Raw genomic sequence first — 72,089 nt, forward strand, 5'->3', positions numbered from 1 at the left:
GAGACGCCTCTTGTCCTCCCCACAACAAACGTTCAGACCTGCTGTGCATCTGGAAAACCAGCCCTGGCTTTGGGTCCCAGGTCATTGCACACCAAAGTGCATTTCATGACACAGAGATAGCCCAAAATGTAAACTGGAATGAAACTTCGTTTAAAATGAGGAGGCACAGGGGGGCAGCTCCAGGCCTAGCGTGCCTGGCACTGGGTTCGCGCCCTCCCTGCCCTGGGCTGCATCGGCCTCCCTGCCGCCCCACTGGCTGTGCTCAGATGGGACCCCAGTCCCAACGGGAGAAGCCTCAGCTCCAGGGAGCGCAGTGGGCAGGGCAGGGGCCCAGGGATGCACTGGCACAGCCCCACCAGGGACAGCTCACCCAGAAGTCACCCTGGAGAGCAACATGACTTTCTAAAAGTAAAGCTCGGGATTTATTGAGACTTCCAGCCAAGATGGAGGCCCAGACAGACACACTGCGTCTCCGTCCACAACTAAGAAGGAACACAACTACCTCAAAACTAGAGGCAACCAGAAGTTACAGAAAATCCAGCTGCAAGGAAGTCCAACAAACAAAGATATAAAGAAGAAATACTCACCCGGACGGGTAGGAGGGGCAGAGCTGGGGCGGAAAGGATGCGGTGTGGTGGCGGTGCCAGGCCAGCAGAAAGCACAGTCACATGTTTTAAAAAGTCAGGAGGGACACCTGGGGAGCGGTCCCCGCTCCTCACTGGACCTCACAGCTCACGGTCCCAGCACCGGAGAAAATCAAGCCTCATTGCTTCTGACTGTGCAGACCAGTGGGGGTTGGGGAAGAGGAGGAAACTGCCAGTCTATCAGCAGCATCCACTTGTTTAAAGGGACCCCACGGTCCTAGAACGTCTGCAGACCCTCCCACTCTGGGAACGATGGTCAGGGTAATTAGAGAGGCGCCAGTCCCACATGGAAGTGGGAGAAGTGCTGAGCAAGCGGCATTGTTCCCCCTCGGGCCCCTCCACCACATACAGTGCCACAATGTGGTGAAGTGGGTCGCCCTGCACTGACGAATCCCTAAGGCTCCGCCCCTTATAATGTCACAGGTACAACAGCTCTACCTAAGACACAGAGGCAAACACACACAGGAGCCTGTCAAGATGAGGAAACAGAGAAGTATGGCCCAAAAGGGGGAATGGATCAAGGTTCCAGCGGGAGAACTAAGCGACAAGGAGATAGCCAACCTCACAGATGAGGCGATAGCCAACCTAACAGATGAAGAGTTAGACAACCTAAAAGATGTAGAATTCAAAACACTGGTGATAAAAATGCTCACAGGCTTGACAGATATGCTTGAGTTGTCGTCGTCGGCAGCCGTCCGTCTCGAGAGACGATGGTGTAGTTTCTTAAGAGTCTATCTGCACTGCGGAGAATGGTTGTGCGGTCCGACTCGGGAGTGACATCGTATCTGTCTCCTCCCATGTTGAATCGACATCTTGCGATGACACTGGAGTGTCCTCTCCAGTGAAGCTGAAGCTACAGAGCCTGGGCAGGGTGATATGGAGGGTCTGCTGTTGCCCATGCAGCAGACCCCCCCTCTCTTCGCAGCTGAAGGGTCCAAGGGAAAGACGGAGTCAATACAGCTTGGCTTCAGGTGCGCCGCAAGAGTTGCCGGTGTTGACTACAACGTCAAACCGCCTTAGGGACTCCGGCTCCGGATTTTCTGTCGGGGTTTACTCCCTTAGCCTTTCCCCTGAGGAGGTATGCCGCAAGGCAGCGGAGGTTTTTTGGAGTCAGAGTTTTCCTTCTCTGATGTGCCCTGACTGGGAATCGAACCGGTGACCCTTTTGTTCATAGGCTGATGCTCAATCCACTGAGCCATGCCAGCCAGGGCTCAAAAGATTTTTTTCAAGTGTGTTTGTTATTTGATCTTGATTTAGAGAATCAAAGTATAATGTCCGCTTTATTTTTCTTCAGGTAATCTATGCTTTGACCAGTTTGTTTACAAGTTGGCAGACCAGATATCTGCATATTACAAGGTTATGGCCGGAAGGCGAGTATGTGGTTTGTGGTTTGAGTAGGAAACCTTGGTAACTTGATCTGATATTTGCATTAAAACTCAGAGCAAGTGAGAAATGTCCTCTCTTCCTTCCATTCTAGTTTGCTTCTTGATAAACGGTTATGATCCGAATGCAAGAATCAGGGGGCAGTGATCCACCTCCCGCCATCTTAACCGCTACGAGACGCTGCTCAAACAGAGACATGTGCAGGTGAGCAAGGCCTGTCCCGGCCTGGCAAGACCTGAAGATGACATTTGAAGTAGTGGGGTTTTCTTAGAATTCACTGGCTTTTAATAGATGGCAGTATGTTATGTGACTGTGGGAACATCTTTCTGAAGTGTTAAGATTTTAAAGATAGCCCTGGCTGGTGTGGCCCATATCTTTAAGCAGTGGCTTGTGAACTGAAGGGTCGCTGGTTCGATTCCCAGTCAGAGCACATGCCTGAGTTACAGGCCAGGTCGCCAGTTGGGGGCACGAGAGACAACTGATCAATGCATCTTCTCGCACATCAATATTTCGCTCCCTCTTTCTTCCTCCCTTCCGCTCTAAAAGTAAAAAAAATAAAATCTTAAAAAAATATATTTTAAAGGCAAACACTTTCTATTGAATAACCTGAAACACAAGGGAAAATTTGCAGTGCTGTGCCCTCTGCCCTGCTCCCAGCTCCCGGGGCATGTAGGGACCAGAAGCCTCAGTTCCTCTCTAGGAGCCCATATACCAGAGTTTAAGAAGCAGCTCTGAGCCCTGGCTGGGTGGCTCATTTGGCTGGAGCACTGTCCCATGCACCAGAAGGCTGTGGGTTCAGTTCCCAGTCAGGGCACATACCTAGGTTGCAGGTTCAATTCCTGGTCAGGGTGTGTACAGGTGGCAACCAACCTATGTTTCCCTGTCATATCGATGTTTCTCTCTGTCTTCATCTTCAGGTGAGGATTAAAAATAAAAAGCAGCTCTGAGAAATGAGAAATGTTTATCAGCTCAGAGGTGTGAGAGAGCAGCTTTTTCTTGGCTTGCACAAAGAATAAAAATACACTGCTTGTCTTTTATTTCTTTAAAAACAATGTGTTTAGCCCTGGCTGGTATGGCTCAGTGGCTTGAGTGCCAGCCTGCAAACCAAAGTACCGCTGGTTCGATTCCCAGTCAAGGTACATGCCTGGGTTGCAGGCCAGGTCCCCAGTTGGGGGTGTGTGAGAGGCAACCACACGTGGATGTTTCTCTCCCTTTCTTCTTCCCTTCCCCTCTCTCTAAAAATAAATAAAATCTTTTTTTTTAAAAAGAGATGTTAAAAAAAGAAAAGCATGTGTATACATCACAGAAATTGAAGAAAATACAAAAAACTGTAGGGAAAATTTGCTATCATTTCCAGTCTCTACACAGATAACCACCGTGCACATTTGGGAGGATTTTCCACCAGGGCTTGGTTTGTATTTTTATATTATGAAGTGATATTGAGGTGCACACATGTTGTTAGGACTCTAAATGAAGATGCTGTAATTTTCTCTTTCTTGACCTTGGGACTCTGTGGAGGTGATGCATGTGCAGTTCAGGCCACTCCTAGGGGGAAGTCCTCTGTGCTGTTGTAGGGCGTGTGCTGACTGACAGACCCAGATCCTTCAGGCTCTCCGCTGAGCCTCGGGTTCCTGCTTGCGAGGTTACTGTAAAGTCAACGCAAAGAACTCTGTGAAAGCCCTTTAGGGCTTTGACTTGTAGAAATTTTTTTTAAGATTTTATTTACTTTAGAGAGGGGGAAGGGAGGGAGAAAGAGGAGGACAGAAACATCAATGTGTGGTTGCCTCTCACATGCCCCCAGCTAGGGACCTGGCCCGCAACCCAGGCGTGTGCCCTGACTGGGAATTGAACCAGCAACCCTTTGGTTTGCAAGTCGGCACTCAATCCACTGAGCCACACCTACCAGGGCTGACTTGCAGAATTTTAGCTATAGGAAAGGAGGTTGTATATATGTATATGTGTATGTATATGTATATGTGTGTGTGTGTGCGTGTATATATATATATATATATATAATTTAATGTAACATATTTAAGTGGTGGACGTTGTCTTATTGTTTAGACTCAGTTTCTAGGTGGGGGATACATATGTATTTGTGCTTATTGATGTTTGCTCTCCGGCTTCTCCATCCCCAGCTCCTGGGCAGGTCCATAGACCTCAATCGCCTGATTACTCAGCACGTCTTGGTGGCCATGTATAAGTCTCTGGAACTGGCTATCGGACGGTTTGAAAGTGAAGACCTGACGTCAATAGTTCTAAGTGCTTTTTCCTTCCGCCGGCTCAGCAGCTTTGTTGGCCACTAGGCGCACGAAATGATAGCCCATTTTACTGTGGTCCTTACTGACAAATTGAACCAATGACATGCTCAGTTTCGGCACAGAGGACAAAAGGTATGCACTAATGAAGCGTGGCCTGTCCTGGGAATCTTCTTGTGGCATCTGCTCTTAATAGTCACGGTTCACAGTTGACTGCGAAGAATAAATAATCCCCGTCTTGAATAAATTACACCTAATTGTGGTATAAGAATGAAAGAAAAGTTTTAAAAATCCAAAGGAAGTGAAGACAGAGAAAAAGGATTTGAGAGAACATTACATAGCATAATAGATGGGCAATGAATGTCCAACATACATATCACAGAGTCCCTGAAGAAGAAACCAAAGCGACAGGATGGAACAGACATTAAAAGTTGTGTGTTGGAGAGTGACAAGGGATCATGGCCAAGTGGTCTCCCTGCTATCTATTCTTGAATTTACACAAATCAGACATCTGTAATCCAGCAAAGGTTGCTCTGTTCAACACACACACACACACACACACACGAGAGGCGCACACGCCAGTGTGACTGAAGGTGGGTGTGTTGGAATGTCAGGGTAGGTAAGACGGGGAAGTATAATGTGCTGCTGCAGATGTATGTCAGTGGCCACAGCTAACGCAACAGTGGAGGAATCGGGGCATGGCCTGCGCTACTCCATGGTGGGGGGTAGTGCCGATGCCTGAGAATCCGGCCCGTCCCCCTACCCCCCATTGCTGCCACATCTGGTAGCAACAGAGGAAATATGTCTACAGCCCCGTGTTACAGCGCAGATGTGCCAGTGGCCATAAGGAACAAGGGAGCAGCGGTGAAGGCTCATGAACCAAGCTCCCCGCTACCTACCCCCCGCCCCCCGCCACGATGGTTGTGCCCTGACACCAAGACAGCCTGGACACATCAGGGACACCACCACCCTAGTCATCAAGGCGTTGATTCCCACAGCCACAGCGATCCCCGCCCCCTTACACACACAACCCTGAAGGTACAAGTAGAACAGGTAAAACAAAAAATTGCTCTACAGCACCATCTACTGGAAAATATAAGAAAAACTTTATCAACGTGAAGTTTGTTAAGATCAAAAATGGTATCTCAACAAGAGTTCACTGCCTCAAGCGCACAGGCAGAGGGACGATCCATCGAGTACTGAACAACCAAGGGAACACAGTAACTCAGAGAGAACATGACAAGTCTCCAGAAACCGGATTCGAAGCCATGGAAGTCTGTGATTGAAATGACAGAGAATGCAAGACGGCAATCATGAAGACAACTCAGCAAGGCAGTGCAACGAGCCCAGGAGTGGAATTAGTGAAGAAGAGGGGTTCTTTACCAAAGAGGTGGAAACTATAAAAAAGAATGAGCCCCCAGATGGTGAGGCTCAGTTGGAGTGTTGTCTGTAACCACAAGGTTGTGTGTTTGAGCCATGGTCCAGGCATATATGATCTCTGGTCCAAGCATGTAGGACGCAACCCACTGGTGCTTCTCTCTCACATCGATGTTTCTCTCTCTCTCTCCCCTCTCTTCCTTCTTCTCCTTCTGAAAAGCAATGAAAAATTGTCCTTGAGTGAGGATTAAAAAAAAAAAAATTCTGGAGCTGAAGAACTCAATAAATGGGATGAAGAATACATTAGAAAGCACTGGAAATACAGCAGACCAGGTGGAAAAGACAACTAGTGAGCTCAAAGAGAGAAATCTAGAAATGATTCAGGTTGAAGATGTAAAAACTAAGAACTCTACGAGAACTATCTGCCCCATTAGAAGGAGCAGCATAGTGATAATAGGCATCCCAGGAGAAGAGAAACAGAAGGGAATAGCCCTGGCTGGTGTGGCTCAGTGGATTGAGCAGCGGCCTGTGAACTGAAAAGTGGCCGGTTCGATTCCCAGTCAGGGCACATGCTCGGTTGCAGGCCAGGCCCCCAGTTGGGGGTGCGAGAGAGGCAACCACACAGTGATGTTTCTCTCCCTTTCTTTCTCCTTTCCTTCCCCTCTCTCTGAAAATACATAAATAAAGTTGTTTTTTTTAAATGAATTTTATGTCAAGCCAAACTGATCTCACAAGAGTAAAGGCCATGGACAAATGGCAATGAATATGCAAGGACTCGAGAAAGAGTGCTCGTTTACTGCAGAGACAGCTCTGGGTGAGGAGCAGCGAGGCCTCCGTGGGGAGGGTGTCTCCTCGGGCTCCCGAGGTCTTCCTCAGAATCACATGGGCTGTCTTGGCACTTGAGACCCCCAGCTGCCCTTGTTACAAACAGTTTGTTCCAGGATGATGTGGATTACAAAATGGCCAAGGATTTGACCAGTGACGCCCGTTAGAAATGTAATACAAACCACTTAGATCATTTTAAATTTATATGTAGTTACATTAGAAAAGGAAAAAGATTAAGAAACAAGTGCTGGCGAGGATGTGGAGAAACGGGAACCCTGGTGCACTGTTGGTGGGAATGCAGACTGGTGCAGCCACTGTGGAGAACAGTATGGAATTACCTCAAAAGATTAAAAATGAAACTGCCTTTTGAACCAGCAATTCCACTGCTAGGATTATACCCGAAGAACCTCGAAACACCAATTCAAAAGAACTTATGCACCCCTATGTTCATTGCAGCCCTGTTTACAATAGCTAAGTGCTGGAAACAGCCTAAGTGCCCATCTGTGGATGAGTGGATCAAAAAACTGTGGTACATCTACACAATGGAATACTATGTAGCAGAAAGAAGGAAGGAACTCCTGCCATTTGCGACAACATGGATGGAACTAGAGAGAATTATGCTTAGTGAAATAAGCCAGGCAAAGAAAGAAAAATACCATATGATATCACCCGATACAGGAAACTCAAGAACAACACAAACAAAAGAACTAAATAGGCAAAGACTAGAATAGTAGTCAGTAGGGGGGAGGGGGGAGGGAGAGAAGGGGGATAAGTAAGGGAAGGGTCTAGTCAAGGAACGTGTATGAATGACTCACAGACATGGACAACGGGGAGGGATATGACTGTGGGAGAAGGGATGGGCTGGGAGGGGGGAGCAATGGAAGAAAAATGGGACAACTGTAATTGAATAACCAAAACATAAAATTAAAAAAACAAAACAGTATGTACCATAATTTTCCCTAAATAAATATTTCTCTCAAAACAAGAATCACAACTGCATCCAAGTGCTCCTTCCAAAACAGGTGTGAGCCACACACCTGCTTAACATGTGCAGGAAGTTCTGCCTCTGCCGGGAGCACAGTCTTCTCCACCCACTTACAGCGTCTCGGCCCCGAGGAGCCACCTGCAGGGACAGGCCTGTGCAGATCGAGCTGGTGTCTCTGAACACAGCCAGCACCTCCGGTGTGGCGCTGGGACAGCACCGAGTTCAGATGCGGATGTCGCAGAGTTCAAGGAGAGGCTGGGCCATCTGCGGGTCAGAGCGTGACTCCCTTGCGCAGGCTCCATGGCCATCCTCCTGTGGCCGCCATGCTAGGACCTGCTAGACTGTGAATCCCAGGGAGCACAGCCATCTGTCGGTCTGTTTTTAGTCACTGATACAACAGCTAAACACGGCAGCAGTTCCGTCCCTGCAGGCTTAACTGTGGGACCTGCCATTAGACAGACCAGCACGGACACAGAGATTACTGAGGCTCCTCAGGTAATTCCTCCTGGAGCTGGCAACATGCTTATACACTTTAAGACACAGAAAATGGCTAAGTCTGTGATCACAATGTGCTGAATTAATTTTTTAACAATTTTCAGGATGAAACTTACTTCTCAATAATAGGAAGTTTATCCAAGTCATTAAAACACGATGATTCTCAGGGATGTGGTGTTGTAGCGTATACATGATTTTATCAATAGAGTTGTAGGCATTTGTTTCAGAATTACCATCTAAAAAAAAAAAAATTAAATACATTACAATAATTAAGATGCCCAATTAGCACCTGTGCAACGTATTTATGGGATTGGTTAAGGAGCAAAGCACTTAATCTGCAACTTAGTTTCCTTAAATATAAAGTGGAAAAGCCACCATCAGTGGCAGGGGAGAAAATTCATGTATAGTATGCTACAAGCGATGTGTTTTGTTGACAAAGACGACCTGTGAATCTGCCTGCTGGTTTTGTGATTCCAAACTTCTGTTTCCACTCCTCTCCTGAGAGCCAGATCCCCTCCAATTGCCCACTGACTGCTTCTACTGGACACTCTTGGTCTCCGCAAAGGCCCGCCCTCCACGGAGCCCTGAGCTGGGCCATCATCCTTCTTCCTCCTCATCCCGGGATCTGCATGACACAAAGCCCAGGAGTCCCTCCTCAGCACCTCCTCATCCAACAGCCAGACCCACGGGAGGAACCTGCTCCCACACAGCACAAACGGCCGTGCCCCAAGGGTTCTCTCGTGTCTCTGCACATCCGCCCAGAAGACCCCTTCCTGCTGGTGTCACTGCTCTCCAGACCTGGTCTTCTCAGGGCGCTGTGTCCCTCCTCACCTGTGCACTCTCCTGGACCTCTGTGCTGACCCTACTGCTTCCTGGCACAGGGCAGTCTCACTGATGAACTTCTACATCAGCAACTGGCGTGATTATTATACTTTCGGGGATGACCCCTTTCTGACCCCTTGGCCCACCTTCATGTCCTACAATATGTAGAATAAAGTACCACCTAAACTAACTTCTAAGTTGGAACTATCTGGCAGCAATGCTTAACTTTGCTGTTTGCTTTAATTTATAAGTTAACAAAAGGCAGTTAAAATTTTGGACTTTATCACTGACAAGCAAACACTGTTGCTAGTCCCGGGTTCATGATAATAATAATAACACACTTCACTGGCACTGTCCAACAGTCCCCCGCTTAGTATAAGAAACACCTGACAAAACACATGTCTCCGTTACTTCAGCTGCTGCACACAGAGACTGAGGCTCAAAATGCTGAGCACCTCAGCCAAGACCATGCACTTGAGCCAGCACCCAAGGACACGTGACCAAGCCAGCATGCAGGCACACTCACCCGACCCCCACACAGAACACGCTCCTGAGTGACACCCTGTGGTTAGAAAGCCAGATCTGCTGAGCCTGAACTCTGCCCTGACGAGGCCGCACTGAACCCTTGGAAGCTCTGCAGCAGGGGACAAGCACACCCCTCTCTCCCAGACGGCCTGATGCAGGAAACCTGTCTTCAAGCAGAGCACCGGGACAGAAGCAAGCCCTGTGGTCTTCTGTGAGACACAAAGGTGATTTTATTGCTACTGTTTCTACTTCAGAAAAAAAAACAGACATAAATTACTGCAACTTTTGGTTAGGTTTCTCATCGTGTTCTACTGAATTTTCAGTCACGTAAGAGTCCCAATTTCTCATTATATCCCTTCATAAAATTCCATCACCTATAATAAAGTAAAGCTCTTCTTAGAAGTGATTTGAGATAGCAGTCAAATCATAACCAACAAAATGATTTTAAATAAAGCCAATTAACAATGATAAATTGAAAAGGCCACGTTCCCTCTGCACAATGCAACAAAGCTAAAAACAAAGGAGAAAAAATTCCAAACACTGAGAAAAATGCAGAGATTCTCCTAAAAATAACAGAAATTTAAACATTAAAAATCAATACAACTAAAGTGAATTACATAGGTCTAGACGTGTAATTGCTGAACATGGAAACATTGACAAAAAAGTAAAAATATTATTATTTACAGCTGATATAACTGTAACTAGAAAAGCCAAGTCAGCTAACTAAAAATTAACAGGAGGAAAAGGAAAGGTCAGTGACTTGGCAGCTGACAAATTTCTATAGCTTTACTGCATGTCATCAGTAAATACCCAGAATTCTCAGGAGCAAAAACTAATAATTAAAAGAGCTAGACATTAACTGAAGAGGAGTTAACTTCCATTCACTCAAATTCCTAAGAACTGCAGGGCAGTAAGTCCACACAACAGACACGCATGCACCCTCAGGGGTCTACATTCGAGTGGGCCGCCGAGACCCCCAAGGGGAGGTCAGTGATGATGCGAGAGAGACGGGGCCCAGGGTTTCTGCTCTAGGGAGACCCCAGGAGGGTGATGAGCAGGGAGGCACCGCAAACCCCAATCTGTCTGCTGGGCTGAGAGCAGAATGAGCGGGGAGGCCCCTGAGAGCCAGTGGTGTACCAGGGGAAAGTGCAGCATGGTTGTCCCAGGGGTAACCTGGGAGCGGGGAGACAGAGACCTGGACATCTTTGTCCAGTGGAGGACGGATGTGGAACGTGGGAGAGTGAGGAGAGGAGGCTCGGCCTCGGGCCTGGCAGCCTCCTGCGGGGAAGGCCCTGCCCCTGGGGTGGGGAGGCCGATGGAGGGAAGGCCTCAGGTGTGGGGACACGGCGTGAGGCAGCAACATTCGAGACTGCACCAGCTGCCAATGATCCTGAGTGACTCCATCAGGGCTCATTCCTATAGGTTTTAAAATGAATTCCTGAGCCCTTTCACTCTCTACACTAATTTTTTCTATCTCGTTTGAAATTGTAAACAACTTTAACAATGATTATGACATGTATAATCTAAAACAAATTAAAATCTCAATAATAAACATTCTACCCTACATTATTTATTTGAATATAAAACATTAGATTATTAACACACACAAATATTGCACCCCACCAATGTAATGGACACCTGTAAAAGTTTCCATTATATTTAATGAATCCTGTTTTATAGTCTTTCATTCTTGGGTTTGCCATTTCCCAGTAATGTTAAAAACAAATGCAAACGTGTTCTTAAGAAATGGGTTAGTATATAAAAGTAATGTATAAAAGGAATTAATATAAAATTAAATTTCTGGATTCTTTTAAGAACATTAGTGTCATCAGTCCCAAAATGATTATTGACTATGTATCAAATCCATTACACAAAAAAATTTTAATAGTTTTTGAAAAATATTCTGGAAATCTGAGGATGACTAAAAGTCCAAGTGATAAAGACAGGACCTGTTAAAATGACCAAAGGAAATATTTTATGCTGTAGCATTAAGCTTTTAAGAGAATACTGTAACAAAGTTACTAAATAGTCATATATTGAAATATTTTTTAGTATGTGTATTTGTTGCCTGATTATTAATAATCATAGTAAAAGCTAGGTCTATGTCAGTATGTGCTAAAATGTTATTGGGTACGAGACAAGAGAAAAAATAAATAAAGCTGTTGACACTAAAAATAAAGCTCATAGAATAAAAGTAAAAGAAATGTGTTAAATTATGTAGATTAAATAAATTAAGTACTACTGATTTGTTCTAGAAAATATATGCACACACGTAATCCATTCACAATTATTTGTTCTGATGGGAGTATACCTCGATTCAGATAAATTAAGCAAAAGATGACTGAGTTAACTGTACTTAAAAATAAACTATATTCTTTCCCAGCTGAATGACCGTGATCTAATGGACTGCTTCCTTCCCTATATGTTACCTTCAACACTGGTGCTGGATCTTCATCAACAAGCCCCAGTGAAAGTACAGCGGACAATGCAAGCAGCTGCTCTGTTGTTATTCCTTTTGCAAATTCAGGTGAGATGATTTCCCTGTGGCTTCAATGATCTCTTACATGAGGATGCTCCTGAGGGTTCAGGGTCCCAGAGACATTCCCTTTAGGAAATAAACATAGAAAATACTTTGTCAGTAATCTCATCAGAGAGAAGGAAAGTGCCAAGGCCACACTGATGCATGTAAGGAGCACAGTGTCCATTTACAGACCAGAGGTGAGCCTCAAAGGGACTGAGTTTTAGGCCACACAACTGAGTCCCAGCTGCACCGTCCTGAAAACCCTTGTTCTAAGTGCACCCCTGTACCTCAGGGCAAGAAATGCCGAGAATTCCTTCTACCTGCACGCTGCTCTCTTAGACAGAACTCTCCATAAAACTTGTGTTCTAACTGCACCCCTCTCCCTCAGGCAGGACTGTCCCAGAAACGCCTGTTCTACTAGCCCCTCATTACCTAAGGCTGGACTATTTTGGGATCTTGTTTTAATTGCACCCCTCTCCCTCAGGCAGGACTGTCCCAGAATCCGCTGTTCTACCTGCACTCCATTAACCAAGGCAGGACTCTCCCAAGACCCCCTGTTCTAACTGCATTTGCCCTCTCACGAGAACTCTGTGCTAACTGCACACCACTCCTTGGGGCCAGACTGAGAAAAGGACTGAGCCGTCTGGGGTCTAAGCACTGAAACTGAGCTGCATGAGTGGATTCAGATTTAGTGAAACTCACCCTTTCTGATAATCACAACTGCAGGGAAGACACCTGTTGTGTCCACATCTTGGAGTAACTAAGCCAGAGAGAAATCCCTGCGTTCTGTCTCCTCACACCCCTCTCTCCCTCAGGTGCCCTTTGTTTCATCCTGAAGCCAGATGAAGACAGCTGATTTTCTCTTAACAGCCCAAGTCCAGGGCCTGTCCTGAAGGTTAGAGGGAAAGGGTCAGCAAACTGCTGACCCAGGCAAACTGTGGAAGGACAGAAGAGTCACAGACTCAAGATGGAGAAGAGCATTAGCAAAGGAGCTCATCGTCCTAACATCCCAATGGCAGAGTGGACGCCTGAACAGTGTACAGAATCTGACTAGCACAACAGGAACTAGAATCTTGGTCTGCCGACTCCCGAGACATAGAACTTCTGTTTATACTCCAAAGTAGTCATCGTAGTATCTTCATAAAGTACAATAAAGTGATAAATAGAAAGTGGTTCGAAACAATCACAAATCCTCCTTGCATCCAATTCTCGAGTCTCATTTGATTGTTGTTGCAGCTCCCAAAGCAAATAGAGTGTCTTCTACCAGCACATGCACATAACCAGCAAATGCACCCACTGCTTGGGAGCAGGGCCGCCAGTCATCAGGCCTTAGAAAAAAAGACACCTGAGTAACGGGCACGTTGCACAGGACCCAAGCTGGAGTCAGAGCTCAGCCAATGTCTGCTGCGGAGATGACGAGGTGCAGACAGGCCTGGCAGGCGCAGAAGCACTCTCTTTGAGCCTATCACAGGCCAAATTTAATGCCACATGGAAGATGACCAAATCGCATGCATAAATGCTAGAATATTATATTGGAAAATGCCTAATACTTTACCAATGCAGGCTCTCCAAGGAAAAGAGGAAGCTGATTGATTTCATCATCCCTCCAGTGTTTTGTCAATATCTAAAATACCAAAAGTAAACAAATTGGTTAATTGGTACACACACATACACATACAGAACTTTCAGAGTCAAAGTATATAGTACCTTTGGTATGAATTGTTAAAATGTGCCCTAGACATGGCGACTTACGTTTAAGAAGTCACTTTTCACTGGAGAAGCCCTATCAACACAGTTGTCCCTCAGCCTCAACCCAACTGTAAGATCCTAGAGCACAAGACCAGGTCTTATACAACACTGGACCCCCCGCAGCAGCGTGGCCCGTGGCACACAACAAGGGAACAGTACGAGGGAACTGAATGACTGGCCCCTCCTCCCCCGAGCTGACTCTCTACCCTGTCCCCTACCAACAGATAACGGTTCTGCAGGCTGGCCCTTGGTCTAACTTATTGTCCCCTACGTAGCCTACTGGACCAGCCAGGACCCCACTGCTAATTAAGAAATAAAATCCAACCTCACATCAATATTAGGTGCTGCAATACAGAAACTGGCAGTCATGAGCAGTCCCTGGGGGCCTGCATCAGTGACAAACCCACCTGTCACCCGCTAGAAGCAGAACCCTGCACCACTGTGTGTGCACGTGCGTGCGCTCCGACACTCTAGGGCACCTCAGTGTCTCGCCCAGAGCAGACTTAAAACCTGAATTCATCCTCAGAAATGACCTCCTGCCTTGAAAAGGTTACTTAACATGCTTGGGCCTCAATTTTAACTGTAAAATGGTGAAAAATATCATCGCCTTCTAGCACTGAAATCATCAGAGGTGATATTCTAAAAGCATCTACACAGAGTACTAAACAGTAGATACAGCTAAAGCTGATGCTAGATGGTTCATATGTAATTGCCTGAAAAAGAAAAACAGATACAAATCCTTACTGTGCGGCCACTCCACAGAATCCCATCTACAGCCAATGAGGTCCTTGGGATTCGTTACTTTTTGTGGCCAGAATGGTCTTTACAAGGTCGAAGATGGTTTTACTGCACACGTGGGAGCCACAGAGGCCGTTTTATTACACAGGGCTGCCCGCGCTGCGCCGTGAACCACACGGATGACACTCCTCGGGGGCACGAAGGCCACCCCCGGGATGAGCACGAAGTGACCTCGGGCCACCCCGCAGGTCCGGCTCTGGGCGCACTGCCCTGGGTCCCCATAAAGACCAGTCTGTCCCTGCATCCCACAGCCGGCGCCCCGCCCCCGTGGGGCCCTCACAGGAGCCCTTACACCGGGGATCCCACGAGGAAAGGGCAGGACACGGTCAGGGACAGACTGGGGCTGTGGGTCTGGGCTCAGGGCAGCCGCGGCCCATCTCCCTCCGCTGCGGCTCCAGGAAGCGTCACCCGGCACCTGGGGCCCTGAGGCTGCCCTCCCGCGGGACCGCAGAGGCTCCTGCGCCAGAAGACGCCCCGCGGGGCACGCGAGTGAGTGCACGAGCACCCAGCGGCCGCACGCGCGCGCGTACCTTCCGGCTCCCGGCCGCCGCGCCCCGAGGGGACGCTCCCGGCCCCGCCCCTCCGGCCGGCGCCTCCGCGGACACCGAGGGTTCCCCAGAGCTCGCTAAGTAAGCGTCCGGGTGACCGCGCGGGTGAGTCATTCCTACCCTGCACGTAACTGGTGGTCCCCACGTTCGTGAGCACAGGAAAAGTGAGGACACGCACAACCTAATCAATATAAGCATCTTTTCATTTTATGTTTACTGCACTTTTTTAAAGCTGTACCTCAATCCTCATCTGTAGAGTTAACTAATTCCCCACAGGAGAGCCTCTTGGTGGGACTCTCAAGTCACTTACTTTCCTGAATGTTATTGTCAAGACGCTACCAAAACTGCATTAGATTAGCTGTTCCTTTAATAGCTGAAGAAAATGGTTGAGATGAACTCATAATGAGAACGGCATATTTAAGTGCCCCTTGTGTCTCTCTGGTCCTTTCCCTTTCTCTTCCAATTCTGTGGGCATTTTTTCCCCATTAATTAAAATTTTGCTTCACAAGCAACCAATCCCTATGGCCTGCAACAAAATATCCCAGATCTTAAACAGATGACCAAAAATTTAAAACTTGATTACTCGCACTATTGTTCATTTATTTGGAAATCTTAAATACTATAAACAGCTTTACGGATACATTAATATAAAGGCATCTCATGACTAAACAAAGTTTGTTCTGGGATTATAATTAGGCTCCATGTAAGAAAATGGCATGTTAATAGGTTAAATAATTAAACTTAGGTTGTTTTAGGGGAGGCAAAATGTTGATTATATTTACGAACTATTTCTAACATTCAGAAGTAAGGACAAAGATTCTTTCTCTGGCCAATATCGTATGTAAGAAGGAAATAGTAGAAATGTGGGAGTTTTGCATACTAGCAGCTCTTTTAACTATCATTTTTAAACCATACCAGCATGCCCTACCCCAAGGGAATCACTGAAACCAGAAACCACTGTTAATGATACAATGTAGTTGTATCTCTAAAGTATATTGTGGTGCAAAAGGAGGTAACTACCCTAGAGGGAAGCATTCTAATAATAATAATAATAATAATAATAATAATAATAATAATAATAGTTTTGCCTTAAAACTTAAACATAAAGCACTCTGACAGATGATGAAAACAGCAGGTTTCTTTCTGATGAAGAACTTCTAGGAGCCAACACGGAATAACTAACTCCTACAAGAAACTACTGAAAGTCAAACAAAATGGATGAAGTAATTGCTTCCATTGCTTGGATGCAGGCAAGACAGGCTAGTTATATCTGAGGGAGGAGAAACAGGGAAGGTGAGCCCCAAGATTCCCACTGACCAACTGAAAGATCCAGCCCACATCTTATGCTGAGGTCTCCTTTAATTGAGACATTCTTCAGATCCAGGGTAGGCCTAGTTGGCATGCATATGCAGGGCACAATCTTAGAGAGGAGAGATATGTCCATATGGCTGCAGATACTTGCAGAGGATTTTCCTTAAGTCTCCAGCATAGTGCATGAGTACGTCTGGAAAGAACACCTCCTGTGGCCCGAAGAAAGGACCCCCGAAAAGGAGCAAAGAAAACCTCTGACTCACAAAAACTCAAGTGTGTTCCCACCAGAAAGAGTAGAAAACCACGTAAATTACCGGGCAGAGTACTAAGATGTGCAGTGTCTCAGTAGCGGGGACTAAAATAGCCCTAGAGTTAGAGTTTCTCTAGTCTGTCTCATCAAAGCTTAAAAGCAAACCTTAAGAAGATGCAACTGTTTCCAAGCTACTGCATCCTTGAAGAACAACCAAGAATACTCACAGGAGAGCAGCACCCGTGGCTGTGGTGGGAACAGGACTTCAGGCGGCTCTACAGGAGGCGAAGCGGCTGCAGCGGGCTGAGGAGGACCCGAATATTTAACAAGGGCTCAAGAGCTAGTGCCGGCCCACACGCCAGACCACAGGACCGCTACCGGCCCGCGCCCACGACAGCCAGCGCCAGGGAACGCCCCCGCCCACCAGCGTAGGAGAACGTTCCCGGCAGGCCCCCCCAGCGCCCTCCCGCTGCTCCCGCCTGCTTGCAGGCAGGGAGAAAAAAGTGCACTTTCCACACTCAACCTGCGATGTAGCTGAAAGAAGGCGAAAGAACTAGAGGAGCGTTGGAAAACACTGGATGCTGGTTCTGGAGGAAATACTGGAGAGCCAGCAGACCAGATCACAGGGCAGACTCAACATCAGTGCTGCGGGAGAAGTCTCATAAGCAGACTACTCCCCTCCAGGAGGCAGCAGCCAGAGGCAGCTCAACTACTGTCAGAAGCGGGCAGAGAGACTCTCAGCTAATACACAGGAAGGGCCCACCAAAGATCAACACAACAAACAAAACCAAAACACTTCTAGCGAGTCCAAGTAAAAGGCATAAAGGGCATCCCAAGAGCATCAAGTTAAAGAGATCAAGGAGACAGCACCGCTGTATGACACAGGTTCCTACCACAGACGGTCACACCACAAAGGCAGTACATAAAAGCAGATCAATCTAATAATCAGATACAAACAAGACCAGCACCCCAAATGGGGAGGCAGAATAACACCCCACCAAACAGAAACAACACCCCACCAAAAAGAAAGGAGGAATTCTCAGAAGGATGGATAGATGAAATAAGAGGCAAGCAAACCATCAGACATGGAATTCAAATGAAGCTCAATGAACTCAACAAAGTCAAAGAAAATTACAACAAACTCCAGGGGAACTACAAAGAACTCCAGGGAAACTACAAAGAACTTACTGAGAACTACACCAACCAAAAAGAGGGCATAGAAACTATCAATAAAAACCACGAAGAAATGAAGAATACAATTTCTGAACTGAAGAACACAGTCGAAGCAATCAAAAACAGGCTAAAGGAAGCAGAGGATCGGATCAGTGAGTTAGAGGACAACATATAAAAAAACTGCCAGACAATGCAACGCAAAAATGAAAAAATGCCTAAAAAGAATGAAGATGGTTTAAGAGAACTGCAGGACAACATGACATGAAACAATATGCATATCATAGGGATAAAAGAAGGAGAAGAAGAGGAGCATGGGCTAGAAAACCTGATTGAAAAAGTAATGACATAAAATTTTCCTAACTTGATGAGAGAAAAAGTCTTGCAAATCCAGGAAGCACAGAGGCTCCAAATGAATATGACCCAAAAAGGTCTACTCCAAGGCACATCATAATTAAAACTTCAATATTCAAAGACAAAGAGAGAATCCTAAAGGCAGCAAGAGAAAAAAAGGAAATAACATACAAGGGAGCTCTGATAAGACTATCAACTGATTTCTCAACAGAAACACTACAAGCCAAAAAAGAATGGCAAACAATATTTCAAACGATGAAAAACAAGGCCGACAACCAAGACTACTCTACCCAGCAAGGGTCCCTTTCAAAATGGAAGGTGAAACAAGGAGTTTCCCAGACAAAGGAACACTAAAAGAACGCATCTCCACCAAACCAGCATTACAAGACATGCTAAAGGGGATACGGTGAGAAAAAGAAAATAAAGAGGGAGAGGAACACAGGTACAAAGGGAAATGAATAAATACCCGTCAATAATAACCTGAAATGTAAATGGAGTAAACGCTCCATTCAAAAGACATAGGGTAGCGGAATGCACACAAAAACATGATCCACATATATGCTATCTACAAGAGACGCACCTCAAAACAAAAGATTTACACAGACTGAAAGCGAAGGGATGGAAAAAGTATTCTAAGCAATGAACATGAAAGAAAGCTGGGATAGCAATACTTACATCAGAAAAAACAGATTTCACAGCAAAGGCCATAAAAAGAGACAAAGAAAGACATTTTAAAATACGTAAGGGAACAATCCATCATGAAGATATAACCCTGATAAACATATATGCACCTAACATAAGTGCACAAAAATATATAAGGAAAATATTGGGAGGCTACAAAAAAGATATCAACAGCAACACACTCACAGTAGGGGACTTTAACATCCCATTGTGAACAATGCACAGCTCTCTGAAGCAAAGAACAACACCCTAGATCAAATGGACTGATTGATATATATAGAACCTTTTACTCCAGAGAAGCAAAATATACATTCTTTTCAAATGCACATGGGACATTTTCAAACATAGACCACACGGTAGGACACAGAACAAGCCTCAACAAATTCAAGAAAATTGAAATTATATCAAACATCTTCTCAGATCACAATGCCTTGAAACTAGAAATCCACCTCAAGGAAAGAACTCAAACACATTCAAACTCATGGAGAATGAATAACATGCTATTAAGTAATGAATGGATTAACAATGACACCAAGGAATGAATCAAGACGTTTCTGGAAACAAATGATAATGAACACACAACAGCCCCCAACCTATGGGACACAGCAATAGCAATCCTGAGAGGAAAGTTCATAGCAATACAGGCCGACCTAAAAAGGATAGAAGAATCTCAAATTAAAAATCTAACCCTACAGCTACAGGAACTAGAACAACAACAACAAACAAAGACCAGGGCGAGTAGAAGGAAGGAAATCATCAAGATCAGAGCAGAATTAAATGACATAGAGACTAAACAAACAACTCAAAAGATCAACTACTTCTTTGAAAAGATAAACAAAATCGACAAGTCTTTAGCCAGGCTCATCAAGAAAAAAAGAGAGATGACCCAAATAAACAAAATGAGAAACGAAAGAGGAGAGATCACGACCGATACCACAGAAATATAAAGGATTGTAAGACATTTCTACAAACAATTATATGGGAAGAAACTTGACAACCTAGTAGAAATGGACAGATTTCTAGAAACAAATAACCTTCCAAAACTGAATCAAGAAGAAGTAGAAAGTCTCAACAGACCAATAACAAAGAATGAATTGCAACAATAATCAAAAAACTCCAGGCACATAAAATCCCTGGATCGGATGTCTTCACAGGCAAATTTTACAAAACATTTAGGGAAGAACTAACACCTACCCAAAAAATCCAAGAAGAGCAAAGACTCCCAAACTGTTTCTATGAAGCCAGTATTACCCTAATTCCAAAACGAGGTCAAGACACAACAAAGAAAGAAAACTACAGGCCAATATAGCTGAGGAACATAGATGCTAGAATCCTCAACAAAATATTGGCAAATCAGATCCAGCAACACATTAAAAAGGTCATACACCAATATCAAGTGGGATTCATCCCAGGGATGCCAGGATGGTTTAATATTCGCAAACCAATAAATGTAATACACCACATAAACAAAATGAAAGACAAAAATCACATGATCATATCAATAGATGCTGAAAAGGCATTTGATGAAGTACAACACCCATTTATGATGAAAACACTCAGGAAACTTGGAACACAGGGAGCATACCTCAACACAATAAAGGCCATATATGAGAAACCCGCAGACAACATCACAATGAATGGACAAAAACTGAAAGCATTCCCCTGCGATCAGGGACAAAACCAGGATGTCCACTCTCTCCACTCCTATTCAACGTAGTTTGGAAGTTCTAGCCACAGCAATCAGACAAGAAGAGAAAGAAAAGGCATCCATATTGGAAAAGAAGAAGTAAAACTGTCATTATTTGCAGATGACATGACAGTATACATAGAAAACCCTATAGACGCCACGAAAAAAACTACTCAACTCAATAAGTCAATCTGGCAAAACAGCAAGGTACGAAGCCAATATTCAGAAATTGAAGGCATTTCTCTACACCAACAATAAATTCTCAGAAAGAGAAACTAGGAAAAAATTCCATTTCCTATAGCAACAAGAAAAATAAAGTACCTAGGAATAAATTTAACCAAAGAGGTAAAAGACCTGTACTCAGAAAACTACATAACCCTGAAGAAAGAAATTAAGGAAGATACAAATAAGTGGAAGCATATACCATGTTCATGGGTGGGAAGAATAAACGTCATTAAAACATCCATACTACCCAGGGCAATTTACAGATTCAATGCAATCCCTATTAAAATACCAGCAACGTATTTCACCGACCTAGAACAAATACTTCATAAACTTATATGGAACCAAAAAAGACCCCGAGTAGCCGCAGCAATCTTGAGACAGAAGAACGCAACAGGACGTATCCCGACACCTGACATCAAACTATACAACAAGGCCACTGTAATCAAAACAGCCTGGTACTGGCATAAGAACAGACATATAGATCAATGGAACCGAACAGAGAGCCCAGAAATAAATCCAGGCCTCTATGGTCAACTAATATTCAACAAAGGGGGAAGGAACATAAAATGGCATAAGAAGAGCCTCTTTGACAAATGGTGCTGGGAGAACTGGATGGTGACATGCAAAGAAATGAAACTAGACCAGGAACTTATGCCACACACCAGAATAAACTCAAGATGGATCAAAGACTTAAATGTAAGCCGTGACACCATAAAAATCCTAGAGGAAAACATAGGCAGGAAAATTTCTGATATCCCACGTAACAATATTTTCACTGACACGTCTCCTAAAAAAAGGGAAGTAAAGGAAAAAACAAACAGATGTGACAACATCAAACTAAAGAGTCTGCTCAACAAAGAAAACATCAGCCAGATGAAAGGGGAACCAATCGTATGCGAACACATATTTGCCAATGATACATCAGATAAGGGACTGATCTCCAAAATATATAAAGAACTTACATATCTCAACACCAAGAAGACAGCCCAGTTAAAAATGGGCAAAGGACCTGAACAAACACTTCTCCAAGGAGGATATGCAGAGGGCCCATAGGCATATGAAAGTATGCTCAACATCATTAGCCTTCAGAGGGATGTAAATAAAACCACAATGAGATACCACTTTACACCAGTCAGAGTGGCCATCGTCAACAAATCAACAAACAACAAGTGCTGGCGAGGATGTGGAGGAACGGGAACCCCAGTGCAGTGTTGGTGGGAATGCAGACTGGTGCAGCCACTGTGGAAAACAGTGTGGAATTTCCTCAAGAAACTAAATACGGAAATGCCTTTTGAACCAGCGATTCCACTGCTAGGATTATACCCGAAGAATCCTGAAACACCAATTGAAAAGAACCTGTGCACCCCTATGTTCATAGCAGCCCTGTTTACAATAGCCAAGTGCTGGAAACAGCCTAAGTGCCCATCTGTAGATGAGTGGGTTAAAACACTGTGGTACATTTACACAATGGAAAACTATGCAGCAGAAAAAAAGCAGGAACTCCTGCCATTTGTGATAACATGGATGGAACTGGACAGAATTATGCTTAACGAAATAAGCCAGACAACAAAAGAAAAATACCATATGAACAGCACGAGCAAATGAACAAAACTGAACCAGAGACACGTAAACAAGGAACAGAGTAACAGGCACCAGGGGAGAGGGGCGCATGGAGTGAAGGGGTCAGTAGTGGACGGGTTTAGTAAAAGAACTGGTATGAATGACCCATGGGCATGGACAACAGGGTGGGGGTTGAACTGTGGGAGAGGGGGTGGGCTGTGGGGGAGCAATGGAGGAAAAGTCTGCAGAAGAACATTTTATTTTATTTTATTTTTTTATTTTTTATATTTTTAAATAACATTTGTTTGTTTATTTTATTTTTAGAGAGAGGGGAAAGGAGAAAGGGAGGGAGAGAAACATCACTGTGTGGTTGCCTCTCACTCGTGCCCCCAACTGGGGTCCTGACGTGCAACCTAGTCATGTGCCCTGACTGCGAAGTGAACCAGCGACACTTGGCTCGCAGGCCGATGCTCAATCCACTGAGCCACAGAAGCCAGGGCTGGAAGAACATTTTAGTAAGCTGAAAATAATTGTTAAATAGTGTATTCACCCCTCGTTCCTGAGAATATGTCAAATAAGGTAATCATCACATTTGAAACAAAATAAACAAAGAAGAGCCTATTAAAATATAATGGCTATGGTAGCCTCCTTAAAGCCAGGGTGTTAAAAATAATAAATTATGTTTTGTGTTGAAATAACATATTGAAATGAAAATGAGGTCGTGGCCCTGCCCTTTGTGGCTGAGCTGGTTGGAGCACTATCCTGTGGACTGAAAGGTTGTGGGTTCGATGCCGAGTCAGGGTGCTTACCCAGGTGATTGTTTTGATCCATAGTCGGGGCATGTAGCAGGAAGCAACCAATTGATGTTTCTCTCTCTCTGTGTCTCTCCCTTCCTCTCTCCCTAAAAGCAATGAAAAAAATATACTTGCATGAGGATTAAAAAAATGAAGTTGTGATGTTTGATATATTTTTCCATTTTTAAATAGTTTACTATTTCTTTGTAAGTTGTAGAACAAGTAAGTATACAAAAGAGACAAAGGATGAGTAGGATAGTACTTTTGTCTTTGCCTCGGTCTCGAACGATTCCACCTGAGAGGAGCAGGTGCCACACTTTTTATTCCTAACTTGAAGAAAGAACAGAGGAGAGAGAGAAAGAAGGAGAGAGGAAGTGAGAAAGAGCAAAGTTTGCAAAGGCCCCTTTCAACTTTTTAGTTATGTAAATTCACAGGCATTTATTTCTTTCACACAAATGGAAAAGGGGTTACTTTGATTTTTCTTTTATTGTTTATATTAATGTGATAGATTTCTGTATATTCGGTTTGTATTTTGTTTCTTAACGAATTATTTTATTAAATCTATTGATTTTGTTGAATTATCTAAGAAATTCTATATAGAGTACCATGTCATTTGCCAATAGTGACAATTTTAATTCTTTCTTTTTTACTTAAATGCATTTTATTTCTTTTTCTCCTTTGATTGCTATGTTTAAATATTCCACTACTATTTTGAATAATAATAATGAGAATGAACATTCTTGAGTTGGTTTTGATTTTAAAAGGAAAACTTTCATTACTTCACAGTTGAGTATACTGTAAACTGTGAGGTTGTCATATGTAGCCTTTATGAAGCTTAGGTCATTTCCTTCTACAAACCTTCTTTGGAATATTTTTATTACTAATGCATACTGTATTCTAGTACTTTTTCTGTATTTCTTGAAATTCATATGGCTTTCATTTTTATTTCCTTTTTGATGTGATGAGTCACATGTATTGTTTTCTGCGTGATGGGTCATTCTCGCATCACTGGCATAATTCACACTTGATCAGAATACAGAATCATTTTAATATAGTCAAATTTGGTTGGCTACTATTTTGCTGAGAATTTCAGCATGTACATATCAAGAATATAGACCTGTAATTTTCTTTCTTTGCAGTGTCTTTCTTTAGTTTTGGTATCAAAATAATTCAGGTCTCATGAAATAAATTTGGAAGGGAACTTCTTCAATTTATGGGTTGGTTGGGAAGGATATATACTAATTATTATTTTTTTAATTTCCGAGAATTCTCCTGTAATTCTATCTAGTCCTGGGCTTTTGTTTTTAGGTGTTTTGATTAGTGATTCAAATTTGTTGCTAGTCATTGGTTTGTTCAGATTATGTGATTCACTCTGGTTTAGCTTCAAAGAGTGTAAGACCTAAAAATTTTCCATTTTATTAAATTGTCAAATCTGTTTTCTATAATTGCTGATGTTCGATAATTCTTTGAGTTTTGGTAGTCTGGATTATAGTTTCATTTCTTTTCTGACTTATTACTTTTTTTCTGTATTTAGTGCCCGATGAGTCTTACTAAAGGTTTTTCAAATTTACTTATCAGTTCAAAGAAGGAGCCATTGGTTTTATTTATTTATTTTATTGTTTTTTAAAATTTTATTGATGAGGGCACTGGTTTTCATTTTATTTTACTACAACTAACATTTTTGTTTTGGTACTTCTTTTTCTAAGGTATTTAGAAACAAATTCAAATGATTTTATTGACATTTTTCTGCTCTATAGTTAGAATGGTATAGCTACAGAGTTTCCACTTATAACAGCTTTACTAAATCCAGGTTTTGTACGGCCATGTTTGAATTTTTATTTGTCTGTTGTTGTTGGATTTTTTTTTTTTTGTTTGTTTCCATTTTTGATTTACTAGGGACTTGATAGCATGTTTTACAGTCTCCCAATCCTTTTTTTTTATTATGTTTTTTCCTATATTTGATTTCTAGTTTCTTACCAGTGTGGTCAGAAAATATGGTTACTATAGCTTAAAACTTTTTAATTTACTGAAGATTGTTTTTTCCCTTTGTATAAGATCTATCTCAGATAGTTTCCATGTAATCTAGAGAAAAATGTGCACCCTGCAGTTGTAAATGCAATGTTCTATAAATATTTATCAATCAAACCTGATTTGCAGTTAAGTCTGTTTTTATTTTTTAATTGTCTAAAATGCAGTATTTTAAAATAAGAGTGTTGTTCTTTAATAATCTCATACCACACTGAACTATCAAATTGACCCTTTTAAATAAATGCTTTTTCCAATCTCAGATAATGGATGAGGAAATTACAAGGCATTTTAACTACTTTAAAATCATAACACTCACCTGTGGCACCTCCCATCTTTCAACCCGGAACTGTCTGTTTCTCCAGCCATCTACATCCTCTAATTGTACAGAAAGGCAATTTAAATAGATTAAGAAGAATGGTTGGAAAGAGTATTAGGTGGCTCTGAGTAAGTGGTTCTCACTAGTGTTTGTACAACTGACTCCGTGGGTCTGAACTTCACAGAGTGTAGCAGCATGTCCTCTGTATGGCACAGGATGAAGCCGGTAAAGTTGATGGAGAAAAGGCACAAGGTCAAGACCACCAGCTGAAGTGAAAAAAAGCACAAAGTGGCCACGATTTTACAAAAAGTTTGGACAAAAGCCAGAGTATTTCCAGGCCCTTCTCACCCATAATGCCATTTTCTTTTCCCAACATATATACTGTAAAAACAAGAGGCCCTTTCTCTGGACTCAAAAGGTCACTAACCTATATTTATTTCTGTGATTCATCAGTTAAGTCCACATTTAGAAAACCCCTGCAGATTCAAATATGCTAAAAATATATATACGACATATGAGGAGGAGACCTCCAATGATGTGTAGTTTGTTTGCTGCCTGATTCTGTGACCAAAATTGAAGATCAATAGTTGTGTCTCCATCTTACACTGTGTTATGGTAAGTGTCTCAGGCAGGGCCTTCATGAATTAGGAGTATCACATGCAGAGTCAAATGCATGCACATTGAAAGCAACCTGTCATGCAGTTGGAGATGTCATCTATGGGACTCTTTTTCCTGTACCATCTGTGGCCACATCAGGGACCCCTGGAAGCAGCAGTGAAGCCTCAGGACAACTCAATTATTTGGGACAATTTGGTAATTTAGTTCCTCTTGCACTTGTGCATATAAACACCTGCTACATGCAGGCATATGTGGGACATGCAGCATGACTCAGTGAGAGAAGTGGACACTATACTGAGCTTTGGTTTTAGCCAAAGTGTCAGACCGTCACCTAGACATCATTTGAGGTCTCTGTCTTGTATGTCACGATTGGAATCCTCATAGTCTTCTGTGCATCTGTAGGCATGTTAAATTCTGACCAGAATAATGGGTCACAAGATCATGTGTAAAATTAAGTGATTTTTGGATCTGTTTAAAAGACCCCTTGTATCTACAGAACATGGCTTGAAAAAGAGAGCATACAGTTGTATATGAAAAGGGCCTGGCACAAACGGGCATATGGTCCACGTGTGTCTGAGGGTGTGACCACTTCTTTTCTTTCCCACGCTAGCTGCTGAGCTGGCCCTGGTGCCCTTCACACTCAACTTTAGATCACCAACCTGTGCCATTCAGAGAATGTACAGCCAGAACCACTTAAAGTGAGCTCCACTTAGTTGTACAAATCCTGGTGAGAGACCCCTGATGAGAGCGCCCCATTTCCTTTTATCAGTTTGTTTTAACTCTCTCTGAGTTTAACTGCTGCACTATTGGAAGATATGCAGGAGAGGTGAGGAAGGGAATGTCACGTTCAAACGTGAACCTGACACGTATGAGTAATGTGAATTTAAAGTAGTGAACTCTTTTTGTATTCTCATTTGTAACACCATGATTTAAAAAGCACTTACCTCTAAAGGGAATTTTTAACACTTTTAATTCAATGTATTGGCATGACATTAGTTAAGAAAATTATACAGGTTTCAAGTGCACAATTCTATCGTAAGGTGTGTGTAGATTGTATTGTGTGTTCACCACCCAATTCAAGTCTCCTCATGCTTCCTTTGAAAATTAAATGTGGTATGAGATGCTTTTTTATAATATATGTTATTTTAAAATACAGTACTTTAAGTAATTTAAGAACTTTCCCTGGCGAGGTGGCCTATTTAGTTTAAGCATCATCCCTTGCACCAATTGAGTATTGAGTTTAATTTTTCATCAGGGCACATACCAACGTTGTACGGTCAATTCCAGTGAAGCTGCACAGGAAAGGGAACCAGTCACTACTTCTTTCTCACATCAAAGTTTCTCTCTTTCTCTTTCTCTACTCCTCTGTCTCTTTTCCTTTCTGTCTAAATTCCTTTCAGTTAAAAATCATATATTCAGGTGAGGCTAAAAATATTTAAGATACTAATGTCCTTACCTTCCACTTTAGACTAGATTGATTTGGTAGACATTTATAGATCATTTAAGGCAAAAAAAACCCTCGCATTTTATGCATTTTTAATGCACATGGAACATTTCCCAAGACAGATATTGTACGAGGCCACAAATAAAGCCCAAAATGTTAAATTATATCTGCCATGTTCTCTGACGTCATTGGTAGGAAAGTTGAAATAAAGTATCAAGAAAATAAAACAGAAAGCAGTACAAGCATCTGAACAACATGTTTGTAAATAACCAGCAGATCAAAGAGAATAACAAACCAAAACAGAAACTACCTAGAGACATAGGAAAACTGGAAAACAACCTAACTAAATCTGGGATACAGCAAAATCACTTACAAGAGGAAAATTTATAGTTGTACGGGTTTATCTCACCAGGAGAAACTCTTTTAAAAACTTTAAAATTTATTCTTGAACAAACCAGAAAGAATACTTAAGTAGCAGAAAAGAATATAACAGGGATCAGAGTGCAAATGAATACAATTGAAATACAAAAGATGACACTAGTAAAACCAAGTGCTGATTCTTTCCAAAATATATGAAATTGACAAGCTTCCTGTAAGACTCATCCAGCAGAAAAAATAGAAATAATCAGAAATTATAAAAAATGCTTTATCTGACACCACAGATTAGAATCATTCAAGAATGCTGTGAACAATTACCTGCAGTTTCACCCAGTCCAGCACACAGAAGTGGCAGGGGCTGGAAGATTCCCACGTCAAATGACAGATGTGGCCTTACCTTGGGTGGCCTGCCCTGAGCTGCCATACGTGACCCAAGGCTGCTCACTGCTCACTGACCACAGCTGTTAAACAAGAGGTTGGAGCCACTGTCTACCGTGAGTGAAACAATTTTATTACAGGCTTTCCAAATGCCGAAGCCTAAGAAGGTCTGGAGACAATGGGAAAACATCCTGCTCTCTCAACTGTCTTTACCGAAGGCAGGTAGTCAGGGGCCTGTCTCGGAAATGTGGGTGCTTGGTTACCAGGGTTCTAACACCTTTATTGTTCTATCACCAAAGAAGTGAAACAATTTCTTCAACATTCTATCGCATGGGCCTTCTCCAATCATCAGACTTGCCTGTAAACCCCTCAGAACTTTCAAGAGCTCACTGCCAGCACCTCCATAAATGTGCAAATATTCCCAACACAGCCCTCCCCACACCTTCTTCATAATGAATCCAGGGTCCTGGCTTTCAGGAGAGACAGCTAGCTGCATTTAGACCTGCGATTTCTGACTTGCTTAGTTTCCCGCATAATCCATGAGTCTTCCTGGCCCTCCCGGGTAACGTTAGCTGCACAGTGGAGATGACACAAGAGACTAATTCCTACATACATTGTCAGGTGTGTATAACATAAAACCCACACTATCTGTGGGCCACTGTTTCAAGGATTTGATCCCAAAACTCAAAGATGGCAAAATTAAAAGAAGGGCTTAGGCCTGGGATTCAGCAATGTGATCCTAAGAGGGTCATACTGCCCTGGGCCACATTTTTAGGTCTTCCCCTTAAAGAGGTTGAAGTTAGGAAAGCAAAGGTATTATCCTTTATTTCATATAAGCCTTTTATGTTGTCCTGTCATACTTAGGATCAGACCTTGTGTGTCATGTGGGCCTGCATGATGGGCAGACGCCACAATGGCTCCGAGTGGACCCTGCCTCCTGATATGCACATCTCTGTATCACCACTGAGTGATTGCCAACCACATACTCCAGCACACGATACAGCCAGGTGATATGAAGTCACACGCAAGTTGTATTTAACGATAATGTCACTTTTCTCTCATAAACTTTTTTGAGTTGTTTTCCTTTTTTTCCTTTTGTTTCAGTCTTTTATTTTCTCTCTCTTTGCCTCTCCCCTTTCTCTTTCCCTGTCTCTTCTCCTTTTTTAATACCAATTTTGGGGACTTGGAGACCACCATATTTTGGGTTGTGTTAAAGGACCCAATGAATAGTCTTTGATTCGGCTGATGGCCGTCCAGAACAAGAACACTCTGACCTACAATGTCAATAGTTGCTCTCCTTGAAAAGCCCCAATGCAGATGCATACGAAGTGCTTGCTGTCCTTTAGTCTTCAAAATATGTATAAGTTTGAAGGCACTCTAGCCTGTGGATGTGGCTCTGTGATGGGCAAAGCTGTGTCCTGTGTGAGGAATTTGGTAAAAATTCCGAGTTGCTACATTTTGTCATGTGATTCCAGAACTATGGCATGAGGGGTGTGAGGCTCAGGAGGACAGAAAGCTTGGTAGCATGGCCCAGGGGCCATTAACCAGAGAGACAGATGCTGTCCCAGGTGGAAAGCTGGGAAGAGCTGAGGCCATAAATGAGACCCAGTCTTAGACAACTGGGAGTGAGAATCTCTAATGTTTCTCCCTAGGACACCTTCTTTGAAGGTTTTACATGAGTAAGAGGGGTGTTCCAACACTGGTGCTCTCTAACACTTGTGATCTCAGGTTTTGAGCTTTTTTAAAAAATGAGGTGTGAAGAAACATGATAAGAAGAGAGGCTGTTTGGGATCAGACTGTTGGGGCCATCATCAGTTGGACTGCAGACTGTGAGCAAGGCTGGTGTCAACTGGAAGGTAAACAGATGTGGGAAAATCTGCAATCGGCTTAAAGACAGAAATAGGTGGGCACGGTTGGTGTCAGTTGGGATTCTGGGAAAATTGTGTAAGGCTGGCTTCAGTTTAAGAGTATTCTTGTATAGTATTTAAGAGTGTTTAGGTCTATTTTTAGCATGTATTTGTCGTGTTTTCTCAAGATCACTTGTTGAAGGAACTGTCATTGTTTCAGTGTATATTTCTACATCTTTTGTCATACGTGACTTGTCCATATGGGGGAGGGTTTGTTTCTGGGCTCTCTATTATCTCCATTAACCTTTGTGGGATTTTTTTTTTTTTTTTTTTTTTTTTTGCCAATGACATCCTGTTTTGATTATTATTTCTTTGTAGTGTGGTTTGAGATCTCGTTTCGTGATACCTCCAAGTTTTTCTTCTTTTTTTCTTCTCAGGAGTGCTTTGGCTATTTAGGGTCTTTGGTTGTTCCATATAAATTTTAAAATTATTTGTTTGAATTTTTGAGAAGAATAAAATTGGTATTTTAACAGATACTGCATTAAGCCTCTAAATTGCTTTGGAAAGTATGGTCATTTTTAATAATTTAACTTTTCTACTCTGTGAGCATAAACTATTCTTCTAGTTCTCTCATGTTCCATTCAAAATTTTCTTCAATGTCATATAACTTTGATTCAAGAATCTCTCACATCTTTGATTATGTTAATTTCCAGGCATTTAATTCTTTTTCATGTAGTTGTAAATGCTATTATTTAACTTATTTCTTCTTCAGATTTTTGAAAGTTTTCATCTATTTATTTTTTAGAGAGAGAGGAAGAAATGGAGAAAGAGAGGGAGAGGCACATTGGTGTATGAGAAAAACGTGGACTGGATGCCTCTCACAGGCCCTCAGGCTGGTACCTGGCCCTTAACCCGGGCATGTACCCTGAGTGTGTATCACACCAGCGATTTTTCAATTTGCAGGCTGATGCCCAACCCACTTGTTCACACCACTGAGGACTCACCTTCACATTGTTTTGTTATTTTATACAAATGTGACACATTTATATATATTAACTTTGCATTTTGATATCTCACTGAATTTTTTTTATTAATTCTATTCATTTTTTGTTTGATTCTCTTGAGTTTTTCTATGTAGTCTAATGTCATTTGCAAAGAATGACAGTTTTACTGTTTTGTTTTTCTTTAAATGACTTATTTCTCAAAGAAAGAAAATCATAGGCCAATATCCCTGATGAACAAAGATGCTAAATCATCAACAAAATATTGGCAAATCAAATACAGCAATGCCTCAAAAAGATCACACACAATGATCAAGTGGGATTTATTCCAGGAATTCAAGGTTGGTACCACATTCACAAATCCATAAATGTGATTAACCACATAAACATAATGAAGGATAAAAACCACATGACCATATCAATTGATGCAGAAAAAGCATGATACAATCCAGCACCAATTTTGATGAAGAAAACTCACAGCAAAGTGGGCACATAGGGAACATACCTAAACATAAGAGAGGCCATAGATGACAAACCTGAGGCCAGCATCATACTCAATGGGCAAAAACGACAAACATTTCCCTTAAGATCAGGAACAAGGCAGGGATATCCACTTCTCCTCTCTTATTCAACATGGCACTGGAAGTCCTAGCCACAGCAATTTGACTAGAAGAAGTAAAAAGCATCCAAATTGGAAAGGAAGAGGTCAAACTGTCTTCATTTGCAGATGACATGATATTGTACATAGAGAGCCCCAAGTGCTCCACTAAGAAACTCTTAGAATTGATAAATGAATCCCGCAAACTAGCAGGATAAAAAATTAATATTTAGAAATCAGTTGCGTTTTTATATGCAAATAAGAAACTGACAGAAGGAAAATGAATAAAACAATCCCACTCACAATTGCTTCAAAAAGAGTAAAATACCTAGGAATAAAACTAACCAAGATTGTAAAAGATACGTCCTCACAAAATTATAAGACATTGAAGAACAAAACTGAGGATGGTACAAATACTGGAAGCACATACTGTGCTCATGGATAGGGAGAATTAATATCATTGAAATGTCCATACTACCCAAAGAAATCTATAGATTCAACACAATTCCTATCAAGATACAAAAAGTGTTCCCTAAAGTAGAACAAATATTCCTAAAACTTATATGGACCACAGAAGACCCTGACTAGCTTCAGAAATCTTGTGAAAGAACAAAAGTTTTGGGAACCACACTACCTGACGTGAGACTATAGGACAAGGCCAGAGTAATCAAACAGCATGGAACTGGCCTAAAAACAGATACCTAGATCAATGGAACAGAATAGGAGAGCCCAGAAATTAACCAACACCTATCTGGCCAATTAATCTATTGACAAAAGAGACAAAATCATACAATGAGTAAGGAGAGTCTATTCAATAAATGGCATTGGAAAAATTGTACTGATATGTGCAAAAAAGTGAAACTAGATCACCTCTCATACCACACACAGGAATAAACTCAAAATGGATAAAATGCTTAAGTGTTAGACTGAAAACCATAAAAATCCAAGAAGACAATATAGGGAGGAAAATCCCAGGCATTTCCTGTAGCGATTTTTTTTTTTCTGATACATCACTTCAGGCAAGGGATAAAAAGAAGAAGAAGAAGAAAAAAAACCCCCAACTATTAATACATCAAACTAAAAATTTTTGCACAGCAAAGGAAACCATCAACCTACTGAATGGAATAACATATTCACCAAAGGTACTTCCGATAAGGGGTTGATATCTAAAATTTATTAAAAACTCCACAACTACCACCAAAATAAACAATCCAATTTAAAAAATGGACAATGATTCTCAATAGACACTTCTGCAAAGAGGACACACAGATGGCCAATGGACATCTGAAAAAAGTCTCAACTTCATTAATCATCAGAGAAATGCAAATTAAAACCACAGTGAGATACCACCTCACACCTGTCAGAATGGCCACCATCAAGAAATCAGCAACAAGTGCTTCTGAGTATGTGCAGAAAGAGGAACCCTTGTGCATTCTTGGTGGGAATGCAGATTGGTGCAGCCACTGTGGAAAGCAGTGTAGAGTTATCTCCAAAAAGTAAAAATGCATCTGCCTTCTGACCCAGTCATCTCACTTCTGGGAATATATCTGAAGAAACCCAGAACACTAATTTGAAACAATACACGCACCCCTGTGTTTATCGCACCATTGTTTACGATCGCCGAGCCATGGAAGCAGCCCAAGTGCCCATCAGTACACGACAGGAGAAAACAGCCGTGGTACGTTTACACAATGGAATTCTAATCGGCCATATAAAAGAAGAAAATCTTACCCTCTGCGACAGCATGGATGGAGCTGAAGAATGTTATCTAAGTGAAATAAGCCAGTCAGAGGAAGACAAGTACCATATGATTTCACCTTCATGTGGAATCTAATGAACAAAATATACTAACAAACGAAACAGAAAGAGACTCCTTGGTCCAGAAAATAGACTGACAGCTGTCAGGGAGAGGGCACTGGGGGACTGGGTGAAAAAGATAAAGGGGTTAAGCAAAAAGACAAACAAACTCATAGACACAGACCACAGTGTGGTGATTACCAGAGAAAAAGCAGGGTGGGGAGGGGTAGGAGAAGGTCACTGGGGGATAAAGAGTGATGGAAGAAGACTTGATTTGGGGTGGTGAACACACACTACAATATACCTAAATTGTGTTATAGAATTGTACACCTTTAACGTACATAATTTTATTGACCAATGTCACCTGAAAAAATCAATAAAAAGAAAAGAGAAGATAATGGCATCTAGATTGGAGAGGGAGAAGTGAAACTATCTACTTCTACATGACAGGTTCTTGTATGTGGAAAATCATAAGGAATTCTAAAAGAAACAAGAAAACAAACAAAAACTCAGACTATTGGAGCAAAGAAATACATTCAAACAACCCAAAAATTCAATAGAGCATAACAAAATTCAATTACAATGTAAATTACTTGGTATTTTATAATAAAAACAAAGCTTGAAGGATATAAAATGAATATACAAAAACCCATTGTCTTTCTATATACTAGAAATTAACAATTTGAAAAGAAAATTACAAAAACAATTCCATTTATAATAGCACCAAATAGAATAAAGTGTTTAGGAAACATTTCAAGAAAATACTGGAAGATCTGTTCCCTGAAATCTACAAAACATCATTGAAAGGAACTGAATTACACCTAAATAAATAAAAACGCATGTTTATGGACAGGAAGATTTAATATTGTTAAAGTGACAACACTTCCTCAATTGGTTTCCCTAGATAATCCAAGCTGCCTATTATGCAGAAATTAACACACTGATCTTAAAATCCAATCAATCATGGGTGTAAAACTTTTTGACCTTAGAGTAGGTAATGATTCCTCAGATAAAACACCAAAGACAGAATCAACACAAGGGAAAAAAAAGATAAATTGGGCTTTGTCAAAAGTTTAAAAATTATGATTCAAAGGACCCCACCAATAAAGTAAAACAGCCTAGGGCATAGAAGAATAGGTTTGCAGATCAAGTATCTGATAAGGAGATAGTAGCCCAGAATCTTTTATAAACAGTTACAGCTCAACAATAAAATGATAGATGAATCCATTTAAAAATGGCAAAGGGTGTAAACAGGCATTTCCTTCCTACTAAAAAATACAGAAACGGACAATACGTGAAATGATGCCGCGCATCACTAGTAATTAGATAAACGCACACTGAGACCACACGACATCTTCCCCAGAAGGCTACACCTAGGAGATGAAGGACAACAAGGGAGGGCAGGACGTGGAGAGACTGACACCCTGAGCTGCTAAGTGGAGACGGGAAGGTCTGTCCCCTCCCGCCAGCGAGGCTGTTTCCTCTCAGCACGTCGCAGGGTGCAGTTATTTCTGCGATCTCTCCCACTAGACTGAAAGCACCTTGAAGACAGAGATTAACTTCCTCTCCTTCCCCAGAGTATGAGTGTGTGCCTGGGTCTGAGTGTGTGTGTGAGTGTGTGTCTGTGTCTGAGTGTGTGTGTGTGTGTGTGAGTGTGTGTCTGTGTGTGAGCGTGTGTGTGTGTACACGCATCCATACCAGGACACCGGTCATTCTATGCTGTCTGCAGTCACTGATCTGCTCACTTCTCTTCACCACGAGATCATAACCTTCTCAAGACAGGGCTGGCTGAAGCACACACGTGGGCTGACCCTGGGGCGGGGAGGAAGGGGGAGTGGAGGAGGGTTGAGGTCAAGTAGGGGACCCCTGGATGTGCTCTGACTTCGCCAACTTAGGGGTGCCACGCGGCGCTGGCCAAGCCCCATCGCTACCAGCGGTGAGCGTCACACAACCCTTGGAGGGCGGACGTGTGAGCATTTTTGCACGCGTATTAGGAACCTAAAATAGCAAATGAAATCCAGTGGAAACGGAAGGAAACACTGACTGCACACATGTCTGGAAGGGTACATACATAAAATGATTACAATTTTATTTTATTTTAGTTTTTACCTCTCAGTGTAGCATTCTGAGTAATTTTTATTTTTCTCATTGTTTAAGGAACTTGCAGCAAACAACACAAATTACCAATGATTTTCAAGCACACTTAGAACTTTTCAAAAACTGACGAAAGCTGTAAAGCAAGTTCCAACGAATGCCACATAAACTACCTTTATTGCCTTCTTTGCCATTAACCTGGAAACCAGTAACAAGGTAACAAGAAAATCCCTATATTAGATGTTTCCAATAAGTCTCCAAAATGAGTCACAGTTGGAGTTAGAAAATAATTGACATGGAAAAATAATAATACTGCATACCAAAGCCAGATCATTCTGGTTTCAAAAATGATAAAAGCTTCAAAATCAGTGGTTCTCAAACAAAAGTGATTTTTGCCCCCTAGGGGACACCAGGCAATGTTTGGAGCCATTTTAGATTGTCATGAGGGTGGGGGAAGGGAGGGTCTTATCTGCATGCAGTGAACAGAGGTCATGAATGCCAAAAAGCACCTACTACGCAGAGGACAGTCCCCCAGGAGAATGAATTACCTGGCCCAAAAGATCCAGAAACCCTGCTCCATATCATGAAGAGTCCACTCGAATTAAAACAGCATGTCACTTAGCTTCCTAGGCCAGAAATGCTGCCTTTCTTTGATTAGGCAGCATGGAGTCTGCAACTTACAGAACAAAAAAGGCCAGCTGTCCTGCAAATATCGGGGAGGAGTGTCCCAGGCTGAGAAGTCACCTGAAAAGAGTAGGAGGCAAAACAAGATCTGACAACCTAGGAGACTACAATTCAGTCTCCTATACCCTGTGATAAACACAGTAGGCATCTGAGGGTCACTGCTTCTTTTCATTGCTCACAAAGCACTTGAATAACTGTTTCATAATGTCACTTAGAACAAACGGCCTTACTCTTTTGGATTCCGGAATTCACCATCAAAAGTTTTCCTCTTTCAAAGTGTGGACCTTTGCTATGTCGTGTGTTCCTCAGAGAGCCTACCTGGAGCACGTTTCCACTAACAAAGTACTTTGGATTTCTATAATACCATGTATCCAGGCTATGGCCTAGTTTAAAATGCTAAGAATGATGTTACTCTATTCTTTAGTCGTGGAGATATTTGTGACCAACAGAAAATATTTTCTAGCTCCTAACAGAACCTCATTTTCTCTTTTCTTACATGTTTTAACTATTCCTACATCATATACGCTTACAAGAATGTAATGATCATTGTTGAGTGATAGCATATTTACATTGAAAATTAATGGGAATCAACTAAAAAGTATTACAAATAGAATTTACTACAATGAAGGGGAAATAACATGCTGAAATAAATTTTATTTCTAGAAATAGTAAGTTAAAGATATAATTTTTAAAAAAACTAACAACAAAACATGTAAACAATGAAAAACCTGGGAATAAACTTAACAACCATGCACAAGATCTGCATGAACAAAATTGGAAAATGCTACCCAATAACAGACACTTTAACAACTGAAAAGCATTATCAAGTTCTTGGATAAAAGAATGATGATACCTATTTACCAAAGTTCTCTCTAAATGTAGTATCTATATTGAAATAGAAAAGTTGTCCCACAGGAAGTGTCGCTTAAATTGGGACCTGAGATGTGTACCCTACAAACACTCTGGCCACCCTCTTCTGCTCCTTACAGGTTGGCTGTAGCCGCTCCCCAATCCCCTCACGTCATACCTCCACGCAGCTCACCTGACCTCCCTGGACTTCACTGCTTGCATCACCTTTGGCCATGAGTGTCATTTCATGACCCACGGAGACAGGCGGCGGGCAGCGCCTGATCTCAGGACCACCTAGTTGCTCATCTCTCCTCCACAACTGCCCTCACCTCAGGCCTGCCAGCCTCAATGAGCCTCCCACCCAGCGCGGACCCACAGCCTTGGCCTGACCCTGCCTCTCACCTCCAGCCCGATTCCGCCTTTCACCTTAAGACAGGCCCCGCCCCTCATCTGTAAGTTGGATTTTTAGTGATCCGTTTAAACAAAATCAGCCAGGAATCAGGTATACTTTTGGACATGAAGTTTCATGAAGAAATGGATTTATAATGTATAATTTATAAAATTAAAGACTACTCTGTAAAAGAACTTATTCACAGAATAAAAAGACAAGACAAAAACTGGGCAAAAACATCAATCACCTAAAACACAGTGTACAAAAAGACTGAAAGTGAAAGAATGGGAAAAGCTATACAGGATGGTACAAAAGTAGGTTTAATAGTATGAACACTGAATAATAATACAACAATAAATTTTGTTTCTTGTACTCAGAACTCTAAACCTACTTTTGTCTCACCCTGTATCAGGCAAACATACCAAGTGAAAATGACATAATACCATCCAGCAGACTTCGATGCAAAAAGCAATACTAGAAAGGAAGAGCACTTCATATAAATAAGTTTAATTTACCAGGAAGATCCACATTCACAACATACTCAATATAATAAACTCAAATTATATAGAAGAGATACAAAGAAGAATTTATAATCATTAGGGATAGCGCATACCTCGTTAAGAAACAATAGACCCCCTCAGAAAATTCCGTAAGGATATAAGGAACGGGAGCAGCAAACTGGAGTCAACATTCACAGACAACCAAGCGCACACAACTTTCCCCGCTGACCTGCACGACGCTGTGATTCCCAAAATGAACAAGAGATGACAGCAGAGATGCACGCCTGGAACGTCTGTTACACTGACCCTATTGTAGTCTGAAGCAAGTTTCAAACAAATTCAAAGGATTGAAATTATATAAAGTGAATTTCTTGTTCTCATTGTAGTTAACAGAGTAATCAGTAATACATGGTAAGTAGAAATCCCTACATTTAAAAGATATGAAATACACTTCTAAATAACTCTCAAAATAATTCGCAGTTGTAGTTAAAAATAATTGGAACTGAATAATAAAAAAAAAAATGCATTAAAACCTACTGGAGCCCTGGCTGGTGTGGCTTGGTGAGTTAATCGCTGGCCTGCGAACCAAAAGGATGCAGGTTTGATTCCCGGTTGCTTCACATGCCTGGGCCGTGGCCGGATCCTCTGTTGGGGGCATGAGAGAGGCAACCAATGGATGATTCTCTCACACATCCAAGTTTCTTTACCTCTCTTTCTCCCTCCCTCCCTTCCTCTGAAAATAAATAAGTAAAATCTAAACAATATAGTTAAGACAGAAGTAATATTTTAAGAACCTATTGCAATTCACAAGGTTTGCATCATATCACAAACCCAGAGTAACAAAAATTAAATCCAGAGGAAGCAGAAGAATATAATTATGCAAGTAGAGATGTCTTGAAGGGTCTAAACTTATAACAGTAGCAGTTAACCTGTTTGGGTAGGATTTTGAATACATTTTTATTCTCCTAGATAATGTAAGTAGCCTGCAACAAAGAAAGGCTTTCTCGGTTTGGGTAAAAAGGAGTTCTAGAGGAAAACATGGCATAATTTAAAAATAACCACACCAGAAGCCTTTTGTTTGCTCACCTGCACTGGTCTTGTCACCCAGAGGGGCTCCTTTGCAAACTTGTGCTGCTTTCTGTGCCAAGGTGGCAGAGCAAAGAGGGAATGATGGGAACAGAACTCACATAAATAGCGAAGAGCTGAGAACCGCAGCCTGAGGGAGTCTGTCCCCGGGCTGTCCCACAGCCGTGATGCTCCATAACTGAGAAGCGGCACCACTGAGTTGATCCGCAGCAGCGCTGCTTCACAACTCACCCGTAACAATCCTGGGTTTCTTAACCGCTGTGCACCCACTCACAGACGTTCTGTACCAAAACCGAGCTATTTGCACTCAATAAGCTTTCCTTCTTCAACGCACCCCACCTCTGGAACTCCTGTCGACATTGAATTGGTGTCAGTTCACACACACCCAGGACACACTCAGGACTCCGGACACAGACCCTGGACTCAGGACCCTGGACCCTGGACCCTGGAGCAGACTCAGAACCAAAAGCTGAACCCCAGACCCCTGCCCCAATCCAAAAACTCTCTCCAAGACCCAAGCCAGACCGTGGACCCTGAATGCCAGACACCAGACACCAGAGACTGACAGCGAACTCTGGACACCAGCTTCCATACATCAGACTCATGAGCCAGAACTGCACGTGGACCCCACACACAAACCCAGCGCACAAAGACACACCCAAAGAGACCCCAGCTCCCAGACACACAGCCAAATACAGATTCGACCCCGGGCCACGGACCCTGGAGACAGAATCCACATCTGTAAGCAAGAACCCATAGCCAGACTCCAGAGCTGGAGCTGGACAATGGACCCCAGTTGCCAGGGGCCAGATGCAGGAGCAGAACCAAGTCCTCACCCTGTGAGCAGAGCTGAGAGTTAATGAAGAGCTCGTGTGACTCACTAAGTCGGAGCACCTAGTGTCACAAATATTTTTCAGGCAAATGTAAATGTACAAGAGAGGAAAATAACTCACAGAATTACTAAATAACGCCAAACCCTGCAGAAATAAACCAAAAAGACGAGCAGCAACAAGAAAAAATAGTGCTTACTTTTGCCAGAGATGTCCATGATCTCTCGGCTGCTGCACCTTCCAGAAGTTAAGTGTCCCTGCCATGAATGTCACCGCGCCGGCTCACCAAAACTGTGGGAGATTAAAAACTACTTTTGTCATACCTTCTAAATTCTGACACCTGAGATAATAGTCAAACTCGCACAATCAGATTAAGAGGAGATACTCAATGTTTAATACATGCACAAGGGGAATTCATATTGAAATGAATGCCAAACACAATGAGGTGATATCGGGCATAAAGGACACTTTGGAAAATGGAAGAACAGAGTCTTAGACTTTAATGGTGAAATGGGTACATTCAGGTTAATTTAGAAAAAAGGCAGCATACCCGGCAGGTTAATTTTTGTTCAGCGACCCCCCAAAGACTATAACACACAAGAAGGAAGATAAGAGGGTGGACGGGCTTTTGCTAGGACTATTACTGTCTAAAGCTAAGGTGATTGTGCTAAAGCTCTTTTCCTAAACCAAATTTTGGCCATTAAACTGCTTAGGAAGAACTGAGATGATAAACGTAAGTAATTTCTCAGTCTTTCCTTTCTTAACAGCCAGTTTAAGATCAACATGCCGAGTAGAAAATTCTGGCCCCCTTCATTACCACCTTTGAAAGTTTGAATAAAAGGTTTATAGCCACAAGCTAAAATGGTGCCTTGTTCCATATTTCACTGACATAATCACTCAGTTTTGAGAATAAGTTGCTTTAGCTAAATTGCTAAACCTTACTTAAGGAAATGGTGACATATATGTACTCCCCAAATTTACCTATTAAATACCTCATTGCTCGCTTGCCTACGTGGTGGAGAAGCAATCTTTCCTCTAACCTCAAGAATCTTTAGGCTGGTCCAATAACCCAATAGGTATGACACAGATTAGCCAATGAAAATAACCAAATTTTAGACATACGTAGGCATGGGAACCTCACTCACATGAGAGTCAGAAACCCCACATGCAGAAGAGTATTAGAATTGGAATGGAAACACGGGTGTACACAACATACTGAGCTAGTGGTGGTGTAAGGTGCCTTGGGGCTTCAAGTCTCCTTGCAAAATTATAAGAGCAGATGCTTCAAAAACAGGTGCTATTCCCAAGATGTACAAGATGGCAACGAAAAAGAGCATTTCCTGGCGGCCTCGTCTCGGCTGTTATTCCACAGATGCGCACTAGATGGCAGGCAGTGTGCAGCAGAGTGTACAAAGGGGCCCCACTCTGACACGGCAGGGCGACCTGCCACATCAGCCCTGGGTCCTCTGGCTGTTGGGAGAAGTATTACCTAAGAGAGCATGGAGCCCTGTAATGCGAGCTCTGGGTCTTCGCCAAAGAAAATCAAAGGTTGTGTCCGGTCAGCTCTGGGGCTTATGAGCAAGGGGAGGGGCCCCATCTGAGAGCATAGTGGGTCCTGTGACATCAGGTCTGGGTCATTGGAATGTGGAGAGGATCACACATGAGAGGCTGGAGTGTCCTGTTACTACACAACTGTGTCCTGTGAGGGTCAGAAAGGCGTCTCCCTGTAAAATTGAATGTCCTGACCTTTCACCTTTGTGTCCAGTGACTGCGGGGAGGGGTCTGACTAGAGAGAGTAGGGTGTCCGGTCACATTGGCTCTGTCTCCTATCAGTTTGGAAAACAGTCCCACCAGCGGGAACAGTGGTTTCTGTCATATCAGCTCTGGGTCTCCTGAGTGTGGGGAAGGGCCCCTCCCTTAGAGTGTAGGTCATCCTGTCCCATCAGCTCTGGGTCCTGTGATTGTCGGGTACGGTCACACTTGAGATGGCAGAGGGTACGGTAACTTCAGCCTTTGCTCCTGTGGTCGTTGGCTGACCCACCAGAGACAGTGAGGCGCCCTGTTGTTTCGGTGTGGAGTCTTATTACTGTGATGAGGAGTTCCACCCAAGAGTAGAGCAAGATCTGTGACATCAGGTGTAGGTCCTGTGAGTGGAGGCGGCCAGTCTGGGAGAGTAGGGGGTCCTCTGAAAATCGCGCTGCATCTTGTGAGCACTGGAAGGAGTCCCATCAGAGAGAAAAAGGGGTTGTGTCACGTCAGCTCTGGGTCCGGTGAATGTGGTGAGGGGTTTCACCCAGAAAGAATAGCGGGTCCAGTGACATCAGCTCAGGGTCCTATGAGTATGAGGAGGGGCTCCCACCTGACAGAGTAAGGGGCCATGTCACTTCAGCTCTGAGTTCTATGATTGTGAACAGGGGGCTCTCTCTGGGAGAACTGGGGGTCTGGTCAAACTGGCTGTATGTCTTGTTAGTTTGGGGAAAGGTCGCACCAGACAGAATAGTGGATCTTGTTGTAGGGGCACCAAATAGTCCCTGTAAAAAGTTTCAAAGGTCTGCTAAATACGTAAACACGTAGGGGCTTCAGATGTTCTTTGTAAAAAGTAGCAAGGACTTGCTAAAAAGCCTTGAAGAGAGGAATGTCAGAAGGAGTGTAGCAATTGGTGATTTACAAGCTAAAAGGACCTCAGCCTCTATCACCTTCCATTTACTTGTGTCTGGTTTAGAACATTTGTGAAGGTTGTGCTTTGCAGAATGTCTAGCCCTTTGAAGACAGATTGCTTCGCAGGGAGTTCGTCCCTGGCTGAAGAGCTATGCTGCCACCAGAGATAACCTTATAGCCTTGCAAATTTCTGTTCCTGTTACTGCCAAGACATTCCTGCAGTCCTGCCCAGCCCCCTCTTCCTAAGGCCGTTTCCCGCCAAAGAAGCAGCAAAGGGGGCCTCATCAGTATAAAAACTCCGCGTTTTAGACTCCATTGCAGGTTGGAGCATGTTAGAGGCCGGCTCAGGGTCTGCCCAACTCCTGGTCATTATTAAAATCCTTTCCTTACTTTATACACGGCTTCAGAGCGTTCCATCTCACCTACATAGCTGCAACACTATCCCCCGAGCCACCATGGAGAGGAGTGTCACGTGAGAGTAGCGGGTCCTGCCACAGGTACTGCGGGCCCTACCACGATGGATGCGTTTGTAAGACATCCCGAGCAAGGTGTGGCGTGAGTTGCCTTGGAGATTCATATTGCCCTTGCAAAATGGTAAGAGCTGCTGCTGAGTACATAGGCGCCGGTCTCAGGATGTGCACTAGATGGCAGCAGGGAAGAGCATTTCCTGGAGTGTGCATCTGAGCCTGTGGGGGGTTCCACTCTCTCTGCCTGCATAGAGACTCCTGTCACTTCAGCCGTGGATTCTCTGAGTGCCGGGAGGGGTCTTACCGGAGAGAGTACGGAGCCCTGGTCATGGGACGGTGTGGAGGAGTCCAGCATGAGAGATTAGGGGGTGCTGGAATGTTAGCTCTGAGTCCTGGCAGGGAGTGTGGGGTGTCCAGTCACTGCCCCTCTGAGTCCTGTGAGTGTCAGGAGGGGTCTTACCTGAGAGAGCAGGGGTCCTGTGACAGCAGCTCTGGGTCAGTATGTGATTATCACATCTTCGGTTCTTAGGATGCAGAAGACTGTCTTCTTTGGTAATCAAAGACCTGACTGAAACGATATGAAGCAGAAACATTTTAAGGAAACATAGTATCTCTTTTATAGGCAGAAAAACTTTCATACTACCTTATCTGGTGCTACACAATATGGAAAATTTTTTGTCATTTCAACAAAATAAAATAGAACTGAACCGTGCTTCTACGTCAGCTCACTTTTCATATTTACATTCATTTACTTAATGGAATTTCATCCCATCGTATTCGGCTTCACCGTATAGAAAACGTCCTCTCTCTGCATTTCTCATCACGGACCTTCCACTTTCCTTCTGACATTCAGCTTTTGTCCTGCTTTTCCTCTGTCCACTCTGGCACAACCAGCCTCACTTAGAACAAACTTAATTACATTTCTCTGAAATATACATGCCCGTATCTCAATACCTTTCTCTTACACACAGTACTTTACGGCTTTTTTCTGGACCTTTCACTTGAATTCTTAACCTTTAAAAAATTTTAATTCCTTGTGAAAACTAAGAGTAAGAAATTGTCAATTCTCTGGGACACCAGTATTCTTTAGGTTGACACTGATAAACAAATTCGATCACTTCTAGAGATTACTTATTCACAGCACACATTTTTAATATTCCACAAGACGTGTTTACTAAGTCTCAAATCGCCTAAATCTGTCTATCATTTGCAGCAAAACACAAACAAGCCTGTGTTCTGTCCGCCTAACCCTCACCCAAACTCTCCCTGACGCCACACAAAAACCTCAAAACCCCACGAATGTCCTCACCGAGCCGACTCTGCGGGCCCTCTGTAGATGACGCTCCCACCGCCCCCCTGCGCCTCCCGGTCCCCAGAGGCGCCCCCCGGGGCTGCAGAAGCCGGTTGAGCACCTCGGCCCAGCGGCACCGCGCGGAGCCACGGACGCGGCCTGACAGCACAGAGCCAGCCCAGGGACCAGCGAGACGCCGGCGCACGGGAGTCCCCTGGGACACGGAGGCGGTCGGGCGCCCCTGCCGCACCGGCCGGCGCCGCACAGTTCAGCCGGGCCCTGGGTCCCCTTCTAGCCGTCCTGCTTAAATCCATTCATTGGGGGACATTCCAGCTGCAGTGGAGACACGAACCCCAGGACGTCTCCCTCCCGGCCCCGGAGCAGCAGGAGAACGGTCTGGAGAGCACAGCGCCCACGCCACGAGCCCGCTGCCCAGACGCCGCCCGCGGGCCCCGGCCCCTCGCCCGCACGTCCAGAGCGCCCGCTTCGGCCCCCAGGGGGCAGCACGGCTCACCGCTCCCTCCCTCCTCCGGCTCCGCTGGCAACCGGAGAAGTCCTGCGCTCCTGACCACGCTCCCGGGGCGCCAGGGTCCCCGTCTCTCTCCTTCCCGGGAGAAAAGAGCAGCAGCCCGGCGGCCCTGGCCAGCACAGCGCCGTGAGCCCCCAGCCGGCGCCAGCTGCGCAAACCCGCCCGACCTGCCCTCCCGCTCCGGTCACGGCTGAGGCCTGGCGGGAGGGCCGGTTTGCGGCGACGCTGCTTCGCTCTGCTCCCTCTTCCTCCGCACGGGGAAGGAACCCCCAAACCTGTGGGAGCGGCGGGCCCCTTGTCCCGTGCCCTGCCTGCCCAGCTCTCCTTCCAGTCTCTCGGGGCCTCTGTCACCTCCGCCCACCGACAGGTCTCCGCTCCGCAGGCCTCAGTCCGCTCCTATTCCCCCCAGTTCTGCCCGGGCCCTCCCCCCACCCCGCCTCCAGTTTCCCCCTCTCACCGCGTGCCGCGGACGTCTCCGGTCCAGCCTTCTCCCCGGCCCACCTCTTCCCGCACGGCTCACAGGGCTCCGGCCCTCCTTCCAGACGCGCCTCCGTCCGCCTTCTCACCTGGGCTTCTCCTCACCGCCACCCCGACCTGCCGGGACGGCAGCCCCGCCTTCACCTCCGCCCGTCGCACCCCTCCAGGCCCGCACCTGGCAGCCTCCGAGTCACTCCTCCTCCTCCCGCGGTTCTGGAACAGAGCGCGCCCGCGCCGCCCCCTTCCGCTGGCCTCGCTGAGCGGTCGCCGCCCGCGCACCGCAGCTGACGCCCCTCCTGAGCCCTGAGCCGACCACGCCTCCATACGTGGGTTCATCTGCGCGCACGCGCACGTGGGGTCATCCGCGCACGCGTACGTGCCCACGGCGTGGTCATCCGCGCACGCGTACGTGTGGACGGGGTGGTCATCCGCGCACGCGTACATGTGGACGGGGCGTCTGCGGCCGCTGGGAGGGAAGGGAGGGCACCGGCGGGCGGGGGACCGGCACAGGCTGCGGACTGAGAAGGGTTCCCGAAGCGGGCCGGCCGTTGCGGGGGTGAGGACCTCGGGGAGGCTGTGAAAGTACTCTGCTGTACCCAAAAGCTGCAAGTGACAGATGATTTCTGAGCGGCCTTGTAACTTCTTTAAAACTGACCATATTATGATATAAAGCAAGTGCCAACAAATTTCAAAGGCTTGAAATTTATATCTGTGCATTCATTTATATACGTGTGTGTAGTGTTTCTTGCTGTCATTGCCATTAATCTAGAAATGAGTAACTAAAAAGTACTTAAAAGTCATGAAATACACTTCAAATTACCCTCCCAAAATAAAACACAATGCGGGTTAAGAAATGATTTGAACAGAATGATAATAGGAATATTGCATACCAAGGCTAGATCATTGAGGTTCCAAAAATGATCAAAGATTCAAGATCAATGGTTTTCAACCAGAGATTGATTTTGCCCCCAGGGGGACATTTGGGACTGTGTGGAGATCTTTTAGCTGGTCATTAGGGTGTGGTTAGGGGGGGGGGCTGTTACTCGCATGCAGTGAATAGAGGTCATGAATGCTAATAAACATGTACAATACAGAGAAAAATTACTCATTGTACTGAGAACAAGAAACCCTGCTCTATATGGAGCATGATGAAGAGTCAAGTTAGAATAGTAACAACACGTGACTCTGCAAAATCGTGCCTCTTTTTGGAAAGGCTGCATGGAAGCTGAGAGCTCAAGGACAACCACCACGAGAAAAGGGAGCCACATTACAAAGACCGGGGAGGAGCGTCCTTGGCGAAGCAGCGGCAAAAACTCAAGAGGCTGAGGCGTCTGACGCCTTAGCAGACTGAATCGCACTGCCATAAACCACAGCACACACCTGAGGGTCACCTGCTGCTTTTTCATTGCCCATAAATCGCTCTTTAATGACTTTCCTTAAGTTACTTAGAATACTCTTTTAGATTCCAGAATTCGCCATCTAATGTTCTCCTCTTTGAAAATGTGAACGTTCGCAGTATTGTGAGATCCTCAGATAGCCTACACAAGGCACACTTCTACTTACAAAACACTTCAGATTGATAGAACTCCATTGCTCCGGGTCCCGAACTACTTTAAAATGCTAATGTATTCAATTATTAACATGATTATAACACAAAAGTTCAACTCCTCATTTCTTCATGTTTTCTTCTGAGCTTTAACTCATTTTCACGTTTTATATAGCTAAACCAACATAATTTTATTATCGCATGATATCTTATTTAGCTTGACAACTCACAAGTATCAACTTAAAAACTGTTACAAAGAGCACTGGCTGGTGTGGCTCAGTGGATTGAGTGCTGGCCTAAGAAACAAAGGGTTGCTGGTTTGATTCCTAGTCAGGCCACATGCATGGGTTGTGGGCCAGGTGCCCAGTTGGGGGCTGATGAGAGGCAAACACACATTGAATGTTCCCTCCGTCCTCTTTCTCTCTCCCTTCCCCTTGCTCTAAAAATAAACCAAGTGTTTTTTAAGACAGTACAAATAATACAATTTAGTAAAGGGGGTAAATAGCATGCAGAAATAAATATATTTTATATAGACAAAGAGTAATTTAAAGATACAATCAAAGAAAAGAACCAATAGCAACAAAACCAACTTAAAAATTTTCATGATCTAGATGAACAGATTCTTAAATGCTACCCAAATAAAAGAAAGTTGGGCAAGTGGAAAGTAACAACATATTCTTGATTAGAAAAATCATGCATAGAGGTCAATTTCTCATAATTGTTTATATGTTTAATATAATCTATAATAAATATTAGAAAGGTTTTCCAAACAAGCTTACCTGTTAAAATAAAGAATTTAAAAGAAAATTCTGAAAAACCAAAGTAATGAATAGAAGTTATCCCAAGTAGATATAAAAGTGTATTGTATTATGAAGCTATGGTCATTACAAGAATGTGATAATGGTCTGTGAATGGACAAACTGATGAAACAGAAGTTCCAGTAATAGACTCAAAATGATAGAGAAGTTTTCAACAATAAAGATGTCTCCTTAGATCAGCGGGAAAATATGGATCCTATAGTAAATGGTGTTTAGAAAACTGAATGTGAAAAAAGAGTTGACCCCTACATCATACTCCCCCATCAAAACCAATTCTTTATGGGTTTTAAGAGCCACTCATAACTAATATAAAACACTGACAACTCCTTAAAATATGAAAGGATAAAGACACGGAACATGAAAAAATGGGACAAGGTATACTATGCAATCATAAACAAAAATAAAACTATATAATAACATTGAGTCAACTGGAAGGCGAAAAGCATTCCTATAGCAGTCAAGAGGGGGGAGGGGGGAGGGAGAGAAGGGGGATAAGTAAGGGAAGGGTTTAGTCGAAGAACGTGTATAAATGACTCATGGACATGGACAACGGGGAGGTAGATGTTTGTGGGAGAAGGGGTGGGCTGGGTGGGGGAGAAAAATAGGGGGAAAATGGGAGAAGTGTAATTGAAAAACAAAAAAAATAAAATAAAATAAAAAAGCATTCCTAGAAATAAAAAGCACTTCATATCAAGAAGTTCCAAATTTGCATGCACTCCCTAATGTAAACTGGAATTATAAAAGAGATCAAGAGAAAGGGTCAGATATATAATCATAATAGATTTAACACACTTCTCTCATCCAGGGATAAACACACTTCTTTGGGAAACAATAGAAGCCAACAAAAGATCAGTAAGGATATAAACAACTTAATACAAACAGCACATTGGAGTCAACGTTCGTACACATGACACTATACCCAACAACATTCCCGTTGACCGGCACTAAGGTGTTACGCTGAAGACATACACGAGATGGCAGCAGAAAAGCACACTTGGAACATTTTTTAAACTGACCCTATTTAACTATAAAGCATGTTTCAATAAACTTTAACAGCTCGACACTGTATAAAGTATGTTTCTTGCTGTCATCGCAGTTAGTCTAGAAACCAGTAACAAAAGGTAACTAGGAAGTCCTTATATAGAGAAGTCATAGAGCGCGCGGTCCCTGCCGCCCGGCCATCGCGGGCCCATGGACGCGGCCTCCTGGGCCCGCTGCCTTCCTGCGCTCGGGCCCGCCTCTCAGGTGCCGGGCCGCTGCGGGTCCCTGCGGTCGGACCCACCACCAGTGCGGGCCCCGGGCGCCCCGCGGCCGCAGCAAATGACACCGGAGCCTTTACGCACTCCCGGGGCGGGGCAGTCTGGTGGGCGGGCGCAGGGGAGGAGGAAGGCAGAGGGGAAGTGATCGGCGGCCGTGTCGGCCAATGGCAGCGCCGATCTTCGGCTACCAAAGAAAGCCCTCGGCCAATGGAAGCCAGGGGCGGGGACAAAGGGCAGCCGCGTAAGGTCACTTGCGTAAGGTGGGGCGCGGCGATGGAGCCCTCAGGTTGGGTGGGCTGGTGTGGGGCCCGCAGAGTACTCCCAGCTGCGGCGGTGGCGGAGGCGGTGGGTGGCAGCGGCCGGAGCGGGAGCGGCGGCGGCGACGGCCCCAGCGGCGGCGGAGGTAGGAGAGGCCGTCGGAGGGGCGGCGGGAGCGGGAGCGCCTGTGGCGGGAGCGGAACGGGGGGTGCGGCGGCCGAGGTGCGGTCGGTGTGAGCGCCCGGAGCGGCGTGAGCGGGGACGGCGGCGGTGGGACCGGGGCCGGCGGCGGTGGGACCGGGGCGGCGGCGCCGGGAGCGGGAGCTGGGGCGGCGGCGGAGGTGCTATGGGCCACCGGCTCTCCCGCCGCCCCCGCTCCCATCGCCTCCGCCGCCGCCGCTCCGGGCCCTCCCGCCGGTAGCACCGCCGCCGCCGTCCCCGCTTCTGTCAAAGACGCCGCCGCTGATCCGACAGGCGGCGCCACCGACCCCGCGCTGCCCGCCACCGGCCCTCCGACGGCCTCTCCTACCTCTGCCGCCGCCGCTACCGCTCCAGCCGCTGCCGGCCCCGGTCCCAGCGGCGGAAGAGGTAGGAGAACTTGTCGGAGGGGCGGCAGGAGCGGCGGCGGCGGAGGAGGCGGTCCCAGTGGCGGCGGAGGTAGGAGAGGCCTTCGGAGGGGCGGCTGGAGCGGGAGCGGGGTCTGTGGGACCCGGGGCCGGCGGCGGCGGCGGGAGCGGGGGCGGCGGCGGTGCGTCCGGAGCCGGTGGTGGCGAGATCGGGGGTTGCGGCGGCGGGACCGGGGCCGGCGGCGGCGTGAGCGGGGAGGGCGGCGGCGGTGGGACCGGGTCGGCGGCGGCGGCGGCGGCGGCGGCGGGAGCGGAAGGGGGGGTGCGGCGGCCGAGGTGCGGTCGGTGTGAGCGCCCGGAGCGGCGGCGGAGGCGGCGTGAGCGGGGACGGCGGCGGTGGGACCGGTTCGGCGGCCGCAGCGGCGGCGGGAGCGCCGGGAGCGCCGGGAGCGCCGGGAGCGGGAGCTGGGGAGGCGGCGGAGGTGCTATGGGCCACCGGCTCTCCCGCCGCCCCCGCTCCCGCCTCCTCCGCCGCCGCTCCGGGCCCTCCCGCCGGTAGCACCTCCGCCGCCGTCCCCGCTTCTGTCAAAGACGCCGCCGCTGATCCGACAGGCGGCGCCATCGACCCCGCACTGGCCCTCCGACGGCCTTTCCTACCTCCGCCGCCACTGGGACCGGCGCCGGTGGCGACTGGAGCGGGGGCGGCGGCTTTGGGACCGGGGTCCGCGGCGGCGGGATCGGGGGCGGCGGCGGTGGTACCGGGGCCGGCGGCAGCGGGAGCGGGGGCGCCGGCGATCGGACCGGGGCCGGCGGTGGCGGGAGCCGCGGGAGCGGCAGGAGCGGTGGGTGGCAGCGGCTGGAGTGGTAGCGGCGGCGGTCCCAGCGGCGGCGGCGGCGGAGGTAGGAGAGGCCGTCGGAGGGCCCGTGGCGGCCGGTGCCCGTGCCCCAGCTCGAGGTGGAGAAGCACGGAAGCGACCTCGAGAGGCGTCTGGGCGCGCCCTTGCCACAGAATCTGGGCAAGCTGGCACGCGCGCCTTCCTCCTGCCGGCTCTCCCCGCGCCCCCCCTCCCCGCGCCCCCCCCTCCGGGGGAGTTCCAAGTGTATCCAGGCAACAGCCCCAACGGATACTTCCTGGCGATCTCTCTCTGGCTGCTGAGGACGGTTTCTGTGCTCCCGGACAGAGCTCCCAGACGCGCCCAATGGGCAACTGCCTGAGTGCACTCTGCCCCCACCCCCCCACCCCCCCCCACCCCCGTCCTGGGGACCAGGGGGCCAGCTCAGAGCTCCCCCAGGTGGCCAGTTTCCCTTGGTCCTCGCTCCTCCACCTCCTGCAGGGCCAGCCCGCCAGCACCTGCTCACATGCGGTGTTGCAGCCTTTGTGAGTGTCTGTGTGAGGATCCCCCAGAGCCTGTGGCGTTTGCTCGGGATCCTGAGGTCCCTTTACCAGTGGGCCTGTGGGGGGCACAGGGAGGAGGTAGATGAGGAAGGGGGGGAGCCCACTGTGCCAGAGAGTGAGGCTGAGGGCTGTGAGGGAGCCCCGCCTACCTGCAGGCTCCCGGGGGCCCAGGGAGGCCTCCGTGCCTCGGTGCTCAGGCCTGGGCCCCTGCAGGGCACCCTCCAGGTGCAGGGCCGGGAAGACGGAAGGCGCGGTAAGTCCCAGGCCTCCGTGAGGGGCTCCCCCTGCCTTTGCAGGAAGAGGAACCCTATCACCAGCTCCTATAGCTCCACCCGAGGCTGCCCTCCAGTGGAGAGGGGGAGGCGTGCCGCCCCTTGCCACGCCGGGCTGCCCCAGAGGGCCGGGAAGACGCTGAGGCAGCAGCGCCCTGGGACTCCCTCCTCAGCTGCCGCCCTGCCACGGAGGCTGAGCCAGCCTGAGCAGGGCCAGGGTGCCACCAGAGGGGACACAGCACCCTCCAGGCGCCACAAAAGGAAGGTCTGCCTGCTCCCGCGCAGGCGAGGGCCCCCTCTAAGCCTGCCACCAGGTCCCGACCCTGGGTACAGGGTGACCCCAGCAGAGCCTGTGCCTTCCTGCCCGCAGCCTGTGCCTGCCCTCAGTGCCCCTGTGTCCGCCGGTGCTCCAGTCACCTCTGTGCTGAGCGCCAGCCCCTCGGCCTGCACATCTGCAGGCTTGGCTGCCAGGCCAGCCTCTGACAGCGGGGTGATTCCCATGGACACCAGCCCACCTCCCAGGCCAGCCTCTGACAGCGGGGTGACCCCCATGGACACCAGCCCACCTCCCAGGCCAGCCTCTGACAGCGGGGTGACCCCCATGGACACCAGCCCGGCTCCCTATGCACTTCCCTCGGGGGCTCCACCCAGCTCTCGAGGCAGAAAATGGGCAGCCTCAGGCCCAGCCCAGGCCCCAGTCTCCACTGTAGGCCAGCCAGCCCTGGGCAGCATCGCCCAGGCCCCCCCGGGAACGCATGCCGGCCCCAGGCCTGCGTTGGCCGCCTCGTCATCGGCTCCAGGCCCGTCTGGCACGGCCACTCAGCACCCTGGGGGAAGCTCCGGACAGAACACCCGGAAGCGCACCCGCCAGGGCACCCTGGTCACGACCCCTGGCGCCAGGGCTGGGAAAAAGCGTACGCTCGGAGGCGCTGCTGCGCCCGCCGTCATGCCCACCCACGGACCTGCACCCAAGCAGAGCTCCCATGCTTCCAACCAAGGGCTGGGCACCACCAGCAGCACGGTGGCCTCTACTGTGGTGTCCCTCTCAGCCTCCACCCCCAAGGGCCCTGCCTCTGCTGGGAACACTGCAAGAAGTCAGAGGACCACCAGCCTACCAATCCCTGGGGCAGTGGGTGCGGGCGCATCACGGAGCACATCCGCAGCCTTGGCTGCCAGGCCAGCCTCTGACAGCGGGGTGATCCCCATGGACACCACCCCAGCTCCCTAGCTCTCCTCTCTGGGACCCCTCTCTGGCTCTAGTGGGAAAAGCCTTGCTGTCAGGGCCCCACCATCGCGTTGCCAGAAAACCACGGGGCCGTCAACCCAGTTTTTACTGAAGAACTAAGAACTCTGAGCTCCAACGCAGGCTCTTTTGTCTGCGAGCTGTCGCAACAAAGACAAGCAGGAAACCCAAGAGAGCGTCACAGCACAGGCTTCGTTCAGTGGCCAGACGATGAAGGAGAGGGAGTTGAAATTCTCAGATCTACCCCTCGTTTCGCTGGGGTCAGAGAGGCTGCATAGAGAACAGGAGGTTGGAAATGAAGGCGCGGTGCAGGCTGTTAAGAAGGAGGAATCCTTGTGGGCTTTCTGGGAAAGGAGGAAGCTGGCAACTGGAGGAAGCTGGCAACTGGAGAAACCAAGGAAGAGGAGCACAAACGGTAAGGATCTGCGTCCCCGTGATGGCCGACTTTCCCCTCTTACATTATGTCATGTTGTATGACTTGAAGGGACAAAAAAGTAGAGCACAGCCTCCCAGGTGCTGATGCCAAAGGTGCCGCTTGGGTTTGGCAGCCGGGCCAGGACCCCTGCTCCCCGGAGTGGCCTTCAGCCTGACAGCCTCCTCCCCTCTTCAGCGCTGCAGTTCCTGACTTCTGGTCAGAGGCGGATTAAGGAGGGTGGAGGCCCCGGACGGGGAAGTAGATACTGGTTGGGCCCCTTAAAAACAAGGAGAGAGCCAGGGAAAAGAAAAATCCGCATTTCCCATATTTTATGCAGCGTAGTAATGAAAGCAAACTTGGTGTCATTAGAGGAAAGTGTCAAGTTGGGGTTTTGCGGGGCCCTTCAGAAGTCGGGGCCCAGGGTGCGCGCCCACTGCGCCCACCCTTCAATCCGCCTCTGCTTCTGGTAGGGCTGCAGGGCCCCAATTACTCGTTTAGAATTGATATTTGAGAAGAACTCAGAATGATTCATTTAAGATCCATTCCTGTTTAAATCAGCAGTGTGTTACTTTTTCTTGTTGACCTGTATTTCGTCGCATGGCTGCACCACAGTTTGTTTATTCACGTGCCATGAAAGGTCTGACAAGTGTCAACGTTTGTTTTTTATGCCAACTCTTCTAATAGGTAACCACTGGTATCTCCTTGGGGTATGGATTTGTGGTTTCCTAGTGATGAATGAGGATTTTCTTTTCCTGTGCTGATTAGCATGCACAGGTTTGCTTTGGGGCAGAATCTTCAGACGTCTTTCCCACTTAAATGGGCGGTTTTTGTTTTGTTGTTGTTGTTTTAATTGAAAGGTTTTTCACATATTCTGGGCACATATTTACCACAAGTGGGAGCCCTTTAATTTTGTTGTTTTTCGACTTTGCTTTGGCTATTTTGGGCTCCTTGCAATTCCATGTGAATTGGATGACCAGCTTTTCTATTTATGTAAAAAGGGGGATGACATTGTGATTGAAATCGCATCGAACGTGTCCTCATTTAGATAGTATTGCTATCTCGATCGTTTGTCTTCTGACCCATGAACACGGAATACCGTTCTATTTATTTGGACATTTTAAATTGATTTCCTGCATTCTTTATAGTTTTCAATGTACAAGACTTTCATCTCCTTGGTTAAGCTTATTTCCAGTATTTAGTTCTTTGAGATGCCATTGAAATGGAATTGCTCTTTTATTTTCTTCATGGATTGTCACTGCTGGTGTATAGAAACACACAGATTTTTGTATGTTGATCTTATGACCTGCAAATTTGCTCATTTCATTTGTTGTTGCCACAAGTAGATCTGTGGTAGATTCTTTGAAAGATTATATATATATCTATATAGATATAGATATAGATATAGGTATAGATATATGGAATCATACCATCAGTGATATAATTTTACTTCTTCCTTTCCGATTTGGATGCTTTTTGTTTCTCTTCCCTGTCTACTTGCTCTGGCTAGAAGTTTAGGGTAATAATGAATAGCAGTGGTGAAAATAGGAACCCTTGTTTTGTTCCTGATCCTGGTGGGAAAGCTTTCAGTCCTTCAATATTGATTTTGTTGTTTTCTGTGGGGTTTTCATAGGACACCTTTATTATGTTGAGGAAGTTCCTGTCTGTTCATGGTTTCCTCAGTGTTTTGTTTTGTTTCTGTTTTTTAATCTACTTATGGTTTTCTCACTTTTTTTTTCAATCATGAAAGAGCATTAGATTTTGTTAAATGCCTTTTCTGTGTCTATTGAGGTGGTCAGTAATTGATTTCATTCCATTAGTGTCTGTTGTATGGATTGATTTTCTTATATTGACCTTCTTGCATTCCTAGGATAAATCCTACTTGCTCACGGTATATAAACCTTTGTACGTGCTTCAGATTCAGTTTGTTAGTATCTCGTTGAGAAGTTTTTCATCTATGCTCATTAAAATGTATCCTGGTCATTATTATTTGTGGGGGGGGGCGTGTCTTTATCTGGCCTTGGTAGGAAAAAGAACTGGTGATCTCATCGAATGAGTTAGGAAGAGTTCCCTTCTTTTCTGTTTTGGAAGAATTTGAAAGATGTCAAGGTTACTTCTTCTTCAGTGTTTAATAGTGTTCTTCAAGTCTTTTAATCTTTCTTTCTTTTTTTTTCTATCCTCCCTTGATGATTGTTGTATTGCTTTTTAGAGAAAGACAGGAAGGGAGAGAGAGGGAGAAGCATCCATTGGTTGACATTTTGTACGTGCATTGACCAAGAAATGGACCCACAACCTAGGTGTGTGCCTTGACCAGGAATCAAACTCATGACCTTTCAGTTATGGGATGATGCTCCAGCCAACTGAGCCACCGCAGCCAGAGTTCAAGTTTTGTTTTGTTTTGTTTTGTTTTTTAGTTTTTTAGTGTAGGTGTTTACTGGCGCACATTATTTCTCACAAGTGCTTTTTCTTCATCCCTTTAGTTTAGGTATGCTGTGTCTTAATTTTTTGTGCTCTCTAAGCAATTGTTTCAGTCAGTATATTTATTCCTGAATGGGCCATACTTTTTAAATTTGCTAATGCCTTGTGATTTTCTTCTTGAAAATGGCGTGTCTTACTCTTATGCTGTAACTTTGGAAATCAGATCTTCCCCTGGTCCAGGGTTTGACTTATTTTTTTTGTGATGGTCGAAGGTTATAGTAGTCCATTTTTCAGGGGTTTACTGAACTATTTTTAGAGGATGTATTTGTTGCTATGCGTGGTCACTGAAGACTGCTCCTCGGCGTATGTTCGGGTAGTGTTTGGACAGAGATCTCCTTGAATACCAGGAGCCAGAAAACAAGAGAGTAAACCTTTTTTCAGTCTTTGAAGATTGACTGTTAGGGCTGTCCCTCAGCACTCAGCCGGGTTTGCACTGAGCCCAGGGACCAGCCCAAAGTGAAAGCTTATTTCTTCAAAGGTAATTTTTGAGCAAGCATCTTACCCGAGGCATGCATGTGGCTTTCTGAATTCCCCAAATATATGGGTGATTTTGAGTGCTCTAATTTCCCAATAAAAGTTCTCTCCCCAATTTCCGCCCATAGGCATTTTGCCATCTGTGGTATTATGCCTCAACCAGAATCTTTTGGTCCAGGCAGCTATGGGTTGTTGGCCAGCTTAATGGCTTCAAGCAATGCCCGTAGCTTTTCCAGCCTTCAGGGAGCTCTCAGATGGCTTTAGCACAGACCTGCCTACACGATCATTAGCAAAGAGGTCTTGCTCTGCTTTCTCCAGACCTGAGGACCAGGATCCCACCCTGGGAACTGGGGGATGCAGTTTTCATGCCTACAGCCAAGCTGGGGAAGGAGTGGCACAAGGGCAAGGAAAACCGCCCCAGAGCTTTCCTGCCATTTTCCAGTGGCCTTTTAAAAAATTCACTGTTTGCTTGATTGCTGTGAACCTTCGGCCATTTATAAAGTTCTAACAAAATACAGTTGTTTGAAAACAATTACTGTTTAGTAGAAATGATCTCCATTTTTTACTCTTCTCGGAGATTGTTCCTGACAGGCTGCAGAACTGCTGCATTCTTTATTAGAAGTTTTTAAAGTTCTTTTTTAATTACACTTTACATACAATATCATATTAGTTCCACGTAGTCCAATATAGTGATTGACTATATTCCCAATGCCATACCTCACACCCTTGTGTCTATTTTTATAACTGGAAATCTGTACTTCCTACTCCCTTTCACGTTTTTCACCCATTCTTTTGCTCCCACTTCCATCCAGCAACCGTCAGTTTGTTCTCTATGGGTTTGTTTCTGTGGGTAAGAGTGTAAATTGGCACAGCTACTATGGAAAACAGTATGGAGCTTTCTTAAAAAATTCAAACCAGAAATACCACGTGACACAACAATTCCACTTCTGGATATTTATCGGAAAAAACTCCAAAAAAAGATTTATGTTCCTTTATGTTCTCTGCAGCATTATTTGCAATAGCCAAGAATTAGAAGCAACCTAAGTGTGCATCAGTAGATGGCTGGACTAAGAGGGTGTGGTACACACACACACACACACACAGACACACACACACACACACACACACACACACACAGGAATATTACTCAGCCATAAAAAAAGAATGAAATTTTGCCACGTTAGGTACCGTATGATTTCACTTACATGTGGACTTTTTAAATAAGAAAAACAGAAACAAAGTCAGGATCCTGCTTGTTTTTCAGTGTTTTTTCCAGGAGAGATTGGAACTGCCATGTTGCTGATGCCACTTCTCTGTTTTGGCTTTAAGGAACTGATTATGAAAGTGACTTGTGTGTCAAGCCATATCAGAATTAGAGCTGCTGAATTACAATGACGTTTGAAGGAGTTTCTATCGAAGTAGTTTCCTAGAACTTCACTGGCTTTTTCTGTATCAGGTCTCCTCATTTTACTGATGTGTCGTTGCATAGTTTGTGACCATTGCCTCTGTTGTGACCTGGTAAGCAGGGTTTGCGGCACAGCAATGACGTCCGGTAAGGATGCTTGAGAAAAGCGTCTTGGCGATGTTGTCGCTACACTTCTACTCTGCCCCTTGCGGAGGAGCAGGTGGAGGTTCGGGAACAGGTTATTTTGTAAATCATCTTCAAACTGATATTTGAAATACATATATTAAGTCTTTCTGGGAAGAGCTGAGTGTTTTATGTGTCAGTCGTGTAATTCATAATTGAAGTGAAAGTATTCTTTGAAAAATGGTGGAAAAAGTTTCTCAATTAACTTTATGGTAAACATTCAATCACTAAGCACTTCATAACTTTTGATCTAATGAAAAACCTGATAGTTTCTGTCTTTGACGGTGAAATGTAGAGAGTTTGCACACAATGGCATGGGAGAGCTTACTTGAATTAAATGTTTCATTTCAGTAAGATTGGCATTTTTATACCTGAGTGCCTCTTCTGTAGAAGCGCTTTTAACTGTTGAATGATTTGAAGGCATGGAACAGTGATAGCAGGGTACCTGAGAAGTAACTGGAATATTTCATCTGAATTAGGTTAGCAAAGTTGTTATCATTTATTATGATGTGTTTGGTTATTGTCCGTTAAAATAGAATTAAGCCACTTCTCTGCTCTTGTTTTCTTCTTTGTAAATTATGTTTAGGTATCGGACTTGATGAAATACTTAGTGATAGGTAACGAGGATAATGGAAAGGCCTCTATCATGATTACACTTTTAGATCCTTTTCCTGGATGTGCTGTCCTTAAGGATTTACGTATTACTCAGCAGGAAATAAAACACCGTAGAGGAAGACCTTTTTCACTTTTGGAAGTCATCATTATTCCATCATCTTACTATTTTCTATAGTACCTTTTCCAAACCTCTGATGCTCTGAATGTGAAAAACGGGATTTTTAAAAACAATGATGAGGAAAGAGCCCTAAGTGGGTGGCTCAACTGATTGGGTGTCATCCCACAAAGCGACAGGTTGCAGGTTCGATTCCTGGTCAGGACACATGCCTGGGTTGCAGGTTGGGTCCCCGGTCGGAGTGCATGCAAGAAGCGGCCGGTCGATGTTTCTCTCTCGCATTGATGTTTCTTTCCATGTCTTTTTCCCTCCCTTTCCCTCTCTCTAAAAATAAATACGTAAAATCTTTAAAAGTTTATGATGAAAAGATAGCATGAGATCAGCCCTCTTAAATAAGAAACGGAATCTTAATATACCCTCTTACATTGCAGTAAAGGTATAACTATCAAAGTTTCTTGGTAAACAATTGAACTTAAATATTGCAGAGGTGTGATATAATATATGCTTGATTTTCATATGCATAAGATACATGAATATCTCAAAATTCCCATCTGATCCTTTGAGGAACAATTTAATGTTTGAGTTATAGATATTTAACACTTGAAAGAGTTTTTGAAGTTTTAGTTCGGTTTTAAATTTATAAACTTCAAAATTATATTCAGGTAAATTTTTCTTATGAACCTTATTATACCCTCAAAATGATAACCTGCGTTTTGCTATGTACCAACATGAAAATACAGGTAAGTACACAAAGACCTAAAACCAGAGTTACAGTACTAAATGAATAATAATTTGTGCTTTTCATTCATTGAGTATGCTATAACATTTAAAAAATCTATGCTGTCATGAGAGAGTCTATTAGAACTTAAATTAAAACATTGTAGGCGTTGAAATGGAAGAAGTAATTTACTTCTAACATGTTTCATCGTAATAGTGACATGAGTCAGTGTTTATAAAAGGCACCGACTGATTTTTTTTTGGAAGTTTATTTTGGAGACCTAACCGAAACATGCTAAAAACTGTTCCACCTTTAACTAATTTCTCTTTCAGAATAGTAACCACTTTCTCTCAGCAAGTATTTATTTATTTATTTATTTTTAAAATTTTGGTTTTTCAGTTACAGTTGTCCCCTTTTCCCCTAATTTCTCTCCCCCACCCAACCCACCCCCTCTCCCGCAATCATATCCCTCCCCGTTGTCCATGTCCATGAGTCTTTTATACAGGTTCTTTGACTAAACCCTTCCCTTACTTATCCCCCTTCTCTCCCTCTCCCCACCCCCCTATTGACTGCTATTCTGCTCTTTGTTCTATTTAGTTCCTTTGTTTGTGTTGTTCTTGAGTTTCCTGTATTGGGTGATATCATATGGTATTTTTCTTTTCCTTGCCTGGCTTATTTCACTAAGCATAATTCTCTCTAGTTCCATCCATGTTGTCGCAAATGGCAGGAGTTCCTTCTTTCTTTCTGCTACATAGTATTCCATTGTGTAGATGTACCACAGTTTTCTGATCCACTCATCTACAGATGGGCACTTAGGTTGTTTCCAGCACTTAGCTATTGTAAACAGGGCTGCAATGAACATAGGGGTGCACAGGTTCTTTTGAATTGGTGTTTCGAGATTCTTCGGGTATAATCCTAGTAGTGGAGTCGCTGGTTCAAAAGGCAGTTCCATTTTTAATCTTTTGAGGTAATTCCATACTGTTCTCCATAGTGGCTGCACCAGTCTGCATTCCCACCAACAGTGCAGTAGGGTTCCCGTTTCTCCGCATCCTCGCCAGCACTTGTTGCTTGTTGATTTGTTGATGATGGCCATTCTGACAGGTGTAAGGTGGTATCTCATTGTGGTTTTTATTTGCATCTCCCTGATGGCCAATGATGTTGAGCATTTTTTCATGTGTCTGTGGACCTTCTATATGTCCTCTTCGGAGAAGTGTTTGTTCAGGTCCTTTGCCCATTTTTTAATTGGGTTGTTTGTTTTCTTGATGTTGAGTCGTATCAGCTCTTTATATGTTTTGGAAATCAGTCCCCTGTCTGTGATGTCATTGGCAAATATGTTTTCCCATATGGTTGGTTTCCTTTTCATCTTGCTGATGTTTTCTTTTGCTGAGCAGAAACTCTTTGGTTTGATGTAATCCCATTTATTTATTTTTTCCTTTATTTCTCTTGCTTTAGGAGATGTATCCGTGAAGAGATTGTTACGTGAGATATCTGATATTTTCTTGCCTATGTTTTCCTCTAGGACTTTTATGGTGTCACGGCTTACATTTAAGTCTTTGATCCATCTTGAGTTTATTCTCGTGTGTGGTGTAAGTTGGTGGTCTAGTTTCATTTTTTTGCAGGTCCCTATCCAGTTCTCCCAGCACCATTTGTTAAAGAGGCTCTTCTCACTCCGTTTTATGTTCCTTCCTCCTTTATCAAATATTAGTTGACCATAGAGGCCTGGGTTTATTTCTGGACTCTCTATTCTGTTCCATTGATCTATATGTCTGTTCTTATGCCAGTACCAGACTGTTTTGATTACAGTGGCTTTGTAGTATTGTTTGATATCTGGTGTGGTGATTCCTCCTGCTGTGTTCTTCTGTCTCAAGATTGCTTTTGCTATTCGGGGTCTTTTTTGGTTCCATATGAATTTATGGAGTATTTGTTCTAGGTCTGTGAAATATGTCATTGGTATTTTAATAGGGATTGCGTTGAATCTGTAAATTGCTTTGGGTAGTATGGCCATTTTGATGATGTTGATTCTTCCCATCCAAGAACATGGTATTTGCCTCCATTTATTTGTTTCTTCCTTAATTTCTTTCTTCAATGTTATGTAATTTTCAGAGTACAGGTCTTTTATCTCTTTGGTTAAGTTTCCTCCTAGGTACTTTATGTTTCTTGTTGCTATAGTAAATGGTATTTTCTTTTTTGTCTCTGTCTCTGCTATTTTATTGTTGGTGTACAGAAATGCCTTAGATTTCTGTATATTTATTTGGTACCCTGCGATTTTGCCAAATTCACTTATTATATCGAATAGTCTTTTAGTGGAGTTTATAGGATTTCCTATGTATACTGTCATGTCATCTGCATATAATGAAAGTTTTACTTCCTCTTTCCCAATTTGGATGCCTTTTATTTCTTTGTCTTGTCTGATTGCTGTGGCTAGGACTTCCAACACTATGTTGAAAAGGAGTGGAGAGAGTGGACAGCCTTGTCTAGTTCCTGAGTTCAGGGGGAATGCTTTCAGTTTTTGTCCATTGAGTATGATGTTGGCCTCAGGCTTCTCATATATAGCCTTAATTATGTTAAGATATGCTCCCTTTATTCCCATTTTGCTGAGTGTTTTCATCATAAATGGGTATTGTACTCTATCAGATGCTTTTTCTGCATCTATCGATATGACCATGTGATTTTTGTCTTTCATTCTGTTTAGGTGATGTATTATATTTATTGATTTGCAAATATGAAACCATCCTTGCATCCCTGGAATGAAGCCCACTTGATCATGATGTATGATCTTTTTGATGTATTGCTGGATCCTGTTTGCCAATATTTTATTGAGGATTTTAGCATCAATGTTCCTCAGTGATATTGGCCTGTAGTTTTCTTTCTTTGTTGTGTCTTGACCTGGTTTGGGGATTAGGGTAATACTGGCTTCATAGAAAGAGTTTGTGATTTTCCCCTTTTCTTGGATTTTTTGGAACAGTTTGAGGAGGATAGGAGTTAGTTCTTCCCTGAATGTTTTGTAGAATTCGCCTGTGAAGCCATCCGGTCCAGCCAGGGCTTTTGTGTACAGGGAGATTTTGGATTACTGTTTCAATTTCCTTTTTTGTTATTGGTTTGTTGAGACTTTCCACTTCTTCTTGATTCAGTTTTAGAAGGTTGTGTGTTTCTAGAAATTTGTCCATTTCTTCTAGATTGTCAAATTTCTTGTCATACAGTTGTCTGAAGTAATTTCTAACTATCATTTGTATTTCTGAGGTATCAGTCGTGATTTCTCCTCTTTCATTTCTGATTTTGTTTATTTGTGTCTTCTCTCTTTTTTTCTTGATTAGACTGGCTAGAAGCTTGTCGATTTTGTTTATTTTTTCAAAGAACCAGCTCCTAGTTTTGTTGATCTTTTGGATTGTTTGTTTAGTCTCCATGTCATTTAGTTCTGCTCTGATCTTGATGATTTCATTCCTTCTTCTTGCCCTAGGCTTTGTTTGTTGTTGTTGTTCTAGTTCTTGTAGCATTGTGGTTAGGTTTTTTCTTTGAGATTCTTCTAGCCTTTTCAGATATGCCTGTATTGCTATGAACTTCTCTCTCAGGACTGCTTTTGCTGTGTCCCACAGATTTTGGGCTGTTGTGTGCTCATTATCATTAGGTCCTAGAAATTGCTTGATTTCTTCTTTGATGTCATTGTTAACCCATTCATTATTTAATAGCATGTTATTCAATCTCCATGAGTTTGGGTGTCTTTGATTTTTTTCTCTGAGGTTCATTTCTAGTTTCAAGGCATTGTGATCTGAAAAGATGCTTGATATGATTTCAATTTTCTTGAATTTGTTGAGGCTTGTTTTGTGACCTATCATGTGGTCTATCTTTGAAAATGTCCCATGTGCACTTGAAAAGAATGTATATTTTGCTTCTTTGGGGTGAAAAGTTCTATATATATCAGTTAGATCCATGTGGTTTAGTGTATTGTTCAATGCCTGTATATCCTTGGTGTTTCTTTGCTTTGATGATCTGTCTATTGTTGATAATGGAGTGTTGAAGTCCCCTACTATGAGTGTGTTGTTGTTGATATCCTTTTTGTGGTCTTCTAGTATTTGCTTTATGTATTTGGGTGCTCCTATGTTGGGTGCATATATGTTTATCAAAGTCATATCTTCTTGATGGATTGTTCCTTTAAGTATTATGAAATGTCCTTCTTTGTCTCTTTTTATTGTCCTTGCTTTGAAATCCGTTTTGTCTGATATGAGGACTGCTACACCGGCTTTTTTTTCCGGTCCGTTTGCTTGGAATATTTTTTTATATCCCTTTACTTTCAGTCTGTGTAAATCTTTTGTTTTCAGGTGTGTTTCTTGTAGACAGCAAACATGTGGGTCCTGTTTTCTTATCCATTCCGTTACCCTATGTCTTTTAATTGGAGCATTTAATCCATTTACATTTAAGGTTATTATTGACGTGTATTTATTCATTTCCCTTTGTACCTCTGTTCCTCTCCTCTCTTGTTCTTTTCTTCTTTTTTCTTAGAACACTCCCTTTAGCATCTCTTGCAATGCTGGTTTTGTGGAGATGTATTCTTTCAGTCTTCCTTTGTCTGAGAAACTCCTTATTTCACCTTCTATTTTGAATGAGAGCCTTGCTGGGTAGAGTATTCTTGGTTGTAGGCCTTTGTTTTTCATTGCTTGAAATATTTTTGACCATTCCCTTCTGGCTTGTAATGTTTCTGTTGAGAAATCAGTTGATAGCCTTATCGGAGCTCCCTTGTATGTTATTTGCTGTTTTTCTCTTTCTCTCAGCAAGTATTTATGACGCACGTCCAAGGATAAGCCGTGAACGACTGAAGGCTCTTTGAAGACGAGTAGAGCAGCATGAAGAGCCGATGATGGAGCTTCAGAGAGCATCGCAGGGCACCACTTTTATTATATTTTGTTTGTTATTTGTTACGTTTTAAGGTTTCATATTTTAAACATTTTGTTTCTTTAGAGAGGGGCAAAGGCAGGGAGAAAGAGAGGGAGAGAAACATGATGTGAAAGAAAACCTCCGCTGGTTGCGCGAGGCAGGCAGCTGAACCAGACAGAACCTGCAAGCTAAACGTGTGCCCCCTACGACTGGGGTCAAAGCCGCGGGTCCGTGTGCAGGCTGGTTCTCAAAGCGCAGGAGGTACCGATAATATTTCCCATTTTTTCCTCACAGAACAGAGGAAATAAAAAGTAGATTTAAAGGTTAGCCATGCCGAGATTATTACCCCTTTACCTTTTTCCTTCATAGACTGTTTTGTTTGCATCTTAGGAATTATAATCCTTTTGTAGATACATGTAGGCATAGAATCTTTTTTCTTTCTATAGTTATTATAATTGAAAAAGTTGAATTGTTGGATATTTTCTCATGCATTGTTTTGGTTTTGTTTGTTTTTCATTGGATCGAGTGGGAGCTGCAAGCAAAGTAATACGCACCGACAGGAGTAGAAGACCTCAGCCGGTCAGAAGGATTGAGGTACTTTGTGATGCTTCCATGATCTTAGCAAACTTTTATGCCCCTGAGTGGAACCGGCTTCACTGCCCTAGGAGACTTTTGTATAGTCCCAATAGTGAGTGAGACATCGTAAGAGTTTGCTTTTCGTGCACACAGTGATCCCAACCTAAAACTTACCTCCACAGACTGCGTGAGGCTTCGTGGAGACCGGGTAGCAGAAACCTGCTTAGAAAAGCCCGCGGTCGTCAGGAAGAGCCATCTAGAAAAGGTAAGGCTTTCTCGCAGCCCTTAAGACCGTTGTTGAGCGCGAACACACTTTATCTCTCCATCAAGGCCAAACTCGTTTCAAAAGCAAAGGAGGTATGATTTCACCTTTCCGTATGTTATTACTGCTCTAGCTCTGTGCATCTTTGGGGCACAGTGAAACAGCATGCTACAAAAGAAGGAGCATATTTGGAAAATGAGCTCCTATGTGCTCTCCTCTGGCTTTGAACCGGCAGCTGTTCTTTCAGCAAACAGTTTCTGATAATGTCTCCATTCCTATGTCTACCAAATTAGCTGATTGAGGGATGCGCACGTCTGCCTTTGCTCTTCATCTGTTGTCCCAACTGCTGCACAAGAACCGTTAGGGTTCGGGGTCCCAACCCGGTTTCACCTTCTTGTTTCTCCCTCTTAGTTCCTTGGTTTCACTACTTTTGGAAACAGTTACCTCACTAAGTCAGTGTAACATGAAAAGCATAATGTGATGATCTCGAAATGGTACAGAGCCCTTTGTTTGTGCACGGCTCTTGACAGGTGTAGACTGTCAGCATCAGAGTCGTTTTGCAAAGTGAAGAAAATGCCGTACTTCCTATGACTGAGCTGACACGTAAACGAGTTCAGCATTGGTGTCAGTAGTCCTTTGAGCTGAGTGATTAGATGCCTCTGGCACCTGTAAATATGGCGCAAATGACTGCGTTTTCCCGAAGGCGGTGGCACCGGCTGTAAGTGATGATGGAGAAAGCAGCGATGTGCCCAGCCCGTCACAGGCAATAGTGTGGGGAAGGCCAGGGGAGGGGGAGCGAGGGCTGGGTGCAGGTGGGCCAGGCTGGGGACCATGGGGGACATCTGTCAACAGTGTCAGAAGTAAAAGCCAAAGGAAATGGCAAGCTGAAGGCATTTCTCTCACTAGCATGGTTCTCAGATAGTCAGTGCCAGAGCGGTGAAAAGGACAATGCAGGAAACCCTCAGGATTTGAAAACAAACAGACTCTCCTGAGGAATGTAAAAGAGGGAGTGGGCCTTGTGAGGGAAGAGAACATGCAGACCGGCGACAGGTAACCGAGTGTCTCTAAGTGACAAGATGCACAGATGTACACTGACTGTGTATATACCCATCCATAGAACCCAGGGCATGGAATTATGCCTTGGTCCTAAGCTCCTTGTAGACTCTATGGGTGTTATCTCTTTGTTGTGTTTTGCTTTTCCGATTTGTTGGTATGGGAGATGAAAAGGGATAGGTGTTGGGATCCAGTACGAAAGAGTCATAATTAATATAACTCTCTGAAGCAATGTAATTGACATAATGAAGTCTTTTATTCAGGCCTGCCTTTGGTCTGTTTATTTTAGTGTAAGTAGGGAATAAAGTTAAGTAAATGCCTACTTTGTCTTGGGTTGCCTACGAAAGCTTTTGAAATGCACAAACTTGGTTTGTAAAGACTTCCATTTATTTTTAGAGAGAGACGAGAGGAAGGAGAGAGGGAGAGAACCATCGACCCATTGCCTCTGGAATGCCACCCGCCTGGGGACTGAACCTGACCGCGAATGGAACGGACGACCTTTCACTTTGCGGGACGATGCCCATACGACTCGCCGCACCGGTTCGTCAGGGCTGCGCAAACTCATTTCAAGACAAAAAGTAAAAAACAATAAACACGAGGAATAACATCAAAAAAAAAGTAAGTTCCTTTTTTTATAATCTTTAGAATTTCGCCTTTTTCTGCCTTTTTAATTTATGTTGTTATATATCGAGTGTGATTTTTTACTTCTCTACCATCTGGTGGCTTCTCTGTTTTTCTGTAATAATTGAATGCAAAATACGCAGTCAGTGTTCCGCGAGAGCTGGAGCTGGGTGGGTGTGCTCTTTGTGCACTGCCAGAAGGTCGTGTCGTTTCTCATGTAAAGCACTTGAAACTGACATCGGTGCCTGTTAAGTGAAGAAGGGCATACTATGGGGACCTTTCATCCTTGTTCCCTCTGGCTTGAACGTTCTGGTGTTTCTGAAGTCAATGGCATGATGAAGGCAAGTTGGCTATTTCAACCCAGTATTGCTTCATTCCTGCCATCAGTGAGCAGCTGTGTGTGACCTGCCTCAGTCACCTGCCTTCCGTGTCCTGCCGTCTCTTACCTGCCCCCTGGGACATGCCTAGTGAGACGTGCCCTCCGTGACCTGGCTCCAGTGACCTTCCCTAGTGACCTGCTGTCTGTTACCTGCCCTCTGAAAGCTTCATTCTTTGACTAGCCTCCTGTGCCCTGCCCTCCTTGACCTGCATTCTATGACCTCCCTCAGTAACAGGCTACGACCGCTGTCTGTGACCTGCTCTCTGTGAACTGCCCCTCTAGGACCATCCGTCTGTGCCCTGTACTCAGTGACTGTCCACTGTGACCAGGCATCTGTGACCTGCTCTAAGTTCTGGCTTCCTTCATGTGGTATTTGTGATCTGCTCCCCATTACCTCCCTCAGTGACATGACTTGTGTGACTGGCCCTGGTGACCTACCCTCCGTGACTTGGCCCTATGTCCTCACTCACTGCCCTGCCCTCTTTGTCCTCCCCCATCACCTCCCTCAGTGACCTACCCTAGTGACCTTCCCTCAGTCCCGCCATCAGTGACCAGCCCTCTGTGACCAGCCATCAGTAACCAGCCCTCAATCATCACCTGCCTTCAGTGACCTGCCCTGTGATGCCGGCCCTCTGTGACTGCCTCAGTCACATGCTCTCGTTGACCTCCCTCAGTGTCTTGCCCTGTATGCTCCCCCTCACATCTGTGACCTCCTTCACGACCTGCCCTCTGTCCTCTGTCTTTTGTGACCTGCCGCCTGTGACTTGCCCTCTGTGACCTCGCTCAGTGACTTGCCCTAGTGACCTTCACTCAGTACTTTCACCAGGACCAGCCCTCTGTGACCTACCCTCGGTGATGTGATCTGTGTGTCCTGTCCTCAGTTCTGCCGTCTGTGACCCGACCTATGTGATCTGCCCTAAGGCCTTGTTTCCTTCGCCTGGGATTTGTGATCTGCCCCATATTACCTCCTTCGGTGACATGCCTTGTATGACCTGCCTGTGTGGCCGGCCTTCAGTGACCTGCCTTCTGTGATGCACCCTATGGGACCTCACTTAGTGCCTGACCCTCTGTGACTTCTGGAACCTCCTTCAGAGACCGGCGCTAGTGAACTTCCCTCATCCTGCCATCAGTGCCGGCCCTCTGGGACCGGGCCTTGGCGACATGTGCCCTGCGACCACCCCTCAGGGACTTGTACTCTGCGACTGCCCTCTGTGAGCTGCTTCTGTGACGTAGCAACTGTGACCACCGCTCTGTGACCGCCACTGACCTTGCCCTCTGAGACCTGCTTCAGTGGACCCGCCCCGTGTCACTTCCCCTCAAGTAACCTGGCCTCGGACTTGTCCTCTGGTTCCTACCTCCAGTCCTGCCCTCTGGGACTTGTCCCCCTGTGTCTTCCCTAGGTGACCTGGCTTCAGTGACCTACCTTCTCTGACCTGCTGTCTGAGACCAGCCCTCATTTCTGCCCTCTGCCACATGCCCTCTGTGACCAGCGGACGCTAAGCTGCCCCATGACCCCTGCTCTCAGTGACATACCCATGTGACCTGCCCTCGGAGACCTTCTCTCTGCAAGCTGTCCTCAGGGACTACCCACGGTGAGCCACCCTGTGTGATCTGCCTCAGTGACTTGCCCTCTGATAACTTCCCTCTGTGACTATCCTTAGGAACATGCTGTCTGAGCCCTTCCTCAGAGACTTGCCCCTGTGACTTGCCCTCTGTGACGTCACTCAGTGACTGGCCCTAGTGACCTTCCCTCAGTCCTGCCCACTGCTCTAGGTCCTTTGTGACCTGCGCTGTGTGACCTAAGTGCCTGGCCCTCTGTGACTTCACTACTGTGTCCTGTCTCAGTGAGCTGCATTAGTGACCTTCCCTCAGTCCTGCCATCGGTGAGCAGCTCTGTGTGACCTGCCTCAGTCCCCTGCGTTCCGTGTCCTGCCGTCTCTTACCTGCCCCCTGGGACATGCCCAGTGAGACGTGCCCTCCGTGACCTGGCTCCAGTGACCTTCCCTAGTGACCTGCTGTCTGTGACCTGCCCTCTGAAAGCTTAATTCTTTGACTAGCCTCCTGTGACCTGCCCTCCTTGACCTGCATTCTATGAACTCCCTCAGTAACAGGCTACGACCGCTGTCTGTGACCTGCTCTCTGTGAACTGCCCTCTGGTACCATCCGTCTGTGCCCTGTACTCAGTGACTGTCCACTGTGACCAGGCATCTGTGACCTGCTCTAAGTTCTGGCTTCCTTCATGTGGTATTTGTGATCTGCTCCCCATTACCTCCCTCAGTGACATGACTTGTGTGACTGGCCCTGGTGACCTACCCTCCGTGACTTGGCCCTATGTCCTCACTCACTGCCCTGCCCTCTTTGTCCTCCCCCATCACCTCCCTCAGTGACCTACCCTAGTGACCTTCCCTCAGTCCCGCCATCAGTGACCAGCCCTCTGTGACCAGCCATCAGTAACCAGCCCTCAATCATCACCTGCCTTCACTGACCTGCCCTGTGATGCCGGCCCTCTGTGACTGCCTCAGTCACATGCTCTCGTTGACCTCCCTCAGTGTCTTGCCCTGTATGCTCCCCCTCACATCTGTGACCTCCTTCACGACCTGCCCTCTGTCCTCTGTCTTTTGTGACCTGCCGCCTGTGACTTGCCCTCTGTGACCTCGCTCAGTGACTTGCTCTAGTGACCTTCACTCAGTACTTCCACCAGGACCAGCCCTCTGTGACCTACCCTGGGTGATGTGATCTGTGTGTCCTGTCCTCAGTTCTGCCATCTGTGACCCGACCTCTGTGATCTGCCCTAAGGCCTTGCTTCCTTCGCCTGGGATTTGTGATCTGCCCCATATTACCTCCTTCGGTGACATGCCTTGTATGACCTGCCTGTGTGGCCGGCCTTCAGTGACCTGCCTTCTGTGATGCACCCTATGGGACCTCACTTAGTGCCTGACCCTCTGTGACTTCTGGAACCTCCTTCAGAGACCGGCGCTAGTGAACTTCCCTCATCCTGCCATCAGTGCCGGCCCTCTGGGACCGGGCCTTGGCGACATGTGCACTGCGACCACCCCTCAGGGACTTGTACTCTGCTACTGCCCTCTGTGAGCTGCTTCTGTGACGTAGCAACTGTGACCACCGCTCTGTGACTGCCACTGACCTTGCCCTCTGAGACCTGCTTCAGTGGACCCGCCCCGTGTCACTTCCCCTCAAGTAACCTGGCCTCGGACTTGTCCTCTGGTTCCTACCTCCAGTCCTGCCCTCTGGGACTTGTCCCCCTGTGTCTTCCCTAGGTGACCTGGCTTCAGTGACCTACCTTCTCTGACCTGCTGTCTGAGACCGGCCCTCATTTCTGCACTCTGCCACGTGCCTTCTGTGACCAGCGGACGCTAAGCTGCCCCATGACCCCTGCTCTCAGTGACATACCCATGTGACCTGCCCTCGGAGACCTTCTCTCTGCAAGCTGTCCTCAGGGACTACCCACGGTGAGCCACCCTGTGTGATCTGCCTCAGTGACTTGCCCTCTGATAACTTCCCTCTGTGACTATCCTTAGGAACATGCTGTCTGAGTCCTTCCTCAGAGACTTGCCCCTGTGACTTGCCCTCTGTGACGTCACTCAGTGACTGGCCCTAGTGACCTTCCCTCAGTCCTGCCCACTGCTCTAGGTCCTTTGTGACCTGCGCTGTGTGACCTAAGTGCCTGGCCCTCTGTGACTTCACTACTGTGTCCTGTCTCAGTGAGCTGCATTAGTGACCTTCCCTCAGTCCTGCCATCGGTGAGCAGCTCTGTGTGACCTGCCTCAGTCCCCTGCGTTCTGTGTCCTGCCGTCTCTTACCAGCCCCCTGGGACATGCCCAGTGAGACGTGCCCTCCGTGACCTGGCTCCAGTGACCTTCCCTAGTGACCTGCTGTCTGTGACCTGCCCTCTGAAAGCTTAATTCTTTGACTAGCCTCCTGTGACCTGCCCTCCTTGACCTGCATTCTATGAACTCCCTCAGTAACAGGCTACGACCGCTGTCTGTGACCTGCTCTCTGTGAACTGCCCTCTGGTACCATCCGTCTGTGCCCTGTACTCAGTGACTGTCCACTGTGACCAGGCATCTGTGACCTGCTCTAAGTTCTGGCTTCCTTCATGTGGTATTTGTGATCTGCTCCCCATTACCTCCCTCAGTGACATGACTTGTGTGACTGGCCCTGGTGACCTACCCTCCGTGACTTGGCCCTATGTCCTCACTCACTGCCCTGCCCTCTTTGTCCTCCCCCATCACCTCCCTCAGTGACCTACCCTAGTGACCTTCCCTCAGTCCCGCCATCAGTGACCAGCCCTCTGTGACCAGCCATCAGTAACCAGCCCTCAATCATCACCTGCCTTCACTGACCTGCCCTGTGATGCCGGCCCTCTGTGACTGCCTCAGTCACATGCTCTCGTTGACCTCCCTCAGTGTCTTGCCCTGTATGCTCCCCCTCACATCTGTGACCTCCTTCACGACCTGCCCTCTGTCCTCTGTCTTTTGTGACCTGCCGCCTGTGACTTGCCCTCTGTGACCTCGCTCAGTGACTTGCTCTAGTGACCTTCACTCAGTACTTCCACCAGGACCAGCCCTCTGTGACCTACCCTGGGTGATGTGATCTGTGTGTCCTGTCCTCAGTTCTGCCATCTGTGACCCGACTTCTGTGATCTGCCCTAAGGCCTTGCTTCCTTCGCCTGGGATTTGTGATCTGCCCCATATTACCTCCTTCGGTGACATGCCTTGTATGACCTGCCTGTGTGTCCGGCCTTCAGTGACCTGCCTTCTGTGATGCACCCTATGGGACCTCACTTAGTGCCTGACCCTCTGTGACTTCTGGAACCTCCTTCAGAGACCGGCGCTAGTGAACTTCCCTCATCCTGCCATCAGTGCCGGCCCTCTGGGACCGGGCCTTGGCGACATGTGCACTGCGACCACCCCTCAGGGACTTGTACTCTGCTACTGCCCTCTGTGAGCTGCTTCTGTGACGTAGCAACTGTGACCACCGCTCTGTGACTGCCACTGACCTTGCCCTCTGAGACCTGCTTCAGTGGACCCGCCCCGTGTCACTTCCCCTCAAGTAACCTGGCCTCGGACTTGTCCTCTGGTTCCTACCTCTAGTCCTGCCCTCTGGGACTTGTCCCCCTGTGTCTTCCCTAGGTGACCTGGCTTCAGTGACCTACCTTCTCTGACCTGCTGTCTGAGACCGGCCCTCATTTCTGCCCTCTGCCACGTGCCTTCTGTGACCAGCGGACGCTAAGCTGCCCCATGACCCCTGCTCTCAGTGACATACCCATGTAACCTGCCCTCGGAGACCTTCTCTCTGCAAGCTGTCCTCAGGGACTACCCACGGTGAGCCAC

At 45.5% G+C, this 72,089-nt stretch overlaps 2 long non-coding RNA genes across 2 annotated transcripts; one reads left to right on the forward strand and one right to left on the reverse strand.

Moving 5' to 3' along the window:
* Window positions 1-11,855: 11,855 nt before the first annotated feature.
* Window positions 11,856-43,479, reverse strand: LOC149997383 (uncharacterized). The gene is made up of 4 exons (XR_016514138.1): window positions 43,384-43,479; window positions 39,998-40,089; window positions 13,388-13,456; window positions 11,856-11,916 (listed from the first exon to the last, which is right to left on the reverse strand). It is a non-coding gene; the product is annotated as an uncharacterized LOC149997383 (long non-coding RNA).
* A 20,471-nt stretch (window positions 43,480-63,950) lies between these two features.
* Window positions 63,951-66,752, forward strand: LOC149997384 (uncharacterized). Its single transcript, XR_016514250.1, has 3 exons — window positions 63,951-64,441; window positions 64,606-64,688; window positions 66,135-66,752. It is a non-coding gene; the product is annotated as an uncharacterized LOC149997384 (long non-coding RNA).
* Window positions 66,753-72,089: the final 5,337 nt, after the last annotated feature.

The sequence above is a fragment of the Furipterus horrens genome, unplaced genomic scaffold, assembly GCF_987537825.1.
Source record: "Furipterus horrens unplaced genomic scaffold, mFurHor1.1.pri manual_scaffold_11, whole genome shotgun sequence".
Lineage (NCBI taxonomy): Eukaryota > Metazoa > Chordata > Mammalia > Chiroptera > Furipteridae > Furipterus > Furipterus horrens.